This window comes from Lytechinus pictus, chromosome 9 (assembly GCF_037042905.1).
Source record: "Lytechinus pictus isolate F3 Inbred chromosome 9, Lp3.0, whole genome shotgun sequence".
Lineage (NCBI taxonomy): Eukaryota > Metazoa > Echinodermata > Echinoidea > Temnopleuroida > Toxopneustidae > Lytechinus > Lytechinus pictus.
The window spans coordinates 19282910-19336285 of NC_087253.1; the positions used below are offsets into that span (position 1 = coordinate 19282910).

The 53376-nt window shown below is 36.3% G+C and overlaps 4 protein-coding genes across 4 annotated transcripts; 3 read left to right on the forward strand and 1 right to left on the reverse strand.

The window, feature by feature from the left end:
- The first annotated feature begins 4031 nt into the window (after nucleotides 1-4031).
- Nucleotides 4032-4622, forward strand: LOC129267598 (uncharacterized). The gene has a single exon (XM_054905244.2). The coding sequence runs from the start codon at nucleotides 4032-4034 to the stop codon at nucleotides 4620-4622; it is 591 nt and encodes a 196-aa protein (XP_054761219.2).
- Nucleotides 4623-32848: 28226 nt separating this feature from the next.
- Nucleotides 32849-33343, forward strand: LOC135155431 (uncharacterized). Its single transcript, XM_064104383.1, has one exon. It carries the CDS (start codon nucleotides 32849-32851, stop codon nucleotides 33341-33343), a length of 495 nt encoding a protein of 164 aa, XP_063960453.1.
- A 1148-nt stretch (nucleotides 33344-34491) lies between these two features.
- LOC135155432 (uncharacterized) lies at nucleotides 34492-42607 on the reverse strand. Its single transcript, XM_064104384.1, has 3 exons — nucleotides 42311-42607; nucleotides 35244-35355; nucleotides 34492-35126 (listed from the first exon to the last, which is right to left on the reverse strand). The coding sequence occupies exons 1-3, from the start codon at nucleotides 42605-42607 to the stop codon at nucleotides 34492-34494; spliced, it is 1044 nt and encodes a 347-aa protein (XP_063960454.1).
- Nucleotides 42608-48490: 5883 nt separating this feature from the next.
- Nucleotides 48491-51290, forward strand: LOC129267595 (uncharacterized). The gene is made up of 2 exons (XM_064104385.1): nucleotides 48491-48815; nucleotides 50134-51290. The coding sequence occupies exons 1-2, from the start codon at nucleotides 48491-48493 to the stop codon at nucleotides 50982-50984; spliced, it is 1176 nt and encodes a 391-aa protein (XP_063960455.1). The 3' UTR covers nucleotides 50985-51290.
- The last annotated feature ends 2086 nt before the right edge of the window (nucleotides 51291-53376 follow it).

Below are 53376 nucleotides of genomic sequence, written 5' to 3' on the forward strand. Positions count from 1 at the left end.
GACCATCATCTACTCTTCACCCCCACACATATATGCACCATCCCTGAAGACCTACCACTTACCGAAGGCGAAAGAACACTTCTATCCAGGGGCTTAACGTTCATTCCTAGACAGAGGTCTGTCGATGATTTCCAAGTTCGACGAGACTTCGAGTGCTTTGCTCGTCGTCTACGATTGAAAGCTAATTTTGCCGAAGCAGACCAACAATTGAAACAAGACAGCAACACATCTCAGGACCATACAGGATCAACCCAACGTTTGAATCACGTCCTGGACTCCTTCAGACGGTGTGAATCCTAACCTTGACCACTTTATTTTAAAGTGTAGGTCGGATATAGAAGTCCTCCAGAATGCTTCTGCGCCTTCCCGACCTAACATCACTCATGAAGAACAAGATGCACTCAAATCATTGCGAAACAATCATGACTACGTCATCAAGCCAGTAGACAAAGGAGGGCAGTGGTTGTATGGCGACGTGATTTGTACATTGCCGAGGCAGAACGTCAACTAAACAACGAGATGTTCTATGAGAAATTGGACATGGATCCAACGGATGAACATCAGAAGTGTGTGAAGTCCACGGTCACTGAGTTGATCAAGAACGGAGCCCTTCCTCCATCTGCCTCCAGTGTCTGCCAGAATAATCCACGTGGTTCATCTTTCTATCTTCTCCCCAAAATACACAAGGAGGGTAACCCTGGTAGACCCATTGTTTCGAACATCGGATGCCCAACTGAAATGATCAGCATATACTTGGCCGGGATTTTCTCTCCCCTTGTGGCTTAATTGGACACCTTGTACCTTGTAGTTTCAATCCCTGAAGTCCTCCACCAGGAAGGGTAACTCAGGGCTGACGAGAGTGGGAGTATTATTACTCTGTTTTGTTTTGTTGCAGGTTTTGCATGTTTAGTTTTGCTTTAAGTATGTCAGTGCTTTTGGAGGATACCATATCAGCTGTGAGGTTATTCCAGTGGGAGATTGCTTCAGGGAAGAAGGAATTAGCCAGTTGAGTAGTTGTGATGAACTTTGAAGTGACGTCATACAGTTCATCATGGGATCTTCTTAGTCTTGTTATTTTTCTTGTGGCATATTTATTTAAGTCAAGTTGAGTTTCTCCATGGATGATCTTATATAAGTTGATGATTCGGTGATTTCGCCTCCTTTCTTCGAGAGACATCCAGCCAAGTGTTGTCATTATGTTAGTAACACTGGATCCCCGTGTGTAGTTTCCTGTGACGAACCGGGCGGCTCGTCTCTGAACCATTTCCAGCAATTTGGTGTTCTTGACTGTGCCTGGGTGCCATGCTATCGAAGCGTATTCTAGGTGGGGTCTAACAAGTGAATGGTATAAACGTTCCTTCACTGTTTTAGAGCAGTGATAGAAGTTCCTTCTGATGAAGTTTAACGCCCTCGTACCTTTGGCGGTTGCCTGTTGTGACTGCTTATCCCATTTTAGGCTGTTTTCTATATGTATTCCTAGGTATTGATGGCTATTTACTTCCTGAAGTTGTTGACCAAGGAGTAAGTAATTGGTATGTCCTGGTACTCGCTTTCTGGTATGTGAAGGATTCGTCGGATGCCCTCAAGATCTTTGTTAAACTCAATTAATAAGAAAAATAAGATGTATTACCAATATAAAAAACAAAGTCAGCATTTTTGTATAGGAAATATTCAGCATTTAGAAATACTTTAACTGCTACATTGCGTAATGCAAAAAAGCAATATTACTGTGCTCAATTCCAAGCGACTTTTAATAATATTAAGGATACCTGGAAAGTGATCAGAAATGTTTTTAAAGCGCCACTTAAGGTTTCAAAGAGAAAACAGGTAATCATAAATGATCAAGTTGTGGATGATAACAGTGTTATTGTAGAAGAGTTCAACAATTATTTTTGTAATATTGGTCCAAATTTGCAGGCGACTATTCCACCCTGTCAAAAAACCTGTGCTGACTTCTTGTCTGAGCCTACTTTGGAAAGTCTATTTTTTTTGCCTACAAATGAGGAAGAGTTGATTGATGTGGTTAGATCTCTCAAAAGTAAAAAGAACCCAGGCTGTGATAATATTAAAAATGAACTTATTAAACATGTCATTGTAGGAATCTTGACACCTCTTACTCACATCTTTAATCTTTCAATGTCAAATGGCATTGTGCCTAGAAGCATGAAAATTGCAAAAGTTGTGCCAATTTTTTAAGAAAGGCAATCCTGAATTGTTGACCAATTATCGTCCAATTTCTTTGTTGACATCTTTTTCAAAAATCCTTGAAAAACTCATGTATGCAAGGGTCATACAATTCTTTAAAAAGTCAAATATCTTTTCGAATTTTCAATTTGGGTTTCGCGAGAAGCATACAACTACACATGCCATTTTGCACTTTGTTGATAAGGTTGCCACTGCCATGGATAATTACTTGAGCACAATTGGTATATTATTCGATTTTTCCAAGGCTTTTGATACAGTTGATCATAAAATTTTGCTACATGAGTAATCCCATTATGGAGTGAGAGGTGTTACCCTTGAGTGGTTTAGGAGTTATCTCACTGACAGGAGACAATTTGTATCATTGAATATAATTAATTCCAGCTTGCAAACTGTTACATGTGGTGTACCTCAGGGGTCTATTCTAGGACCTCTCTTATTCATACTGTATATAAATGATTTTCAAAATTCATCAAATAAATTATCCTTTATTTTCTTTGCTGATGATTCTAGTGTATTTTTTCACATAGGAATCCTCTAACCCTGATAGAAACAGTGAATTGTGAATTGAAGAATGTTATCTTGAGGGTTCAAGCCAATGAATTATCACTTAATTTTCAAAAGACAAATTATATGCTTTTTAGCAAATCCTTAAAAATGCTGCCTGGCAATGTAATGTTTAATAATGTCTGTCTTGAAAGAGTAACCTCAACTAAATTTCTTGGGTTATTCATTGATGAGAAATTGAACTGGAAACCTCAGGTAAATCATCTCTGCAAACTGTTGTAAAAAAATACCGGTGTTATATACAAGTTGAGATCAGTTTTCCCTAAAGAAATTTTATTTATATTATCTTCCTCATTAATTGTTCCTTACTTAAACTACGGTGTGCTTGCCTGGGGCAACTCACTTAAAACGCAATTGCAAAAATTATTCATTGTTCAGAAGAGAGCTATTAGAAGTAAATGTAATGTCAGTTATCGTGCCCATACAAATGTTTTATTTCATGACAATCACTTATTGAAAGTGGAAGATATTTACTTTATGCAGCTAGGATCTCTTATGTATGATTTTGATTCAGGAAGTCTCCCTTCAGCCCTGGCACTGATATTTAAGAAAAATAGTCAAGTACACAATTACAATATTAGACGATCTTCCACTCTCCATATATCTCGTGCAAGAACAAAGTTCACTTTGGGCACTCTAGTTTGCACTGGACCCAGGTTTTGGAATGCACTTGACCCTGACATTATACATGCTGTCAGTTCTACAGTGTTTAAACGAAAATTGAAATCTTATTTACTGAGTAACTATGGAAGAGATTCGTAAAACCAATTTTTCGTGTGTTATTTATCAGTTAATGCTAAATTATCAATACTTAACATCCCCCCCTTTCCCGGGCCTGGCTGGTCTCTGTCCTCATGTCCCCTTTTTTGTCCCTTTTGTACATAAATGTGTCCCTCTCCTCTCCCCGCCTCTCTCTTTAGTTATCATATTATATTATATTGCCATTTCTTTGTTGTTTATCCAATGTTCTTTGAATTCGTAAAGAGGAACCTTAATTTACAAGCATTGCTTCACTTAGGTCTCCTCGTCTTCCTTTAAAATTATTTCTTTTCTGTCTTAAGCTGTATAATGTATTTAAAAACAATGTTTTTCTGCATACTCTGTTTTATATATACCTGTATATTATGTACTCTGCTCATTGTTTCATACACACTTATATGTTTGTCATGTATTCAAACTCAAAGTTGGAAGACAAATAAAATTAACTTATGAACTTTCAGGCTACGCAACTTCCCTCGCAGGGGCCACGATTTATCTTCACGATGGATGTCTCATCTCTCTACATTAATATTCCCATGAATGAAGGTCATCGAGCTATCAGGTACTTTCTACACAAGTTTCCATCACCGGACCGTCCAGACGATACTACTGTTCTTCGACTCACTGAGTTGGTACTTAGACTTGCTGCTTTTCAGTACAATGGAGAATTCTATCTGCAGAAGAAAGGAGTTGCCATGGGAATTAAAATTGGACCTTCCTACGCATGCCTCTTTGTCGGTTGTATCGAACAGGAGATCTTGAGGAGCTTCCGAGGCCCACAGCCTCTTCTTTTGAAGAGGTACATCGACGACTATGTAGGAGTCGCATTTTCCCCCTTGGAGTACCTGAATGAGCTGATTGCTCATTTCAACGATTTCCATCCGTGTCTCAAGTTCACTCACAAGATCTCTGAGGATTCACTCCCATTTCTAAACATTCAACTTTGGATAAATGGCCAGCAGATTAAAACTAGTGTACACTACGAGTCTACAGATACTCACTGCTACCTAAATTATTTGTCTTCTCATCCACCCAGCTACAAGCAATCAATTTCCTTTCTCACAACTCACCCGGCTCCGGCGTCTTTGCAGTGATGACCAGGACTTCAGACAACGATCCGAAGAAATGACAGGGTTCTTCCGACAAAGGGGTTATCCTGAGCAAGTCATCCAAAAAGCTTCTTGGAAAGCTTCCAGCCTAAGTCGCACGGCCACTTTGCAACCACGTCAGCAAGAGAACATGGACCGGGTACCATTGGTCCTAACGTACCATCCGTCTACCGAGAGAATCGTCTCAACCATCATGAATAATACGGGCATTCTCAAGGAGGATGAGAATAACCGGGAGATATTCAAGAATCCTCCAGTGGTCGCGCATAAGAAAGGCAAGAGCCTTATGAGGCGCCGAATGTACCAATATTATTTAGAACAATTATTTGTTATATAATCATTATTTATTAAATAATAACTATTATTTATATATAATTTACATTTTATTTGTAAATAACTACAATTATATAAAATATCATTTCTAATTATTTATATATAATTCCAAGTAATACTTCATTATTTGTAAATAATAATAGTTCGACATTCCATTATTTATAAATAATGATTATTTGTTTTTCATTATTTATAAATAATGATTATTTATTTTTCATTATTTATAAATAATGATTATTTGTTTTTCATTATTTACAAATAATGATTATTTGTTTTTCATTATTTATAAATAATGATTATTTGTTTTTCATTATTTACAAATAATGATTATTTGTTTTTCATTATTTATAAATAGTGATTATTTGTTTTTCATTATTTATAAATAATTTGTTGAGTTTTCCATTATTTATGAATAATGATTATTTGTTAAATAATGAAAACGTCTACTTCATTATTTATAAATAATTTTTTCGAGTACACCATTATTCTCATTATTTATAAATAATCATTATTTAATGTTCGAGTTTTCCATTATTTATAAATAAAAATTATTTGTTAAATAATTTTTACAGTTTGCCATTATATACAAATAATCATTATTTATATACAAATAACCATTATTTATTAAATAATGCCATTATTTATTAAATAATGCCATTATTTATTAAATAATGCCATTATTTATTAAATAATGCCATTATTTATTAAATAATGGAAAACTCGCTATAACATGCAAATGTGGGACCGCCCATGATATGAATATTCATGATGCGATTTCCTTTTTCGTGATTTTTCTTCACAAATTTGTGTCCATTTCCTCTTCATAATGACATTTCTTGAAGCAATTTTCTAGGGATATGGTCTGATTGTAATATTCTTCATTTTCTATATAACTTCGTCTTCGTAGAAATATCAAAAAGTGTAATTTAATACGATTTTTCCTACAGTTCACAATCCCCATAGGCGCGCGTGTATCGTAGGGACAACCGTATTGTCGTTGCGAGCATTTTGGGGCCAGGGTGAAATCGCCCCAAACGCCTCAAACAGACACTCCAAAATGTATTTGAAGTGCATTATTAGAACTGAAACTTATCTCTACACCAGGAAAAATTAACTTAACAAAAAAAGCAACAAGAAATATTTATAAAAAGTAGAAGGGCCTGTACAAGTACACTGATATTTCACTCTCTCAGTCTCAGCTCATATGCACTTGATCGACTTCCATCGAGGATTCGGGCTAAATTCCGCCCGCCACTTCCGGGGACCAACCAATGTAGTATTTCGATGAAGAGCACTCCGTCGATTCACCGGTTGTCCCTACGATACACGCGCGCCTATGGGGATTGTGAACTGTAGGAAAAATCGTATTAAATTACACTTTTTGATATTTCTACGAAGACGAAGTTATATAGAAAATGAAGAATATTACAATCAGACCATATCCCTAGAAAATTGCTTCAAGAAATGTCATTATGAAGAGGAAATGGACACAAATTTGTGAAGAAAAATCACGAAAAAGGAAATCGCATCATGAATATTCATATCATGGGCGGTCCCACATTTGCATGTTATAGCGAGTTTTCCATTATTTAATAAATAATGGCATTATTTAATAAATAATGGCATTATTTAATAAATAATGGCATTATTTAATAAATAATGGTTATTTGTATATAAATAATGATTATTTGTATATAATGGCAAACTGTAAAAATTATTTAACAAATAATTTTTATTTATAAATAATGGAAAACTCGAACATTAAATAATGATTATTTATAAATAATGAGAATAATGGTGTACTCGAAAAAATTATTTATAAATAATGAAGTAGACGTTTTCATTATTTAACAAATAATCATTATTTATAAATAATGAAAAACAAATAATCATTATTTGTAAATAATGAAAAACAAATAATCATATGATTATTTGTTTTTCATTATTTACAAATAATGATTATTTGTTTTTCATTATTTATTATTTATAAATAATGAAAAACAAATAATCATTATTTGTAAATAATGAAAAACAAATAATCATTATTTATAAATAATGAAAAATAAATAATCATTATTTATAAATAATGAAAAACAAATAATCATTATTTATAAATAATGAAAAACAAATAATCATTATTTATAAATAATGGAATGTCGAACTATTATTATTTACAAATAATGAAGTATTACTTGGAATTATATATAAATAATTAGAAATGATATTTTATATAATAGTAGTTATTTACAAATAAAATGTAAATTATATATAAATAATAGTTATTATTTAATAAATAATGATTATATAACAAATAATTGTTCTAAATAATATTGGTACATTCGGCGCCTCATAGAGCCTCCGCAATCTGCTGGTACATTCCAAATTAACATCTACAACTCCTGAGGAGAATCACGGGACCGTGAGATGCGGAAGGAGCAGATGTAATACATGCAACTTCATACTGCAAGATACCACTATCAAGGGACCTAAGTCTACCTGGATTGTTCGGGATCATTTTACATGCACTACCACCAACTTGATCTTTGTTACATAGTGTGCACCGCATGTGAAATGCTATATGTCGGTGAGACTAAACGGAGGATGGCCGATCGCACCAATGAACATCTACGATCAATCCGACTTCACACCACAGGACTTCCAGTTGCTCATCAATCTTCCAGGACAGGACACTCAATCAGCAACTTCAAAATATGTGGCATCGTGAGATGTTCTGGTGCTACAGATGAGGAGAGGAAAATCCGGGAAGAACGTATGATCCACCGCCTGAGATGTCTCCAACCAAACGGAGTCAACGCAGCCTTTCGCTCCTCCCTTATGAACTCTTAGTTTCTTGTCAATTTTCTTTGCTTCTTTGTTTTCTGGTGTGTTGTTGTCATCTTTTCTTTCTAAATATCTTTCTCTCGCTCTCTCCCCTCCTCTTTTTCTCATTCGTTCTCTCTCCCTCTTTTCTCCCTCTTTCTCTTCCTTAGCTGGTATATTCTTACCTTTTCTTCTATTTTCTTTCTCCCACTCCGCCCCTATATTTGTCTCTCTTTTCTTGTATTCTTTTTTTTTCTTTCTATTTCTCACCCCCTTCTCTGTGTCTCCCACCTCTCTCTCTTCTATCTCTCTCCTTCTCTTCTCTATCTCCCTCTCCCCCTTCTCTCTCTATTTTATAAATTTCTGTTCTTTCTACTCTCTGTTCCTCTTATGTTTGCCTTTTCCCCAATGCTTCTCTTTCTCACTTGTTTCTGCTTTCCCGTTTTTCTTTTTTTTCTTTTTCTTTTCATTTCTTTCGTTTATTCTCTGATCCCTTCTTTATTTCCTCGCCTCCTTCCCTCCTCTCTTTCCTTGTTACGTAAGAGCGCCTCTCTGTCGGGTGCGCCTACATCAAGGGCGCTCCTTGAGAGAGTGCACGCTTTACTGTTGTTGATCTTGACGCATTTTCAAAGTTGATCTTAATCAATAAATCTCTTGACAAACCCTATGGGCGAAAATTCGTGAAATACTTTTCATTACGGAATTTTTATTTCTTTTTTAATTATATATATATATATATATATATATATATATATATATATATATATATATGTATATATATATATATGTACGTATATATGTATGTATATATATATATATATATATATATATATATATATATATATATACATATATACGTGTATGTATGTACATACTTCAATATTTTTAATTGTATACAGGGTCCTATGGAAAAAACAGTACTACTAATGGAGCCAGAATACAAAATAAATGAATAGATAATTGAATAAATAGATAATTTATATTAGTATGCATGTATTTAAAATCGTTATTCTATTTTCATCTTGTTCATTCTTATTCGTTTCAGCTGGTAACATGGTTTACGCTTCTGCGTCATGTCAGATGTGGATTCCGATTACTGGAATTTTAATGGTCCTCCAAGTCATCGCTGTTTGATCTAGACCTCTAAGAAATGGAGCTAATGAAATCGGTTAACGTTGACATGATTATATATTCACATTTCAGATTAAGAAAGAAAAGTACAGTTTTCATTCAACCGAAAAAGGGATGCGGAACTTTAGTTGGGAAAATTGCCCTAATAAAGTTTTGATTAGAAATGAAAAGAAAGGAGAAAGAGAAAGAAAATGAATTGGGGTGAAAGGTTGAATTATGATACCATTTTGATTTGATTTAATATATTGTTTCACATTCCATAACAAATACATACACCTTGAGCAAATAATGATAGAAAATTACATTACAACTGTTTTGCAAAGTAATATAATAACGTGAAATATGAGGAACGTGTTAAAATTATAGCTTGAAAAAAATAAGTTGACACAATTTCTCGATATATTATAATCTGTGGCGCTATATATACAAATAAGAACGATATTAAGTCATAAACCAATTCTTTCACTAAATTGATACATTTTATTTGATATCAAAAGTCTATACCATTACTGTAGTTGGGTACAATTAAAGCTTCTTCTGTGATTCGATTTCATTATCCTACTGAGTGCAAATGTTTCTTTAAACTGTAATTTTTTTTTTTATTACAAGTCGAAGTAAAATTCGTGCTGTATGATATCTTATATATTCGTGCTTTATATACATCTGCAATATTCAATTGCTATTAAAAATACATATATCGTTATGATTTTATATTTAAGTACCGTTAAAACATATTCACTCTATTTAATTTAGGAGTAATGATTTTTTTCTTTTTGAAACTAATATTTTTATATTTGCAATTTCTTGATTCTTTTGTAATGTTGCTTATTTGTTGATCTTATGAATATGTTTTATTCTCTTTTGCCATTTGCCAATTCAGGTTGTTACAAGCTGCCATCAAATGTTTCAATAAATCTTGAATCTCATGATTCCAATAATTGTTTTGTCATTCAGGTAATTACCAACTCGTACCATGGCAACCAGAGTGCGTGAGTCTTTGAAGAGAGGTTAAGGGCTCGGCTAATGATACTAAATTTGTTGTTTTGTACATTAGTTCACATTTCAAGAGGTTTAAATAATCATGTTTCCTGTTGGCAGGATAAAAGGATCGAATAGTTTCGGCATTGAGGTGTGTTCTGAGTCTCGTCTATATATTTATTTCATAGGAACTTTTTGAAGGACTATCCATCGGAGAAAAAAACAATATGTCAGGGCTTACTCTCATAGTTAAAACATATTCAAAGAGTAAAGTGAAAATTGCACAACAGACCCACTCCCTCCACCTAGAGAGAGATGCGATGCGACATTCGCAACTGTCTATTGTATTTAATTTTTCCCGATATACCACTGGTGTATATAAATATGTATATATATATATGCATGTATATATATATATATATATATATATATATATATATTGTCAACAACCATGGCAACATTATGGACTGCTGGATATAATAAAAGAAGCAGCATTTGATAGTGTTGCCTGTTGCCATGGTTTTAGGTTTCTGGCGGATTTGAAAAAAACATTATGAATACCTCATACTGTCATAGCCTTAATGATGATAACTAGGGCAGGTCTTCAGCATATCAACTGGGGGTATGAATGGAGCAGTTGCCACCATAATCATGATAATGCGTCTGTTTATATATTGGAGAGGGATGATCATTCCGCAATGTTAATTGAATTGGCATCCAGGTAGTATTAAACTTTTCAAATGTGGGGGTATTTCCATAGCTGCGCACAGCGTTGGTATGGGATTGATAACCATCTTCCTCCCAAAGGGACTTTCACAATTGCTTCTGCCATCGTTTGCGATCATTTGGTCACTATATATAATGCACACAATCGCAACGGTTGGAAGTAGTCGCAACAGCAATTGTGAAAGGGGTTTAAATAAAGCAACAACAAAGTGTGTGGGTACTTATACATTTCTTGCCAAAAATATAACCGAAATTTTTAAATCTGTGCACCAAATCTCCCCTTTCATTGCTTACAATAATAATAATAATAATAGCTGTATTTATAAAGCGCTTTTTGCCTGAGGATACAAAGCGCTGCTACTATTACCCCGGCTTTAGCTCGAGCTACCATCACTGACGCTCAGTGCATGCAAGGAATTAATCATGCGGGGTACCCATTCACCTCACCTGGGTCGAGTGCAGCACAGTGCGGATAAATTTTTTGCTGAAGGAAAACACGCCATGGTTAGGATTCGAACCCGCGATACGACCCTCTGTTTTATAGGCGAGAGTCAGAATCACTAGACCACGACGCGAAATGCGAAAGCATGAAGTAGGATTCGAACCCGCGATACGACCCTCTGTTTTATAGGCGAGAGTCAGAATCACTAGACCACGACGCGAAATGCGAAAGCATGAAGTAACTGCCATCGTAATAAACACAGTCGCTTAATTTGCTCGGTTGTAAACATACATTGCTTTTGAGTATGTTCCGAAAATCTAAAGAATCTCTGACCCCCTAGAAAATTATGGGACCGGTCATCGGCGCCGTTGACAGTTTGTTACATTCCCCCCAAAAAAAGCGAAAGAAAGAAAGAATAAAAGAAAGAAAGAAAGAAAGAAAGAAAAAAGAAAGAAAGAAAGGAAGAAAGAAAAAAAGAAAAAAAGAAAGAAAGAAAGGAAGAAAAAAGAAAGAAAGAAAAAAGAAAGAAAGAAAAAAAAGAAAGAAAGAAAGATAGAAAGAAAGAAAGATAGAAAGAAAGAAAGAAAAAAAGAAAGAAAGAAAGATAGAAAGAAAGAAAGAAAGAAAGATAGAAAAAAAGAAAGAAAGAAAGAAAGAAAAAAGAAAAAAAAGAAAGAAAGATAGAAAGAAAGAAAGAAAAAAAGAAAGGAAGATAGATAGAAAGAAAGAAAGAAAGTAAGAAAGAAAAAAAGAAAGAAAGAAAAAAAGCAAGAAAAAAAAAAGAAAGAAAGAAAGAAAAAAAAAAACCCTCTCTTATGATTGCTTCCGGCATACTTGTGTTGTAAAATTAGGATTTTTTTTTTGCAATCACTATGCAGACGCTTTCTATAATTCAGAAAAACTTTTGTCAAAAGCTCTTCAATGACAAAACAATCAGTGAATCAAAACAGCGGTGTCGTCCTCCGTCCCGTTTCATTAAACTAATCACGAATGCACTGTCCATTTCTGTGTAACAAATTTACTTTCAGTCAATCAGATTGAAGGATTTCAGTAGCTTTTAACTGTTATTGTAAATTTGTTATCGTAACAAGTTTTATGAAACAGACTCTTGGGCTCTGGACAAACGACATATATGCAGTTTTCAGACGATCTGCTGTGCCAATTAACCACATTTTGACAAAAACCTCTCGGCTGTCCATTGTAATTTGACTTGCATTTTCAATAGTGATTGCAAAAATAGGTTGATATGATATTAGCGAGTCTTCGCTCAGTGACGCGGAATTAATAAAACACAGCAAATGCACTGAAAATGCAAGTCAACTCATAATGAGTCTTTGCCGAGGGTCAGCAGGTCAGTGTATTGGAACAGCCGTTTCGTCCGACGTTTTAGAGAAGACGAAATATCGCAAATATGTCGTTTGTTAATTCAGAGTCGAGTCACCGACAAATCGTTGATCCGATTCAGCGACCCTCGACAAAGATTTCATTGTCATGAAGGCCAATTTGACAATAGATTATCTGCTTTCCAGAAAGCGTCTGCATAGCTGGTGCGAAAACTTTCTATATGACAACGAGAGTGAACGGGATAAACAGTACTCAGTAGTGTGAACGTGATTTATAAAGTGTTAAAAAGGGGGATTGGTAGTAAACAAAATAAATAAAAAGCATTAATCTGAACGTGAAATTAGCACAGTAATGAATTGATGAAATAACACAAAAATAAACATGACGTAACTTTGAGGTAAAACAAAATTAGATCAGCAAAATATTTGTAAGAGATATATTGTTTCGGGATCCATTTTAGGTTCAAATTTCGTGTATTCATTAATGAATTTATCAATTTATTTATTTATCATTATTATTTTATCATCATCAGTATTGTTATAATTATTTTAATCATTTTCATCATCATCATCATCAATATTAATGTACTGCAAGTAGTTAAGCAGCAAGGGGGGGGGGGGGGGTTCGTTAATTCAATTTACCTAAAACACGGTAGATTCTTTAAATAATCCGCACCCCCTCCCCCTCCAACAAATTCCTGGAAAAATAATCGGCACACATAAAATTATGAGCGCTGTCTTGGTTTGCAGATAATCCTTCTTTGTTGAATTGTTCTATTACTGTCCCGGTCTTACAAAGCGTTTCGATTGATCCGATCAACCACAACTATGGAAAGCCAGCAATGTCTACATCTAAAATGCATGCCTTTTTCAAAACATTTTCTAGATGTGATGTATATTCATTAATAGATTTCTTTAAAAAATCAGTGTGCTTCTTTTTGTTCACGAAGTACATTTGGCAAATTTCCTGTAGAAAATCTATGACATTGGTGGATTTCCAGGCCCTGATCTAGGTAAATCCATGCGGCAACGCAAAACCGCATCTCTTAACTCTTCCGGATTATCATTTGTATAAGAAAAATGAATAATGCACAATGCTGTAAACATTTCATTTCATTTATTGGTTTCTGCAACACTTTTTCATAAACACATGAACAAAGAAAATACAATAATAATATCAGGGACCTGGGAAGCGGGGGTGCTGCATGTATTATTTATTATTTTCCATAGGCAGCACCCCCACGAAATCAGGTTCCCTTTGTATTTTTTTTTTATATATGTTATAATGTACATAACTATCACATCCGACAATCACAAATCATTTACATAGTCTTTCACATATTCCAATAACATCCCTCCTATAACGCGACTCAATCAAGCTCCGGCACTCCGATACAGACGTGGTCGCGCGCGAAACGTGATAACCATAGTTTACACACTACTCGATAGCAGGGAGGGACATGGGTGTGGTTGGACTTGAAACTTCCAGGTTTTATGTCGAATCAAGTGTGCGCGCGCCAGACCGCCCGTGCTTTGTATTAACAATTACAAGTCAGACAATAGAAATCAAATTTCACAGTCTTTTTCGCCCTGCCCCATGGCCCTGGGAAGCGGGGGTGCTGGGGGTGAAGCACCACAAAAATTTGGGGGTGCTGCATGTGTTATTTTCCATTGGCGGCACCTCCTGGAAATCTAGTGGTAAGTTGATAAATGACAGAAATGTAATGAAAATGAACGACGTTTTGTAGACCCTCCCCCCTTCAGAATTTTCCGACACAGTACTTAAAATAGTGTTTAAATTCACCCTTTTTCAGATCGGAATATTTTCAGATCAAATATTTTCTGCTCGCGCTTCGCGCTCGCATTATTGATTTTTATAATAATTTTTTTTATTAACAATGCCCAGATACTAGGTCTAACTCTAAACATGCGCTCGCATGTTTATTCAGATACGCAGCTTGTTTTGGGGCGACTCCGGGCTGCAAATATTTATATCAAATACAATTTTATGAAAATCTTATAACAAATAGTTAAGTTATTTAAGTCTAAAGTTTAGCAATATTTTATGAAAATGGTGATATGCATGTCGTCATGAATATTTGATAGGTGGGTTGACTTGTGTGGAAATCTGTCCCCAAAGGTAGGGGAACCAGGGCCTGGAAAATTTGACAAGCAAAAAAAAAAGAAGAAAAAAAGTTTTTCACCCAAAATGTAAGGTCATTTAGTCCAAAAGGTATTATTTCGATTGTGAAGTGATGTATTTTTCTCCATGAAAGACCCAAAACAGTAGGGGGACATTTTATATTGTGTCCCCCTGTCCCCTATGGGATTTCCGCCCATGTGGGTTGAAGATGTCACATCCCCACTATCCTGTTTCTTGTGTTATTACATGGAATCAAAATTGTTTCATTTTTTCATACCAGTGTGAATGGTATGTCTCCCTTATAATGAAAGACTAAATCAGTTGTCAATTCAACTGTTTTTGGTTCTTGAAGGGAAAATATTAAATAAACCTAATTTTATATAATAAAATACAAAAGAACAAGTGGGGATATGACATCATCAGTTTGCTCATTGAATATTAATGAAGACATGCTTAAAACTGTTTCACCGGAATAATGCTAATCTTTAAAATGCAATAACTTTGATATTCCTTGTCGGATTTTGATCAAATCTTTATTCTCATGTTCGTCTGATTTCTCTTTATCTGTTCAAACCATATTACATTCAGTGTGGAGTTTCAGATCAGAATATCAAAAATTAATTCTCGCGCTTCGCGCTCACATTATTAATGTAAGAATAAATATCAAATTTCCCATCATTTTCTTGATTTACAAAACATGAATAGAATGTCCCAATTATAGGTCTGAAATCTCGATTTCGTTTCCGCTCGCGCTTTGCGCTCGCATCAATTGTACAGTATAGTTATATACCTATCCTGTTCATGATTAGAAAAATGCTTAAGATGTCCTGTTTTTAGTTCTGAAAACTCATTTTTTATTTCTGCTCGCGCTTCGCGCTCGCATCGATTGTATAGTTATATACCTATCCTGTTCATGATTAGAAAAGTGCTTAAGATGTCCCGTTTTTTGGTCTGAAATCTCAATTTTGTTTCCGCTCGCGCTTCGCGCTCGCATCAATTGTATAGTTATATACCTATCCTGTTCATGATTGCGAAAAGTGCTTAGAATGTCCAGTATTTAGGTCGGAATGTCAAATTTTTCAGCTCGCGCTTCGCGATCGCATTATTTGATTGTTGATGTATGTATCGTCTTAATGGGTAACTGCAAACAGTCCTTATAACACTTCCCTTTCGATCAGACCAGAGCGTATATAAAAAATATCTGCTCGCACTGATCACATTCGCAGTTATTATTTGTTACATATGCATCTTGTTCAGGACCACAAACATTGCTCAAATGTTCAATTTTTCAGGACAAAATACATGAAATTCCCCCCCCAAAAAAAAAAAAAAATAGCTCGCGCTTCGCGCTCGAGTTATCTAATTATATATCTATGTTCTTTGATAAGAAGAAAGAATTGACTGTCGTATATATGTATATTGTGATGAGCAAGGACCTAAACATTGCGTGGGTGCTTCAGTGAGTAATATATTGGCGAAGAAGCTCAAAAAGTATTGAAGCTAGAGACGTAGCCTGGATTTCTTCAACTGTTATTAGTACAAGCTTTCGGCCATTTAGTTGGGCCTTCTTCAGGTATCTGAAGATGTAAAAGACATAATGGCTTATGTCTTTTCATTATAAATCAGATATTTATAATGTATTTTTATTGTATACATCACTTATTTATCGCAGAACCACATTTATTATTGTTACCTCTACCTTATATAATACTTTGTGTAATTACTAGCACTACCAAGGATATATAGGAGTAGGATTTGTTTGGGTGTCTGCGCGTATGTGTGAGTGTATGTGACTGCGAGTGTGATTACTTACATACATAAGTTCACGTGCTTAGACGCGAATGTATATGAATCAATACCTTTCCTTAATATGTACTCAATATATATTATACAGTATACACACACCACAATATGTCTATATACTTTCATAAAATATTTGTAATAAAAATCTGTGCAAACTTAATCTATTTTAATAGCTTTTGGATAATCTTAATTAAGCATTACCAATGCAATACAACTTCTTTTGAGATATATACTATTTTGAGATATACGTATTTATATACAGCACACATAACCTTCAAAAAAATGTTTGTAATAAAAATCTGCGTAAACTTAATTGATTTTAATAGCTATTGGATAATCCTAATTAAACATTACCGATGTAAAACATTTTCTTTTAAGATATACCTATATTTAGTAAATTAATCCAAATATATGCATGGTAATTGTTAAAGGTCAAGTCCACCTCAGAAAAATGTTGATTTGAATCAATAGAGAAAAATCAGACAAGCACAATGCTGAAAATTTCATCAAAATCGGATGTAAAATAAGAAAGTTATGACATTTCAAAGTTTCGCTTATTTTTAACAAAATAGGTATATGAACGAGCCAGTTACATCCAAATGAGAGAGTCGATGATGTCACTCACTCACTATTTCTTTTGTTTTTTATTATTTGAATTATACAATATTTCAATTTTTACGAATTTGACGATTAGGACCTCCTTGCCTGAAGCACAAAATGTTAAAATAATGGAATTCCACGTGTTCATGGAGGAATGAAATTTCATTTCACATGACAATGACGAGAAAATCAAAATATTTCATATTTCATATAATAAAATACAAAAGAAATAGTGAGTGAGTGATGTCATCAGTTCCCTCATTTGCATACCGACCGATAACTGTTTTGTGAAATGAAGCGAAACTTTAAAATGTCATAACTTTCTTATTTTACATCCGATTTTGATGAAATTTTCAGTGTTATGCTTGTTGAATTTCTCTCTTTTTATTCAAATCAAGTTTTTGTTGGGGTGGACTTGTCCTTTAAGCCATTATGTCTTTTACATCTTCAGATACCTGAAGAAAGCCCAACTAAATGGCCGAAAGCTTGTACTAATAAAAGTTGAAGAAATCCAGGCTACGTCTCCAGCTTCAATGCTTTTTGAGCCTCTTCGCCAATATATATATATATATATATATTGGCGAAGAAGCTCAAAAAGCATTGAAGCTGGAGACGTAGCCTGGATTTCTTCAACTTTTATTAGTACAAGCTTTCGGCCATATATATATATATAAATGTGTGAAGTTATACATGTACAACAGCTTTGGCAACTCTTTTAATTTTAAATATTGTAATATGTATATATATATATATATATATATATATATATATATATATATCTATGTGTGTGTGTGTGTGTGGTGCCCTTAGAGGTGTGTGTGTGTGTAATTATGGAATATTCAATTGTGTCCCCTCCTCCCCCCCCCCACCTTTGAGGAGAGATTTCAGCACCCCCACTTAAAAAATCGTTCCCAGGTCCCTGAATAATATACGTATAACTGACAAGCAAAACATTGAACATAATTGCATTTTCTATTAATATATATCGATTGTTAGAAGGTTGCAGGGGTTGCCACTATAAGCTAAGCTTGACTGCGTGGCAACCCCAACATGGCAACATGGCTTCTGGATGAACAGTAGTAATCCATCACTTTATTAACATTCAAATCGTTCAAACAAAGGAATGAAATATATACAAACATAAAAGAAAGGAACGCCAAGGACATATCTGAGTAACAGAACAAGCAGGGCATACATAAATAACATAGATTATATTAACATAATAGCATATACAATACATTTCTATAATTACCCCGAATCAAAATATTAAAACAAGCATGAAGTACAGTATGTAGAAGAAAAACGAGAACTAAAGCAGTTGAGAGAAGAGAGGTGGAAATAAAAGAAGGGAGAGATGGTACATACAAAGGTGAAATAAAAATAGAAGGATTTAGGTGTATGAAAAGAGAAACCATTATGTCGATATTCGGATACATTAGCCATGTACCAGGATAAGCAATGCGGATTGAAGATTCGTCATTATACCGACTCAGGATTTATTGGTTTGCATAATATGAATATATACAGGAATAACCATCTATTATTGGAATTTATTAAAAGACAAGTCGACCCCAACAAAAAGTTGATTTGTATAAACAGCGAAAACTCCAACAAGCATAACGATGAAAATTTCATCAGATTGCACGAAAAATAGAAGTTATGACATTTTAAAGTTTCCTGTATGCAAATGAGGGGACTGATAACATCACTACTCACTTTTTCTTTTGTACATCATTATATGAAATGTGAAATATTTGTATTTTCTCCTTATTGTCCTGTGAAATAAAAATTTTCTTCCTCCCTGACCGTGTGGAGTTGTGCATTAATTAATAACTGCTTTGTGAAAAGTAATGGAAACCTTAAAATATTATAACTTTCTTATTTTACATCCGATTTTGATGAAATTTTCAGCGTTATTTTATATTTCATATTTGGCAGTTCTTGGCAGTTTTGCTTAGAAGAAGAACACAGGTTCTACAGCTTTAAATACATGTTAACGAATAAAATGTTAAACTATGGGATAAAACCAGGGACAATGCAGATTTTGTGTATTATTGCACTCAGTTCAACACATTCAATGAGAAATTTACATAAATAAAAATAAATGCTCATTTTTGGCAATGGGCACTATATGTATGGTTGTTGCCATGATTTAGTAAAGTTTGGCAGGATCATTTTCTGTGCATTATTGAACCTTTCTCAGTGTACCCGCTGAATGAGGCACAATTGTACAGAAAGTCTGAACAGGCCTTGGTTTAAACCCCTCTTGGCTAGATTCACTGTTGGAATTCAGGCCTATAATAGTATAATTCCCGGGTTCATTCTACGAATTCCCTTTTTTACATAACTTTTTTTTTGTTCTCGAGTACTTTTGCTATAGGTGTACACTTATACTTTTCTTTCAATTTAACAATAGTTTATTTCCAAAAAGTATGTGTGATACGTAATGAGTTTGATTACTTTTCAACCAAAGAATAAAAACCACAGCAAAGCTTAATTTTTGTTTCAATCTGACATAGCTTACAATACTGATTGCTACTTCTTGTAGTCTTAAAGGTCAAGTCCACCCCAGAAAATTGTTGATTAGAATCGATAGAGAAAAATCAAACAAACATAACGCTGCAAATTTCATCGAAATCGGATGTAAAATAAGAAAGTTATGACATTTTCAAGTTTCGCTTATTTTTCACATAACAGTTAAATGCACAACTCAGCGATATGCAAATGAGAGAGTCGATGATGTCCATCACTCACAATTTTTTTTTTTTTATTGTTTGAATAATACAATATTTCAATTTTTACAGATTTGACAATAAGGACCAACTTAACTTAACCACATACTGTTAAAATAATGGTAATTCCACATGTTCAGGGAGAAATAAAACTTTGTTTCACTTGACAAGGAGGAGAAAATTAGAATATTTCATATTTCATATAATAAAATACAAAAGAAATAGTGAGTGTGTGACGTCATCAGTCTGCCAATTTGCATACCGACCAGGATGTGCATATAACTGTTTTGTGAAATTAAGCAAAACTTTAAAATGTCATAACTTTCTTATTTTACATCCGATTTTGATGAAATTTTTCAGTGTTTTGCTTGTTGGATTTTTCTCTATTTATTCAAATCAATTTTTTGTTGGGGTGGACTTGTCCTTTAAAAGTTTCTTTTTATCAGTTTGCAAATTGAAAACATTCATCTTTCATTTGACATGGCAAAAGTAGTTCAAGTAAATGATCAAAATAGAAGAACTGCCAACGACGATTTATTTACTCTCATATCTTTTTTAACTGCTCTAAAAAGCACTGTGACATAAAGAAATGACAAATTCATTTTCCTATCAACAAAGAAGAATTTCACAGAGAAAATTTTGTAAGTCCACAGATAAAGTAAAATGGAGTAGGGGGCTAAGTGTTGACCGCTTACATGTACATGCTACATTGTGTGTATTTGAGTTTTGTCAGACGTGTATCAACCAGATATGTTTATTTACGTCTGGGACCGACCTTTAACGTCACCATCCGAAAGACGTGAACCTCTTCATCAATTTGTAACTTCCCCACATAGCTTGGATTACAGGCGCGCGCCACAACGCCCAGTTGCAAGATCAACATTGCAAGACCACTGATTTTATCGACATGATTTCAATTGTTTGGAGTAGATATGAATGATTTATTCATATTTTGATGATATAAAGTTGATAAAATCTGTCTGTTTTGAGTCAAGAAAAATAAAACTGCCACAACTAAAAAAAATACGTCAATCATTTGTACATGTTTCAATGGAAGTGATTTAAATCAATGATTAAAAAAAATCATGGTGAAAGTGGAGTAGGGGGTGAAGTGTTAACCGCTCATATGCTACATTGCAAGATCAACCTGATATTATTGACATGATTTCAATTCTTTTAAATAGATATCAAGGATTTATTCATGTTTTGGTGATTATTAAGTTGATAAAATCTATCTATTTTTAGTAAAAAAAAACACTGCCACACAAAAAAAAAAATCGCCATTTATTTGTACATGTTTCAATGGAAGAGATTTAAATCAATGATTTTTTTAAAATCATAGTTATTTAAATCGCGATTTAAATCATGATTTAAATCAACGTGATTTAAATCAGCCAACCCTGCACATTCAGTTCCTTAACTTGAGTGAAGGGTCTGCACGGTAGACCAGACGCTTTTGGTCTACTTTTTTCGTGTTTCACCTGACTGGATTTTAAAGGGACGGCTGGCTTTGGCAATCCATATTCTTAATCCCTTTTCTAGATCTCTATATATCTTTATATTAATCAGAAACGGAATTTGAATTCATGAAATACTGTGTTGCTAGGAAAATGCAGTTCTTGAAAGCAAGAAACTATATACCAAAAAAAAATCGTCACATTTACACTGACGAAAGCAGGGCCGGAGGTAGATTTTTTTCGGGGGGGGGGGGGGGCGGGCATGCAGGACGCGTATATATATACAAAATTTGAGGAAACTCGTTTTTGAGTTTCCACCCAAAAAAATAACGCGTCCTGCCGCCCCCCACCCCGAAAAAAATCTGCGTACGGCCCTGCTTTCGTCAGTGTAAATATTACAATTTTGTTGTAGTTTCTTGCTGTGACATAGCGTTCGTTCCTTGATCTAGTTTGGCGTGAGTACATAGAAAAGAAATTTGATACAATTTACCTTTGTCTCTAAAATATGTAGCTACATCTAAAAGGCGTGGGATGTCTCTACCTCGGAGAGAAAGTAAATTGATATCTGTGAAACATAGCGTGACTATAGGGCCTACCTCTAAAATATCATTATGACTAATATCAAATCACACTGATGATGGATATCCGTAATCTATTGATGAATTGGGAACGGAACTCTTAATGGTGACGCCTTTAAATAATTTAATATTGTTTTCGAATGCCGTTCTTTTTGCTGCGCTGTTGACAAGCAAGGACATTGTTAGAGAAACAAAGAAAATACTATTTGAGAGAGAGAGAGAGAGAGGGGGAGATAGAGAGATGGAGAGGGATATGAGGGAGGGAGATGGGGACGTAACTGACGCAAGCCCGTTATCTCTCTATAATAATTTCCTTTCACATAATACAAAGAAAGTAACATAACATTGAAATGTCAGAATATATCACAAAGCATGACAATCATAACAATTCATAACAAAATTAATATAATATTTAACAATTCAGACGTTAGCGACCACCTTCAGGGGCAACCTGAAAACATGCCTGTATAAGAGTGTGTTTTTGGACAGACACCGACTTGTTTTCATTGTTAAAGTTTGAATACGTATTTATTTAAAGGGATCGTTTAACTTTGTGAGCAGCTGATTTAAAAGATTCTCACACTGAGACGAAACATGTGTATGAGTGCCTGTATTTGTCCTCAAAAACCGTGAAACAGACCACAATATAGGAGGAAAAACTCTAATTTAGATACAAGTAGCAATTTATTAGCTAGATTTTGAGAACCGTCTAGTAGATGGGTTCCAGCTTATGAATAGTTTTCTCCAATTCAAAAAGTCCGTTAGCTTTGTTGACTGCCTTCTGCTCTGTGTATCTCCTATACACATGCTATTATTAGCTGCACTGTACATTCAGTGTATACCTTATACACACTGTATGTAGGTCATGCTGGTTTCATCTAGAGTTGATGTGTTGTGTTGCACAGATTCGCTCTATACACATAGTCATTGAAACCAACTCCCAATTATTTTCAAACTTTGGTTTACATCTCCAAGGTTTTAAAATTGATCCTGTAGATAAAATACTTTGAAACTTTTGGGATGGTATTTGTACACTATTAGCCTAATGTTTAGCCCATTTTCAAGAACCAAAATGAGAATTTTTTGATTGATTGATTGATTGCATTTATTCTTTTTCATTCCAAAATTTAACAAAAGTTACAATGTATAGCAAAACACAAAAGTATGATATACAGAAATGAAAAAAGGGAACCCACTGGAAAGCAAAGCTTGTTAGTATGGGTTCCCTGCAATAAATAGTTAATCAAAGTATATCTTTGATCAATGAAATTCAAATCGTAAATTAAAAAGGTTTGTACAATGAAAAAGAATACTAGTGGGGTCAAGCTTGTTAAGCCTACTATGTTACAATTAACAAAAAATATTATATCATATATACCCCTGCTGTATAAAAAAAAATACATGAGTTCAGGAGTGTGTGAACAGACAATCACTTGGACAAGACAGGACAGATACTAAAAGCAAAACAAAGACAAAAACAAAAAACGCACACAAACAAAAACAAAACAGGACAAGACAGAAAAAAAAGGAAAAGAAACAAAACAAAACAAACTACAAAACATAGACAAACAGGAAAATAAGAAAAGCAATAGAACTAGACATTAAGGTGATAGGAAGAGAGAGAGAAAAAAAAAAGAAATGTGAGAGGGAGGGGGAAAGAGAAGAAGGAAGAAAATAAGAAGGGAAGAAGAACAAGAGGTGGTAGCTGCTTATACAGAAATGTTTAAGTTCTGGGGTTTATACCCAAGGATAAGAATTTTCTTTAACCCTCGACTGAAACTTAAATGTGTTGGCTTGTTACGTAATGATTCTATAAGGGAGTTCCAAAGTTTGATACCTGTAAAAATAAATGTTTTATTTAAAAGGATGGTTCTAGCTCTTGGTGGATGAAAGAGCCCGGCGGACCTAGTAGGATAATGATGAATATCGACATTTTTTGTAAACATGGAATAAAAAATATTTGGAAGTTCATTTTTATCTAAACTATACATAAGTTTTCCGAGATTGTATCAATACAAGTCACCAATCTTCAAAATATTATATTTATAGAAAAGTTCGTAAGTGTGTGAACGAAAATCTGCATGACAAATAATACGAATAGCCTTTTTCTGTAAAAGTAAAATTCTGTTCAGGAGGCAGTCAGCACAATTCCCGCATGCTGTTATACCGTAGTTTAAATGAGGCAGGATCAAAGTTGAATACAAATTAAATAGTATATGAGTGGGAAAGAAACATTTTACTTTGTTTATGATACCAATATTTCTCGAAATAATTTTACAAATGTGATCAACGTGCTCTTTCCAGGAAAGATTATTATCAATGGTTACCCCAAGAAATTTAGTACTGCCAACTCTTTGTAAATTAGTATTTTCGAAAATTATATTACCTGGAAGTTCATCTATGATATTACTAAAGAGCATATAATTTGTTTTTTGGAGATTAAGGGATAGTTTATTAGCTTTGATCCATTCAGATACATGTACTAGTTCGTGATTAATGGTGGCAAGCAAATGGCGTGGATCCTTATGGGAGAAAAAAATATTAGAATCGTCAGCAAACAGAATAAATGATAAATTATTGGAGGACTTACAAAAATCATTTATGTATATAAGAAAAAGTAGGGGACCCAAAATAGAGCCTTGCGGAACCCCACAAGTAACAAGTTTTGTTTCGGAGTTAAAGTTTTCGAAAGAGACAAATTGTTTTCTATTGTCTAGGTAGTTCCTGAACCACTCCAAGGCTATTCCCTTGACTCCATAGTAATTAAGTTTGTGTAATAAAATGTCATGATTAATGGTATCAAAAGCCTTGGAGAAGTCCAGAACAAATCAGAACAAAGTGAAATGATCACTTTAAGTCTGATTTTGTTTTCTTCTCTTTCTCTAATGCTCTGTTCAAAGCGCCTTGAGCATCTAATTAAGATGGGAAGTGCGTTATACAAGTCTTATTATTGTCATCATTTGCTTAGTGACCTTTTCCGTTCACGTAATAACATACGTTACATATTCACTCAATAAAATATACGCTTTATACCTTGGTCACATTTGTTCCACAGCGGCCGTACGGCGAGTCGAAAACAGCCGTTTTAAAGGAGAATGAAACTCTTGGAGCAAGTTAGCTTTTGTGAAAGCAGAAAAATCAAAGAATAAGATCAACAAAACTTTGAGTAAAATAGGACTAGCAATAAAAGAGTTATGAGCATTTGAATGTCGAGATCACTAATGCTATGGAGATCCTCCCATTGGCAATGCGACCAAGATCTATGATGTCACAGATGAACAACTCTCCCCTTTTGGACACTGAAAATATACCCCAAAACATCTCTTTTTGCTCATTCTAATCATATGACAAACGATTCATCAATGATATAATGTTGTGAAACCTCTGTACTTGTCCTCTCATAAAGAGAACACCTCACCTTGTGATAGACTCTATAAAAGGGAGAATATAAGTGAAATAAGTACTAAAGTAATGAGGGAGTTGTACGTGTGTGATATCACAGATCTTGGTCGCATTGCCGATGGGAGGATCTACATGGCACTAGTGATCTCAATATTCAAATGCTAATAACTTTCTTATTATTCATTCAATCTTCCTCAAACTTTCAACAATATGTTTCTTTGATTTTTCTCTTTGATATGGATTCAGCTAGTTTCAAGGGTGTCATTCTCCTTTAAGTTGAAGGCATATGTGTACATTGCACTTTTCACGCTTCACAATCCCCATCAACTCAAAACCACATAGTTTGCACTTTGCTCTGCATTCAGTTGCAGATTTTGATGGCAGTTTCTCAAAAAAGTACCAAATGGGGTCTGATTTTCTTCCAGACATGATGCGATGTATTTAGTTATAAATCGTGTTTAAGACAATATTTTACTTATACATCACAGTTATAAGCATTTTATGGTTCCGCTCACTCTTAAAATTAGTTTCCCTACAACATGTTACATAATTAAGTTAGGGTTTGTAGCGGCCATTTTGAATATCAAGAAAATAAAATTTTCGTCAAAAATCACTTTTCAATAAGTACTTTACTCATGCAACACAATTGCATTTATTTTATAGCCAATGTGCTGGCAATTTTATGATTTTCATGGGTAATTTGCATATTTTGGTGGCCATAGGCCTATGTGCGGAAAATGATAAAGGTTACACGAGTGGTATCATTCAGATTCGTAATCAGCACCCTCGAATTGACAAGAAACCATCATAAAATATTGTATAAAAAAAAAACAACAACAGGTTTAGTCCATTTGCTCTGGGGCCTATCCTGGACTAATGAGCAAGATTTATCCAAATACTCTCGTAGCTGAATTCATCTCCCTGCAGAATCTGGTGAATTGTGAGACTTTCTTTCTCAAAGACTTTTTAAAACCATTTTATCCTCAAGTAAAATTGATTATTTTTGTATCATAGAAAAAAGAGTAAATGTTACTCTTTTATATTGGTCAATTCTTTTGAATAAAAACGTGTGCATTTATATTTTAAAGCTTGATAAGTCTGTGCCTAAGTTTGCAGCAATTAATAATTGAAACCAATTATTGAAGTAAATAATTGCATCCAGAATTCTATAAAGAACAATACAATCAAAGGTAACATAAAAATATGAACTGCCGTTTGCTATAATTATTAATGATGTACCTGAAATTAAAACTAATGTCATGATATTCAACATAGTTAAGTTGTTATGTACACTTTTTTTATACCTGAAGATCTCGAGTTGAAACCCTCACATGGAAATTCCTTCTCGACGAATATATGGATTGCAAGATTTCCTTTCAAATAATTTGCATAAATGAATAATTTTCCTTTCACTTTTTTTATTGTTGTAAAGCACTATGGGAAAGATTTTGATAAGTGCAATATTCAAACAATAAAACAAATATGAGGAAGTAAAGCCATTTGAATAAGGTTGGAAATAATTTCAATTTCAAACTTTCTTTAGCTAAAAAAAAAAAACCATGTACGCCTCTGGCAATCTTGCCTGCATTACGCGATTCGATTCGTCAGCCTTGGATAACTAAATCTCTATTACGCTGTATTAACAGGAAAAACAGACTATTTTATAAATATAAAGCAAATCCATCTATACACAATGAACATAAATTCAAAGGGTATAAAAACAGTCTTACTTGTACTTTACGACATGCTAAGGAAACGTATTTCTCCAACCAATTTGAAAAAAATAAATTTGATATCAAAAGTACATGGAAAACAATCAATCGTGTGCTCAATAAAAACACTGATAAATCACACATTCATAAAATCAATACACATGACACTATTATAACAGACGTAAATGAGATTGCTCATAGCTTAAATGATTACTTTGTAAATATTGGTCCCAGTCTTGCCAAAGATATCGAACCCTCAGAAAAGTATTTTCCAGTTTTCTGGAAGATCCCAACCCCAAAACAATATTTTTTGCCCCAATACTAGAATTCGAGATCATAGACATTGTAAATAACTTAAACTCTCAAAAAAGCCCAGGTTTTGATGGAATCACGAATAAAATTCTAAAACACGTCATCTCAGAAATTGTGACACCAATAACACACATATTCAATCTATCAATAACATGTGGCATCGTCCCCTCCCAAATGAAAAAATCCAAGGTCATACCTATATTAAAAAAAGGAGACACCCTAGAAATGGGCAACTATAGACCCATATCATTATTGACTTCATTTTCAAAAGTTTTAGAAAGAACTGTATATACTCAAACGATTCAATTCATTCATGAATGTAATATTCTCAACGAATTCCAATATGGCTTTCGTGAAAAACACGCAACAACTCACGCTATCATTACACTCGTCGATAAAGTCATTAAAGCTATTGATAAATCTCTTCACACTGTTGGAATATTCCTGAACTTCTCCAAGGCCTTTGACACTATAGATCATGATATTCTTTTATATAAACTTGCTTATTATGGTATTAGAGGAAAGGCCTTGGAGTGGTACAGGAATTACTTAACTAACATAACTCAATACGTTTTTGTTAATGGGTGCGAATCACACCTGGAAAACATAAATTGTGGTGTACCACAAGGATCACTCCTCGGTCCCCTATTATTTATATTGTTTATAAACGACTCTCACAAATCTTCTAAAATATTATCTTTCATTCTGTTCGCTGACGACTCCAACATATTTTTCTCCCGTCGTGACCCAACAACTTTGATTAATGTTATGAATACTGAATTGAAATCGGTCCATACTTGGATACGGGCGAACAAACTATCATTAAACATAAAAAAGACAAATTACATGTTATTTAGTAACTCAATACAAACGATCCATGGTAACATTAACATTAATGGCATAAATATTGACTCTTCCCAATCAACAAAATTTCTCGGCATATTCATCGACCATAAATTATTATGGAAAACACACATTGATATTCTTTGTAGAGAAACATTGGTGTCATCAACAAACTCAAAACATTTTTACCTCACAAAATACTTTTGACCCTCTATTCAACCCTCATCCTCCCTGATCTAAACTACGGAATTTTATCCTGGGGTAATTAACTCACAAATAACACAAACTAATAGAATATTTTTGCTCCAAAAACGAATTGTCAGAATAATTGAAAATGCCCATTACCGTTCTCATACAAGCCCGTTATAAAAAAAAATAGAATACTAAAAATCCACGATCTCTATCTCCTGAACCTTGGAACGTTTATGTTCCAGCTATCAAAAAACGAATTACCCCCCGCAATTACTTCACTCTTTACCAAAAACACTCACATCCATACATTCCCTACAAGATAAGCTATTCAAAATCAATATCACCCCCTCTGACTAGAACCACACTCGCACAAAAAACCATCATTTACACAGGTCCCAAATACTGGAATGGTATTCACCAAAGCCTTAAACAAAATAGAAATATAAACACCTTCAAAAAACACCTAAAACTCTCATTCCTTAATGAGTACAACGTATAACACATATGAACTGCTTTCTCTTTTCCACGATACTTGACTCTCGACCCTATTTCTCTTTCCCCTCCCCTTTTCCTTTTCTCTGCTGGACACATAACCGTTTTTTGTTTTATTCCCCCCAGTTTTTAATATTCCTTTCTCCCCCCTAATTTATGTAGTCACTGCCCCCCCCTTTTTCCTTGTTATTCAAACCTATTTTGCCGTTCTTCATATATGGTCAAGATTGACCTTCTTTACTTTTAATTACATACGATTAAGATTACTTTAAATTTATCCCAAGGGACTTACCATTACAAGCTTTGCTTTTCAATAAGTCCCTCATTTTCATTTTCACATGCTAACTGTAATCTATAATTTGTCTAATTATCAAAATGTGTTTGGAACAAAAAGAATTAAACATACTTCGACTATTTCCTACGAATTTTTTAATTAATTATTGAAGTATTCTTATGACACTTATTCTGGTATGTACATTCATACATATGTATATATGTTTGTTATGTTTATTATCAGAAAATGGAAGTGAAATAAACTAAGCTGAAACTGAAAATGATATAGCAGCAGTGTTGACTTTGAAAGCACTTTAATTATTGAATGAATATACACAAAAAACAACATAATAAAATATTATATTCATTGACCCAAAATTACCATGATCATGTGACCTAAGACGTGTGCAAAACATATCATTCACATTTGAATACCCTTATGTCTAGATGTTTCATGAACTAGATCCATAAACCTTTAAAGTTATGATAAAAATTCTGCAAATACACCAAACATTATCAAAGTTCGTTGACCCTAAATGACCTTTGACCTCACACAGGATGTTCAGGGACCACTTGATAGAAACCAAAATTATCCACACTCTTCATAACTCGCTATACTCTTGTAAACCTCGTGGTTAGCTCCCAAGTGACTCGGCAAGCTCGTGCAGAACTCGCAGCTGGTCGTATTAGAATCGGGGGAACTCGTGTATGGAAATATATGGTAATTTATGCAAATTTCCCCGATTTTTCACGAGTTGCAAGAAGTTTATGACGAGTTTCTCACTAGTTTAGCGAGTCTACTTCGAGTTGTTCCGAGTTTGATCGAGTCTTTCAAGAGTTCTCGAGAGCTAGAATTTTTTTTTTTAATTCTAAAAATTGCACGAGCTTACTGCGACATCACTCGAGTTGTGTCGAGCTGCCAAGAGTTGTTAAGAGCTGTCCCGAGTTGCTGCGAGTAACGGAGAGTTATCAAGAGTTGAATGAAGACCGCGAGTAGCCCCAAAAATCAACTCGCACAAACTCTTACACACAACTCGGCTCTGTGTGAACAATGCATTATTGTTCACACAGAGCTGAGTTGGGTGTACGTGAGTCCCTGCGAGCTTCCGCGAGTTCCAACTCGCGGAAACTCGGGGGGGGGGGGGGGGGGAATGGTACATTTTCAGGAATGTTTTAAAGTACGAGTCACGAAGAGTTATCAACGAGTAGTACTGAGTACTGTTCGAGTGATTGCGATCTTTTCTCGAGTTTGGCAGAGTTTACTGAGAGTGTTTCAAGATCTTCATACGAGTAATTCAGCCTTTGATAGGTCGGAATTTTCGTGCATCCTGCTTTTTTCAAGATGGATGACCAGATGGACCTTCTAGTCCAGGCTAGAAGAGGCATAACCTTTTTTTCATATATACAATATTTTTTTATTGTTTCTTATCAATTTGAGGGTGCTTATTAGGAATCTGAATAATGCCACTCGTGCAACCTTGAGTATTTTCCGCAAATTGGCAAAATCCATTGTCCGCCAAAATATGCAAATTACCCATGAAAATCACAAGATTGCCCTCACATTGGCTAGAAAATCCATGTAATTGTTTGGCAGGAGTGAAATACTCTCTAAAGAAATTATTTATTACCAAAAAAAATATTGATATTCAAAATGGCTGCCATAGACCCCTGTATACTCTATTATGTACAATATGAATGGCGAAAACTAATTTTTACAAGAATGAGCACTATTACTGCAAGTAATTATGATCTATGAACGAGGCCCGGGGAACGAGGTTATGTATGAAAATCATTATTACTAACGAGATATACCATTTATTATGTCATGTATGGGATAATTGTTGTATTTTGATATTCAAAATAGCCGCCATTGGCCCTAACAGTATTATGTACAATGGAAATGGGGACCCCCAAAAATGACAAGAGAGGGGGCGGGTCCCAGGTGGGTGCTTCATAAAGCTGTTCGTAGGTTAAGAGCGACTTTAAGAACGACTGGTGAACCTTTCTTACGTGCTAAATAATAACCAATGAACATTGAATATCATTTACCACAAGAAACGATCACCAGTCGTTCTTTGAGTCACTCGACTTGATTCTATTACGTAACATTTGTACAAGTCTTTAGAGGGTTAGCATATTTCCAGGTGCTATGCAGTGAGACCACACAAAGAAATTCGAAGTAATTTAACATTCAAATGAGGTAAGAGACCCTATAAATAGGAGTCGATGTCGCATGTAATCATCTTTTCCTTTGTGTTGCAATGGTGTAAATAAATCCTCTAATTGGAGGCAAAAAAAAAAATATATATATTTTCCTTTGTGCATGCAGTGGCAGTGAAGACACGTTATTTTCTATCATCATGCAGTCGGAAGAGTCCGGATCCGGTGATATCATCGCCGATGACGAGTGCGGACAGAGGGGAAGCTCTGGAGAATAAGCTGGCCGCACAGTCGGCAGATCTTAAAAAATCATCATCCCAAATGTCTCGGTTCATGGACGTTGTGTGTCCATGAACAATAATATTGAGACAATCCCACGTGCGAAGCATGGGGATAACCTCCCAGTATGTAATACTGCTGATGAGGAAGCAAGATCTTTTGAGTATCTTTGCTGACAACAGCGCATCAATCTGTACATCGCCCAGCAGGGCTGAAAGTTACGACCCAGACATTGGATAGGTCTAATGAAGACGCTGTCTTCTTTCCGGCCGATTGTGACCTTTTCAAAGGCACAAGGGAATTCGCTTCACCGCTCTCAGATACATTAGCAAGTAGAATGACAAAAGCAGTAACGCTACCACCAAAAAAGGAACGCATTGATAAAATTGCTATTAAGCCCCTTTCACAATTGTTGCCAAACAGACTACAACGGCTTGCGACTCGAAATTTTTCCCGTTGTACGACTCGTTGTAGCCGTTGTACCACTTATTGTACGATCCAGATGCGACAAAATGGTCGCATCTCGGTCGGGAAAAAAAACCGTGCTGCTCCGATATTTTGAGCGACTGACGCGATGAAAAATAATTGCACGACAGGCAGTACGAGTGTTGTGCGACTTTGCACGCACTCGTAAGACCCCGAACGAGTGTTGCACGAGTATTTTCATGTCGTACGATGATGCATCCTGTCGTACGAGTCCGTTGTACCACCCTAAGACTATTGGAAGACCTGTCTTGCCCCCTTTGCAACGTTGTACGATTTTTTTTCACCCCCAATATAAGCTCGAGAACTCCTGAGCTTTCATCCCAAATGTCTGGACCATCCATACTGTAAACATGGCTGCTGCTCGACCAATAGCTCCTGGGAGGCTCTTGCATTTGCTAAGTCTGAGAAGGCAAATCCAAAACGTTCAAGACAGACATGTCATATTGATGGCCTTACTCATCCGTAGACGTCAAAGACATGCAAGGCAAAGAAGAAGGTGGTGGGTCAAACCCTGGATTGAGAGACGTGTGCTGTTTGGACAGTATGATAATCTGATGACGGAGTTGCAGAGAGAATGTCAGGGTGACTTCCTGAACTACATGAGGATGCCACCAGAAACGTTCCTTGAACTGTTGCAGCGCATCACTCCGAGGATAGAGAAGTCCTATCGCTACCGGCAGCCACTGGATCCTGGGCTCAAACTGGCCATCACCTTGAGATATCTTGCGACCGGCAACAGCTACAAAACCCTGCAGTATGCCTTCCGTGTTGCCCATAATACCATCTCTCTGTTTATACCAGAGGTGTGCCAGGCCATCATCAGTGAATACCAAGATGAAGTATTTTCCTGTCCAACTACCCCAGATGAATAGAGAGAAGTGGCACGGACTTACGCTGACAGATGGAACTTTCATCATGTCTGCGGAGCCTTGGACGGAAAACACGTGGCCATCAGAAATCCACCAGGCTCTGGTATGATCTACTACAACTACAAGGGTTTCCTCTTGGCCCTAGTTGATGGCAATTACAAGTTCCTCTGGGCTGACGTTGGTAATCCCGGTTCATCATGGGATGCCCAGGTATTCAACCACAGCCAGCTGAGACGTGGACTAGAGAATGGTACTCTTGGCCTGCCAGATCCAGAGCCCCTGCCAGATGATGACCGAGGCACCCCTTACTTCTTAATTGGGGACGACGCCTTCCCTCTCAGGACATGGATGCAGAAGCCGTACTCCAACCGTGAGCAGACCGACGAGGAGAGAATCTTCAACTACCGTCTCTCGAGGGCTCGCCGTGTGGTGGAGAACAGCTTTGGCATCCTTGCCCATCGCTGGAGATGCTTGTTGAGTACCCTACAGCTTGATCCAGAAAAAGCCAGGACAGTCATTATGGCCTGCATGTGCCTCCACAACCTAATGAGAGATCGTTTTCCTGGGCTTCAGAACATTGACGTTGACCATGAAGATTAGTTGGGCAACCACATCCCTGGGGCATGGAGAAACGCAGCAGTTCTGCAGGATGTTGAACGAGTTGGCGGAGGCTACCAGGCAAACAAAGAGGGCAAGAAGCTGAGAACTTACCTGAAGCACTACTACAACAGTCCAGTTGGAAGCCTGCCCTGGCAACAACACATGATATAGACTGCCACTTGGCGCACTACTTGGGATACAGCACAGACTCTGCCATAAAAATGGCATGTAAACTTCGATCATGATTTTGTGGAATGAATCATTTCAAAGTAGAAATGAATGATCATGTCAACAGTTATTTTAAACATACATTACTTTTACATCGAAAGGTAGTTTGAAATTTAAAAAGTTAGCTCTCCTTAATAACATGTGTTTGAAATAAAATAATGAAGGAGAACATGTTTTGAAAAAATGTGATTTATGAGAATAAAAAAGATGTACAGATATAACATATTTTCTTTTGTCATTAATCATGTTGTTTTAAACATGATATATATTTTTCAAAGACATTTTATTAACGATAATTAATTTTATTGACCATGTTAATGTTTAAAATAAAGTTTGAAATAAATGTTCCAAAATGGGTCAGTTGTAAATTAAATTGAGAGAGTTCATCAAGTAACAATAACAATCCAAACAAAAGTTCACTGTTCATTTTCTTTATTTGACAAGTCTGACAAGTTCAAATGGATGATGATTGATGTGACGGCGCTGTTGCTGCCTCCTTGATTTAGTGGAATGAATCATTTCAAAGAAGAAATGAATGATCATGTCAACATTTATTTTAAACAAAAATTTCTTTGACAATGAAATGTTTGAAATAATAAACGTTGATTCTCCTTTAATAGCATGTATTAAAAAAAAAAAAAAAGAACATTTTTGAAAAAACGTGATTTATGAGAATAAAAAAGATGTACAGATATAACAAATTTTATATTGTCATTAATCATGTTGTTTTAAAAATTACATATTTTTCCAAGACATTTTGTTAACGAAAATGAATTCTATTCACCGAGTAAATGTTTAAAAAAGTTTGAAATAAATTTTCCAAAATAGTCAAATTATAATTTGAGTTGAGAGAGTTCGTCAAGTAACAATAAAAACAATCCTAACAAAAGTTCACTGTTCACCTTCTTCATCTGACAAGTTCAACTGGGTGATGATTGATGTGTTGGCGCTGTTGCTGCCTCCTTGCTGCTGCTGCTGAAAGGGGGCCTGCTGTTTTTGCTGGAAAGGTGGTCCGCCCGATCCTGGTAGCGGCTCACCAAGTTGAAAGTGTCCCTGGTGAACTCTCGCCAGAGGGGTCTTGGGAGTGGGCGGACGGCCTGCAGCATCCATTCTAGCCAGGCCTGCCTCTCGTCAGCGCCTTGGGTGAGTGCCGCATCCACCTGGCTCCGGATGGCCGTCTGCTCGGTGGATGTTCTGATGAATTCCAGGAGGGCCTTGTCCACATCGGTGGGCGACCCCCTCTTCTGCCTCTTCTTAGGAGGTGCAGCCCCCTGGCTGGAGACTTGGTTGGAGCTGGGTGCTTGGCTGGCATCTGTATCCTCCTCATCTAAACCCTCTTCGTCGGAGGCGGCTTCAGTAATTCGGCCACTGAGGTGGCTCAGTTGGCAGCCCTGTGACCGATGGACTATGTGCTTCGTCAGAAAACCAAGGTTGTTATTGACCCATCTCTGCCTGGGGGTAAGGACGATGGCCTTCTGACCACTCTTCTTTCCAGCGGTCTTCATCTTCCCCAGGATGGTCCTCTGGCTTTTATACCATAGTCTGATGTCGGCCACTGAAAATATACAAAATGTAGAAGCAATAAATTAGTCAACATCCAAAAAATTGGCATGTTTAACTAATAAACATCATCAATAAATCGGAATGTGCATATTTTCCAGCTACTACTTACCGGTGACTCCCAGCTTTTCCGCCATCTCCATGTACTTGCGCTCCTTCTTCTTAGAGTTTTTGAAGTCCACCTTGCTCTTGTCGTAGATGCAGGGACCTGAGAAGCGGGGGTGCTGGGGGTGCTGAAGCACCCCCAGAAATTATCCTGGGGGTGCTGCGTGTATTATTTTCCATAGGCAGCACCCCCACGAAATTAGGTTCCCCCTGTATTTTTTTAATATGTTATAATGTACATAATTATCACATCAGACAATCGCAAATCATTTATATAGTCTTTCACATAATATTCAAATCTTTCAATGACTGCTTAGATTCTTGTGTTCCTTTAAAGAAATATCGAAATTACGATTATAAACGTGTTCCAAAGCTCCCATGGGTTTCAAAATTGATATTAAGGTCTATAAATCGGAAAAATAATCTGTATGTTTCTTATATATCAAATCCAAATGATATTTCAAGGAATAGATACACGTCTTATAAAAATACCTTAACAACTACTCTCCGAATAGCAAAAAAGAGGTTTTATTCAGAAAAATTAAATTCATATAAAAACGACCTTAAAAATACATGGAAAACAATAAATGGGGCCCTAAACAAAATTAACAAATCTAGTGCTGTTCATAAATTATGTGTAGATGGAAATATGGTTGAAAATACTCAAACTATAGCAAATGAATTTAATACATATTTCTCTCAAATTGGACCAAAGTTAGCTGGAAATATTATGCCTGTAAAAAATTCGTTTAAGGACTTTTTGGATAAACAAAATGAAAGTTCAATATTTCTTACTCCAGTTCATAGAGAAGAATTACTTGAGATTGTATTTAATTTGAAAGCAGAAAAGACTCCCGGTTATGATGGCATTACAAATAGAGTTGTGAAAAACATTATACATTCTCTTGCTGATCCTCTGCTTCATATATTTAATTTATCGTTGCAGCTTGGCCAGGTCCCAAAGAAGATGAAAATAGCTAAAGTTATACCCATTTTCAAGAAGGGAGACCAATTAATAACTAGTAATTACCGCCCAATATCTTTGTTAACTTCGTTCTCAAAAATTCTTGAAAGGAAAATTTATAAAAGGACAGTTGCTTTCCTTAAGAAATATAGTATTATATGTGATAATCAATTCGGTTTTAGAGAAAAACATAATACAACTCATGCTATATTGACATTAATAAATAAAATATCTACTTCTTTTGACGATTCTGATCACACCGTAGGGTTATTCCTTGACTTCTCAAAAGCGTTTGATACAATAGATCATGAAATACTATTATGTAAGCTATCAAATTACGGTATCAGAGGGACAGCTTTACAATGGTTTAGGAGTTATCTTACTGATAGAATTCAGTTTGTTACAGTAAATGAATCAGAATCTCCAACAAGGCCTGTTTCCTGTGGAATTCCACAAGGTAGTATTCTTGGCCCTTTGCTATTTGTACTTTATGTTAATGATATGAAAAATTCATCTCATGTTCTCTCATTTATTCTCTTTGCTGATGATTCCAATATTTTCTTTACACATCATGATCCACATGTACTTGTGAGCACTATGAATGCAGAATTTAAAAAAGTAACAAACTGGATTAAAGCCAACAAACTGTCATTGAATCTGCAAAAAACTAATTATATGCTTTTTAGTCATTCATTGAAACATCTACCGCATCAAATACTTTTAGATAATACTGAAATCAAAGAAGTGCAAACAACAAAATTCTTAGGTCTTACTATTGATCACAAGCTTACGTGGAATGCTCATATCAACAATATTTGCAAAACTGTGGCAAGAAATATTGGAGTCATCAATAAGCTTAAAAACGCTCTTCCAGCACAGGCGCTATCCATGTTGTATTGTGCATTAATTCTACCATATCTTAATTATGGAATTCTGGCATGGGGTAATGCCTCTCAAACGAGACTCAATAAAGTCTTGCTACTTCAGAAAAAAGTACTGAGAATAATATGCAATATGTCCTTTAGAGCTCATACAGATGAATTGTTTCGTCATAAACGTATCCTTAAAGTCAATGACCTGTACTGCTTGCAACTATTCCAATTCATGTATAAGCTAGATAGAAATAGTGTACCTAATGTCCTACAAAAGAAATTTATGAGAAACAATACTTTACATTCATATAATACGAGACATTCAAATGACTATCACTTACCCAAAAGTAGAACAGTATTTTCTAGCAAAACTGTATTTTTCACAGGACCAAAACTCTGGAATTCTCTGGACAGAGTAATAAAAGATGCAGCTAATCTAAACCGATTTAAATTACTCATCAAAAAATTTATTCTGAATTCTTATTGATTCAATCAAATATTTTGTGAACCTCATACTTACCCACGGTAGTATTGATTATTTTAAAGTCAATATTTAATTTTGTATATAGTGTAAATACATTTGTGTTACAGTGTTTATATATAATTTTATAGAATTTTGCTGATTATTTTACTCTACTTATATCATATTACCCTTGTATAAAATTTTGATAGGGGGTCTACATTTTACAAGCTTTGCTTTTTAGTAGGCCCCTCCACTTTTTTCATTTCATTGCTACGTTTCAATCCTGTGTGTTATGCATTTTTTCAGTGTTAAAATGATTTATTATAAATGTACTTTGATGATTGTGGAATATGAATATATCAATAAATAAAAAAAATAAATAAATAAATAACATCCCTCCTATATAACGCGACTCAATCAAGCTCCAGCGGGGCAGCCACTCCGATACAGACGTAGTCGCGCGCAATACGTGATACACACTGGGGTGGTTGAAACTTCCAGGTTTTATGTCGAATCAAGTGAGCGCGCGCCCGACCGCCCGTGTATTGTATACAAAAATTACAAGTAATATAAATCAAATTTCACAGTCTTTTTCGCCCTGCCCCATGGCCCTACGGGCTGGAAAGCGGGGGTGTTCGGGGTGAAGCAACCCCAAAATTTGGGGGTGCTGCGTGTGTTATTTTCCATATATATAGGCAGCGCACCTCCTGGAAATCTAGTGGTAGGTATGATAAATGACAGAAATGCAATGAAAATGAACGACGTTTTGTAGAACCCCCCCCCCACTTCAGAATTTTCTGACACATTACTTGAAATAGTGTTTTAATTCACCCTCTTTCAGATCGGAATATCAAATGTTTTCTGCTCGCGCTTCGCGCTCGCATTATTGATTTTTATCATAAAAAATGTATTTAGAATGCCCAGATACTATATAGGTCTAACTCTAAACACGCGCACGCATGTTTTATTCAGATACGCAGCTTCACTAGCTTGATTGGGGGGGGGGGGGTACTCCGGGCTTAAAATATTTATATCAAATACATTTTATCAAAATAAATAAATTTTATCAAAATTTGATAACGATTAGTTAAGTTATTTAATTCTAAAGTTTAGCAATATTTTATGAAAATGGTGATATGCATGTCGTCATGAATATTTAATAGGTGGGCTGATGCTGTCACATCCCCACTATCCTAGCTGTTCCTTGTGGAATCAAAATTGTTTCATTTTTTTCATACCAGAATGAATGATATGTCTCCCTTATAATGAAATAAGTTGCAGCAAAGAATATCTAATGGACTAAATCAGTTGTCAATTCAACTGTTTTGGTTCTTGACAGGAAAATATTGAATAAACCTAATTTTATATAATAAAATACAAAAGAACAAGTGGGGAATAATGCTAATCTTTAAAATGCAATAACTGTGATTCCTTGTCTGATTTTGATCATTTATGTTCGTCTGAGTTTTCTTTATCTGTTCAAACCATTTTACATTCAGTGTGGAGTTTCAGATCAGAATTTCAAAAATTTTCTGCTCGCGCTTCGCGCTCACATTATTAATTTAAGAATATATCCAATTACCCATCATTTTCTTGATTTACAAAACATGAATGGAATGTCCCGTTTTCAGGTCTGAAATCTCAATTTTGTTTCCGCTCGCGCTTTGCGCTCGCATCAATTGTATAGTTAGATACCTATCCTGTTCATGATTAGAAAAGTGCATAAGATGTCTCGTTTTTAGGTTTGAAATGTCATTTATATTTCCGCTCGCGCTTCGCGCTTGCATCAATTGTATAGTTTTATACCTTTACTCATCATGATTAGAAAAGTACTTAGAATCTCTCGTTTTTTTGGTCTGAAATCTCAATTTTGTTTCCGCTCGCGCTTCGCGCTCGCATCAATTGTAAATATACCTATCCTGCTCATAATTAAAAAACGTGCTTAGAATGTCCAGTATTTAGGTCGGAATGTCAAATTTTTCAGCTCGCACTTCCCGCTCGCATTATTTGATTGTTGATATATGTATCGTCTTCATGGGTAACTGCAAAACAGTCCTTATAACACGTCCCTTTCGATCAGGCCATAGCGTATATAAAAAAATATCTGCTCGCGCTCACAATTATTATTTGTTACATACGCATCTTGGACCACAAACATTGCTCAAAATGTTCAATTTTCAGGACAAAATACATGAAATTTCCACAAAAAATAGCTCGCGCTTCGCGCTCGAATTATCTAATTATATATTTATGTTCTTTTATAAGAAGAAAGCCAAGAAGTGACTGTCATATATATGTATATTATATATATATATATATATATATATATATATATATATATATATATATATATATATATATATATTGTAAAGAAATGGATGAAGAGAACAATGGTAGGCGTAGCTAAAATCAAGGTTCCCCAGAGCTATCTACCCTTTGGAAAAATTGGTGATGCCGAAAAAATGTCTCTGCCGGGAGACCTTGATTTTAGCTACGCCTACCATTGTTCTCTTCATCCATTTCTTTACAATATTTAAATAAAAGAGTTGCCAAAGCTGTTGTACATGTATAACTTTACACATTTGTATATGTTCTCCCTTACGTGTACTGTATCAAAGCAATAGCTTTGATCCAGCTGAAGCATGGCGGCTTGTCATTGTTCGAAACCCACCTTCACCCGACAAAGGAAATTATAATTGGTATAGTGTCGAAAATCTGTCTATCTGACGGTCAATCGGATCGGGGTCGCCCTAGCCACTAACCCGTCTCTGTGGTCTAGTGGTTAAGGCACCAGCGTTCAAAGCTGGGGGCCCGGGTTCGATTCCCGGCAGAGACATTTTTTCGGCATCACCAATTTTTCCAAAGGGTAGATAGCTCTGGGGAACCTTGATTTTAGCTACGCCTACCATTGTTCTCTTCATCCATTTCTTTACAATATTTAAATAAAAGAGTTGCCAAAGCTGTTGTACATGTATAACTTTACACATTTGTATATGTTCTCCCTTACGTGTACTGTATCAAAGCAATAGCTTTGATCCAGCTGAAGCATGGCGGCTTGTCATTGTTCGAAACCCACCTTCACCCGACAAAGGAAATTATAATTGGTATAGTGTCGAAAATCTGTCTATCTGACGGTCAATCGGATCGGGGTCGCCCTAGCCACTAACCCGTCTCTGTGGTCTAGTGGTTAAGGCACCAGCGTTCAAAGCTGGGGGCCCGGGTTCGATTCCCGGCAGAGACATTTTTTCGGCATCACCAATTTTTCCAAAGGGTAGATAGCTCTGGGGAACCTTGATTTTAGCTACGCCTACCATTGTTCTCTTCATCCATTTCTTTACAATATTTAAATAAAAGAGTTGCCAAAGCTGTTGTACATGTATAACTTTACACATTTGTATATGTTCTCCCTTACGTGTACTGTATCAAAGCAATAGCTTTGATCCAGCTGAAGCATGGCGGCTTGTGATTGTTCGAAACCCACCTTCACCCGACAAAGGAAATTATAATTGGTATAGTGTCGAAAATCTGTCTATCTGACGGTCAATCGGATCGGGGTCGCCCTAGCCACTAACCCGTCTCTGTGGTCTAGTGGTTAAGGCACCAGCGTTCAAAGCTGGGGGCCCGGGTTCGATTCCCGGCAGAGACATTTTTTCGGCATCACCAATTTTTCCAAAGGGTAGATAGCTCTGGGGAACCTTGATTTTAGCTACGCCTACCATTGTTCTCTTCATCCATTTCTTTACAATATTTAAATAAAAGAGTTGCCAAAGCTGTTGTACATGTATAACTTTACACATTTGTATATGTTCTCCCTTACGTGTACTGTATCAAAGCAATAGCTTTGATCCAGCTGAAGCATGGCGGCTTGTCATTGTTCGAAACCCACCTTCACCCGACAAAGGAAATTATAATTGGTATAGTGTCGAAAATCTGTCTATCTGACGGTCAATCGGATCGGGGTCGCCCTAGCCACTAACCCGTCTCTGTGGTCTAGTGGTTAAGGCACCAGCGTTCAAAGCTGGGGGCCCGGGTTCGATTCCCGGCAGAGACATTTTTTCGGCATCACCAATTTTTCCAAAGGGTAGATAGCTCTGGGGAACCTTGATTTTAGCTACGCCTACCATTGTTCTCTTCATCCATTTCTTTACAATATTTAAATAAAAGAGTTGCCAAAGCTGTTGTACATGTATAACTTTACACATTTGTATATGTTCTCCCTTACGTGTACTGTATCAAAGCAATAGCTTTGATCCAGCTGAAGCATGGCGGCTTGTCATTGTTCGAAACCCACCTTCACCCGACAAAGGAAATTATAATTGGTATAGTGTCGAAAATCTGTCTATCTGACGGTCAATCGGATCGGGGTCGCCCTAGCCACTAACCCGTCTCTGTGGTCTAGTGGTTAAGGCACCAGCGTTCAAAGCTGGGGGCCCGGGTTCGATTCCCGGCAGAGACATTTTTTCGGCATCACCAATTTTTCCAAAGGGTAGATAGCTCTGGGGAACCTTGATTTTAGCTACGCCTACCATTGTTCTCTTCATCCATTTCTTTACAATATTTAAATAAAAGAGTTGCCAAAGCTGTTGTACATGTATAACTTTACACATTTATATATATATATATATATATATATATATATATATATATGTGTGTGTGTGTGTGTGTGGTATGTGTGTGTGTGTAATTATGTTAAACTCAATTGTGTCTGCCCCCCCCCCCACCTCTGAGGAGAGATTTCAGCACCCCCACTGAAAAAATCGTTCCCAGGTCCCTGCGTAGATGAACTCATTGTCAGCGAAAAACTCGGCCAGCTCCTGCTCCATGGCTTTGGTGATACCGCAGGTAGCATGGCCATCTGTCACGTTGTTCTCATCACTGGCGGCGGCTGGTGGATCTTGGCCCCCTTCCTGCAGCATTTCATCATCCTCGGTCTGGGCTTCACCAAATTCATCACCCTCATCACCAGCTATGACAGAAGCAGTAGCTTTCTCCTCGGCCACGGGTATAGGCTGAGGCCCTTCCTCCTCATCAGGCTGATTTTTCCTCTTTTTCCTTGACTTCTTTGGGGCCATGCCGATGCTTGTATTTTGGTTGTGTCTTGTTCACTGTAGCAGCGTCTCGTCAGGCATCAGCGGTTGTAATGAAGAAAGTCGCATCGCGTGTCGTATTTATAGGCCAACACCTCGCGCGACAGGTGGTGCGGTGTGTCGCACAATGGGTCGTAGCCTTGTACGATCGGTTGTAGTAGTCGTACAACGGGTCGCTAGGTCGCGCGACATATGGCGCTACAAAACGCATATGTCGTGCGACTTGGTCGCATCATCGTTCAACCGTTGCAGCCGTTGTACGACTGTTGCACCCGGAAACATGAAAATAATCGGACGATTACGTCTCACGACTGTTGTATCCTGGTGCAGTGGTCGTTCACCTCTCGTACGATTTTATATATTGCTTGCGACTCAAAGACAACACTTCTACAACAGGACGGAAAAAAATATTTTCGAAAAAAAAAATTATCGCACGAGTGAGGCGCCAATTGTGAAAGGGGCTTAATATCTCACTCCTGAAAATGCTCCTGTTGGAAACCTAGTGAAGGGACATCGCAAATATAGACTAAATCGCGAATATTCATGACAAAATTGGCGACGAAATTCACGACATCGTGAATTTCGTCGCCAATTTCGTCGTGAATTTGTTTTGCTTGCCTGGGCGGTATGAGGGTTGAAACCAATTCGTCTGCTGCTAATTCCTCCACTGCAGGGTCGATCTACATTCATTTAGTCTAGTAATGCAATTCTGTCCATTAACTTTTCGCCTAAAAACCATTAGGTCCAATAAACATTTGGTCCAGTCATCACTTCGTCTAATCACCAGTTCGTCTATGACCATTTTGTCTCATAACTAGTTGGTCTAATATCAATTTTATTTTCCTTAATTTCGCCCAATTTTTAACAAAAAAGGAGGGAAAAGAGGAAAAAAAAAAAGAAAAGGAGGAAGACGAGTTAAAAAAATAAGATGAGGGGAAGACATGGAAATAAAAAGAATCTTTCATGTCACTATATAAATTTTCGCTCAACATAAATATATGATATCATAATCCTTATTTATATAATGTGAGCGCGAAGCGCGAGCTAAATTTTTTTGAAAATCTTATGTATTTTTTCCTTTAATTTGAACATTCTGGGCAATGTTTGTTTTCCTAAAAAAGATGTGTATGCAAATAAATAATTACTACGAACGCGAAGCGCGAGCAGAAAGGAACTGGTGGAATAGGTACCTGTTAAAGACTGCATGCAGTTAGTCATGAAGACGTTATATATTTTAAACATCAAATAATGCGAGCGCGATGCGCGAGCTTTTTTGAAATTTTTACTTAAAAATTGAAATTCTAACGACTTTATGTAACTTAAACAGAATAGGTATATAATAAACAATTGATGCGAGCGCGAAGTGCGAGCTGAACATTTTTGACATTTCTACATAAAGAATGGAAAATTTTTGTAATCGTGAACAGGATAGCTATAAAACTAAACAATTGATGCGAGTGCGAAGCGCGAGCGGAAAAAAAATCAAGATTTAGACCTAAATACGGGACACTCTATTCATGTTTTGTAAATTTTGAAAAGAATGAGTAATTCCTACATTAATGATGCGAGCACAAAGTGTGAGCAGAAAATTGTTTATATTGTGATCTGAAACTGGATAATGATTCAAATAGAGAACAAGTTGAATATCTGAATAAACATGCGCGCGCGTGTTTCATATTTAGACCTAGAATCTAGGCATTCTAAATACATCTTTTATCATGAAAATCAAAGCGAGCGCGAAGCTTAAACTATTTGATATTCCGATCTGCAAAAAAGAGTCAATTTCAGCTTTATATTTCAAGCACTTTGTAAGTAAAGCCCCTTTCACAATTGACGTACGACCTGTTTACGACCACCTGCAACAGTTTTTTCTTGTTGTTGCACGATCGATCCCTTGGTGTCTTGCGAGCACTCGCAGTCGTTGTAGACGATCGCACAAACTCGAGGTGGTCGGAGGTGATCGTGACTGGTCGCATCTGAACTTTGAACATGTTCAAAATCCAAACGCGATCAAATACGATTGATTCACTCGCAACAGGTCGTACCATCGGTCGGGCGATCATCGTGTGAGTGTTGTTCGACGTTGTACGACTTGGTGCGAGAGGTGGCACAACTAAGTATAGTCGCATTTAGTCGACTGGAGGTCGTACAACACTCGCACATGTGCTGGAGACCTACAGAGACCAGTCTTGCGACTGGGTGCGATAATATGAGACTGTTGCAAGACCGATCGAAATTACGGCTTACTACATTCCACTACCGTTGCATTCGCATGTATGCGACCGTTCAGCCCCTTTCACAATTGACGTCCGACCAGTTTACGACCGCCTGCAACAGTTTTTTCTTGTTGTTGCACGATCGATCTCTTGGTGTCTTGCGAGCACTTGCAGTCGTTGTAGACGGTCGCACGAACTCGAGGTGGTCGTGGCTGGTCACATCTGAACTTTGAACATGTTCAAAATCCGAACGCGATCAAATACGATCGATTCACTCGCATCAGGCCGTACCCGGGGTCGTACCATCGGTCGGGCGATCATCGTGCGAGTGTTGTTCAACGTTGTACGACTTGGTGCGAGAGATGGCACAACTAAGTAGTCGCATTTACTTGACTGGAGGTCGTGCAACACTTGCACATGTGCAAGCGACCTACATGTACAGAGACCTGTCTTGCGACTGGTTGCGATAATAATATGGGCCATAAGACTGTTGCAAGACCGATCGCAACGGCTTACAACATTGCACTACCATTTCATTCGCATGTATGCGACCGTTCCACTCGCAATCCCTCGTGCAACACTCGCATGTGATCGCACGAGCACAATAAGAGCATATGCGACTTACTCGTGCAACGGGGTTTACTGGTTGTTTTTGTTGTACGACAGCTGTTGCAACTGTGAAAGCCTCTGTGCGATCTTATGAGATGACTAGCGATTGATGCCTGTTGCAGCCTGTCGCACGACCAAAAGGTCGCAAATGGTCGTACGTCAATTGTGAAAGGGGCTTTAATTGTAAGGTGGATATGGATCGCACAGAGCTGATTTTTTTCATTATAATTACTTTGAGTTTTGACATAGGACCGGTACATCCTTAGGACATGTAGGACATGTCATCATATGAAAATGATGAATGTTTTCCTATTCCTCTTGCTAAGCGCGAGATGAAACAAAAGGGACAATTCAGTTATGAAATTAATATCTTATTCATTAATGCCTAATGAGGGCGTGAAGTCTGATGATATTATGGCCTGAAAACTGGACATTTCAAGCACTTTTGTAATTATAAATAGGATGCATCAGTTATTATATTTTAACAATTAATGCGAGCGCAAATTGCGAGCCTAAATCTTTGCATTGTCATGAAAAGGGGATTGTATAATCAATATTGAGACATACGATCAAAATGCGAGCCTGCAGCGCTAGCTGATACGTTTTGACAATCAGACCTGAAAAGCGATATTTTGAAAACTTTATGGAATACACGAAAATAATAGGTACCTGATAAATCGAAATTTGCGAGCGCGCAGCGCAAGCGGAAAATGTTAATATTCAGACCATAAAACTGTCATATTTACAGAGCACTTTTTAAAAATCAATTTGTGAATCACGCAAAATAATGAAAGTTTGATTTTCGAGATGAAACATGTTTTGTATATTGACTTCCAAACTTGATATTTAAACTCCATATTGAACAAGATATGAAAATCACCCAACAGGCAATGTGAGCGCGAAGCGCGAGCGAAAATTTTATATAGTGACATTATATATTCTTTTTATTTCCATGTCTTCCCCTCATCTTACTTTATTAACTCGTCTCCTCCTCTTCTTTTTTCTACTCTCTTTTCCCTCCTTTTTTTTTCCTTTTTTTCCTTTTTTTGCTCCGCCAATAGGGGGGGGGGGGGGGGGCGGGCCCCTCGGCCCCCCCCTCCCCCCTGGATCCGCCTATGCATATGGATAGCAGTGGACATCGTTCTGTCGTTTCAATGTTTTTTTTCAATTGGTCTAATGCCAACTCGTCTGCTATCATTTGGTCTACCATCAGTTCGTCCACAATCCACATGGTCTAACTGCCATTTTGTCTAATAACCAAGTTGGTCCAATTGCCATTTATTCCATATGCCATTTGGTCTAATTGAACTAAGTATTAATTGGGCGAAATTAAGGAAAATAAAATTGATATTAGACCCAGGGGCGGATCCAGCTTTCGCCAATAGGGGGGGGGGCCGAAAAATATTTTCATCAACATTTTTCTCGATTGGCCGCTATATAATCAGATTTTTTGTTGGTTTTTCAGGGGGTAGTCCTAACTAAAGACTGAAGTTTTAAGTATATGTTAGTTTTTATTGTTATAAACAAGTTAAGGTATCTCATGTGGTCTTAATATATAATGCGAGCGCGAAGCGCGAGCTCAAATTCTTTGATATTTTATGTCCTTAGACCTGAAGATTCTGAGGTGATTTTATAATCATGAAAAAATATAAATATCCAACTAAATACAATCCGAACGCGAAGCGCGAGTCGAAATTTTATTATAGTAACGTGAAAAGAGGATTCAATTAGGACTGTTTTTTAGTGATAAATGAAGAGGATTACAAATATCACCAATTAAATAATGAGAGTGCGAAGCGCGAGCTCAAAATTTCTGATATTCCGACCTGTAAACTGGACAGTCTAAGCGCGTTTTTATTTTAATAAAGAACAAAGCTGTGTGTCTCAAACAATTAAATGCGAGCGCGAAGCACGAGCTAAATTGTTTGATATACTGACATGATAAAGGAGCATTTTGACAAATTTTGGTAAGAATTTCCAAAGAGGATAGGTAACTCACAAATCAAACAATGCGAGCGCGCAGCGCGAGCTGAAAATTGTGATATATACTAACAATTTGTGTAAATAAAACAAAATAATGAAAGCTTGATGTGCGAGCTAAAATATTGTGTGCAAATTGATTTCAGAACTGGATATATAAGTGCCATTTAATCCTTAAGCGAAAATTTTTATATAAAGTCTATTTTCAAATTCTTCCCTCACCTTTTTCTTGTTTCCTTTCGGGGTCGGGCTGGCCGTTACGAGGCTGTAAATTACACATCATGGGTATGCTACCTCTTTCTTACTTTTCTTTCTGTTTTTCATAATTTCTATCAAGTTAAAGAGTACACTTTTTTTCTGCAGGTTGTCAAAAAATAGGGGGGGCCGAGCCGGCCCCGGCCCCCTCCTGGATCCGCGCCTGGAAATACACCTCCAATGTGTATGATACGGAAGACTTTGTGGTCATTCTAATAGATTACAACATGATTACATATGAAATGATTAAATTATTCCTATATTGATTTTCAATATTAGTATACGTATTCCACAGGTCGAACGATTCATAAGTATTTTAGGTCAGACTTATTTCTGGATTAAAATGCCAACATTAAATATGCAATAATTCAAGTAATCTAATCATAATAATTTACATATTGAAAAAAAAAAATCACGAGCCAATATGGACCATTTTCTTGGTATTTGGTATCAATCCAATAGAATAGGCCTACCAACATTAAATATGAAATGATTCACCTATCGAGCCACAATAATTTCCAATATTCGCTGGAATGTTACCACAAGTCAGTATGACCGAAGTGTTTGAGGTCCTTCTTGCTTAGGTAGAGAATGGCAGCCTTAAAAATGAACAGATTTGAGAACTCCAATCAATGACATAGTACTCTAAATCAGTAGATGAGAGGTTCGAATCCTGCTGGTTCTTAGATTCTTTCTGGCTTATCAGATAGTTCGATTAATGCGATCTTATTTACTGCGTTGAAAGCCATAAATTGTATTTAAAATAATGAAACTTCCCGAGCAAGCATTTAACACTCGTCTCTAAAGAATGATTTTCAATGTTTGTTCATTTTATCCCGTAAGCTCTCAAGACCCAAATGACGATGATCTCAGGGACCATGAGTTGGTGGAACTAGCGTCTAAGCTGTACCCTGAGGATTATTATAAGCTGGGACTGAGACTAGGTTTCCAAGACTCCAAACTCAGCCACTTTAAACATGACCATCCGAACAACATTGAGGGTGCACTATCAACGATGCTGATACGATGGCGAAAAAATCAGAGCGGGAAACCGGCCGCGATCAGAAAACGATTAGCAGACGCTTTCAAACACGTACAACGCCTGGATCTGTCCCAGGAAGTTTATATACAAGGTATAAGGACCTCAATCAGTATGTGCTCTCTTTCCTTGATAAAATTACAATTAAAAAGGATATTCCATTTTATCCAAGACGAGTGCATGGATATGATGGCGTCCACCAAGGCTATGCAATCGTCCCTGCTTAACAAAGGTTTGTAGAAAACCTGCCCCAGCTGCCTGTTGCAGTTAGCGTTGCGTTAGAACGAAACTTAAAAGAATAAATAAATAAATAAAAAGCAAATCCTAAACGCGCTGTTTTATTTAGTTGAAAACCAAGTGTGTTTGATTTTTTAGTTGCGTTTGATTGTAACTATTTCTGTAACAAAGCCATGTACCACTAACATAATGTACATCTCATTACTCCAAGCAGGCGCGTATCAGATCCTACAAAGCATTTCATGGGCCCAATTGTCTGGGGACAATAGTGACTCTATCATGCCTGCTTGTGCATGGGCCCATACATTTCTTTATCATAGTTGATGCTGGATACGCTAGTGACTCCAAGTGAAAAAACTCGCTTCTATTCTGTATCCGATATCTCGAGTGGGTCGAGATTCACCAATAGTAGATGTAGACGTAGGCCTTATCAACCACTATATAGACATCCCTTTCAACACTGCATAGAATACAACCCCACTTTTAATTATTTTTTTCCGATAAATGCATTTCTTTATTTAACTGTCAAATTATATTTGAATATGTTAATGCACAAGACAGCTATTAGAATTAGTTAGGGACATTATCGATTGTCTTATTTGCATGTCACTGACTGGTTCATATAACTAGCGAAATTTTAAAATGTCATAACTTTCTTATTTTACATCCGATTTTCATTGAATTTTCAGCGTTATACTATTTCTCTATTGGGCGATTCCATGCTAGAAAAATCAGCCATTTTGGCAACATTTTTCAACCTGCTGTCCAAATGAACGAAGAACTTCAATTAGCTTTGTGGTAATATTAAAGTACTACTGGGTAGACATGCAAAAAACTGACATCCAACAAAAATATGTTGTCCATAGGTGAATTAGAGCTTAAAATGTTGCGTGTCGTACGGGTCATCTCTGCGTCCCGTACGACACACAACATTTTCACCTATAATTTACCCATAATCAATTTTTTTGTGTTGGTTATTAGTTTTTTACATGACTACCCACTATAGCTTTATCATTGACAAAAAAAGAATATTTTATTGCTCAAGTATTCGGCTAGGAAACTAAAAATTGTTGTCAAAATGTCCCATACGACACGTATGGAATCGCCCTATTGATTAAATCAATATTTTTCTAGGGTGGACTTGACTTAAAATAATCCTTTTATTCCTTTTACAGGGGATGTTCTCGAGGACTTCAAAGATATCGATTTGAAAGACAGTACCGATGGTGGCAACGCCGAATGGCACTTGGTTAAAACAATTGGTCTTCCAACCGACAAAGCAGAGTGGTTCAAAGCATGTTTGGCATTACCCGGGAACTGCGTGGCTGTTGGATACAGATCCGGCGGTATCGATATCATCAACACCAACACTGAAAAGCGGGAAAGGATTCTAGACCACCTGAAAATCAGAAGTCTCACGCGGTTAAGAGATGGAACCTTGGTGATCTGCAACGACGACGTGAAGTCGGTCAAGATATATACATGCAAATACCGCGGAAGGCAGTCGGTGGCCAGGCCTTTGTACGCACTGCGGATATCTGGTACGCACCGGTCTCTGAGCATCGACCCACAGGATAACATATACATCGGACTACGTGGATTTAAAGAAATCGAGGTGGTGGACCCTGTTAGTGGGGCACGAACCAGGACCATTAAAACGGACGTGGATCCGTGGAGCATCGCCTTGATGCGGACAGGCAACATTGCTGTCACCAACTCGTGGAGAGGAAACGAAGACGCAGTCAGTGTTCTTGATCCTGGCGGGGACATCGTGAGTAGGATGCCAGGGGTGAAAGACGCCAGACAGTTCATCACAGTCGATTCGCGGGATAGCATATACGTGGCGATCAAGACAAAGAACGGGCAGGTGAAGATTAGAAAGTATACTGGCCATGTAGTTGAGGTCGTCACCGAAGGCGTGGACTCGGTTACTGAGCCACGTGAATGGATTCAGCTGACATGTCTTTCCCCAACTCAACTTGTGATGTGTGACGCTAAATCAATGTTTGTATTTCAGAAGTACTGATAGCGACTAATACAGTGAGTTTAACAAAAAGAAAACAAAACTTTACGTAATTTGTCACAAGTGCATTTAATGACTTTCGTGGTTAACATTATAGCACACAGCAAATGCATTGAAAATGCAAGTCAAATCACAACGAAAAGCTAGGAGGGCTATGTCAAAAATTGATGAATTGGGGCAGCTGATCGTCGCTAAGATTCGGAGCTGCCGAGAAAAATGTAAATATGTCATTTGTCTAGAGTCACAGACGACAGTACTGTATTGATAAAACTTCATTTTCATGAATTTTTTTTCCAATAGATTTTCTACGTTCCAACTAAAAACAAAATATCATACCAACAATCTTTATAATACAACCCCTGGTGGATTAGGACCACAGATATTACGGATTTTTCGTTCAGCTATGTACGGATGATTCAAGAACTTGGTAGGCCTAAATGTATTGTCAAATGCCCATCATGACAAAGAACAACGAGAAAGTCTTTGTCGAGAATTAATTAACAGCACTTTCCTCAAGGAGTAAACTGCTGGTTTGATTCAACAGTTTTCGACAAAGACTGCTTTGTTGTTCCTTGTCATGAAGAGCATTTGACACGCTGTTCAAGTCTATTTCATTTCTCAACCCAATGATACAACATAGGAAAATAATTACACAGATATAAAATGATAACCATACAAATCAATACAAATGAATATACATTGCAAGCAATATGACTATACAAGAAGAGTAAATAAATGTTTATGGTAAATACTAAATAACGTGATAATCATATTAACCAATAACAGTATATGCAATGGAAATAGAACAAAATGTATATCATTCTCGACAAAAAGCAAGGCTACCTTTATAACTCATTTTTTCAATAAAATAAAGTTGAGTAAATGGAGGGATCCACTGAAAAGCAGGGCTTGTTGAGTGTGGATCCCTGAAAGGATTGATCAAAGATTTGTAGGTACAGGTATAAAAACGAACATGAGAATGAGAGAGAGAAAAAAAAGAATAAGGTTGATGTGATGGTCTTGAATCCTCCATTCGTTGCTGAGCGAAAAATCATCGGCAGAGAAAAATCTAAATAACAGTTGAAAAACAAAATTTATCGTATGGTATATCGTTCGTAATATTTTGAAATAGCCCAGATTTTTACCATTCAGAGGCTTTCTATGAAAAAAAAATCAATGCCAGACGTCTAGATTGTTATTTTGTCAACTCCATCTGACGTATGATTTTTTTTTTTCAAACGTAGCTCAGAATTGAAACGATCGTTAAGAAGAGCCAGAAGTTTACTCAAAATGGCATCGTTATATCGCCTCAAATTCTCCCATTCTTCCAAATTGCATTCTATGGTGATTGTAACTGTTAGGTATGTAAGTATATAAGTACGATTAAACTATGATGTGCTTTACACCATTTCATGGTACCGTGTCATAAAGACCTGTCAAAATAACAAAAGAACAATTTATATAACAAATTAACTACCGGTCAATTAGAATTAAGGGATTTCAGAACATTTAGCTGTTTAAGGAACGGGTCCCAGAGATTAGAAGGGGAGAATTTTATGTAATAAAATTAAAAAAACGGTGGGTGTCGTCATAGTTTTCTTCATTTACATACGGACCCGTATTGTGCTGATCACTGATTTGAGAACTTAAACTTATAATTTCTTATTTGACATCCCATTCCTTTAAAAATCATTTTATCTCGGTTTGTTTTGAATTCAAATCAACTTTTTGTTGTTGATGATGGACCAGGCCACTAACTTCATTTTTTTTTCTTTACCGAATGCAAGTTTCCATTTTTAATATAATCTTTAAAAATACCATGTTGCAATTCATACAAACACTAAAATACAACAACGAATTATTTACAAATATTTATATGACTAAAAATTGTGCAATTAAATATTACACATATTTTGATATTTACACAAATGGGATTTGTTAAATATGCCTGTAAGAATATATATATAATGTACGTATTACATTGAGCCACTAATATTTGTCTTAGGTTACTTCTAAAATTAAGTAATTTGAGAGCATTATACGTGTACTATAATCGGGGAAAACTTATGATGATCACATGAGACTAATTTGCCCAATCTTGATAATGCAGAAAAATGTGATTTCTTACATGAATTTGAATTGTGAATATAAAACCTTTACACAAAACGAATAAGCATACCATTTACAATAATATTGTAAAAATGATTTGCAGAGCACATAAGTCAATCTTGAATTACTTAATGAAACGCTGTAAACGCGGTAAACGAGAAATCTTCATATCAACAATAATAATAATAACAGAACGTTGCTTGTATAGCGCATATCAGTACCCATAGTTGTGGTTAATTTACTAAAAAAAATTATAGAAATATATCAATGACATAATGTTGCATAT

Excerpts from the sequence above, each read along its gene's own strand:
- LOC129267598 (XM_054905244.2), top strand. The coding sequence starts at position 4,032 with ATGGATGTCTCATCTCTCTACATTAATATTCCCATGAATGAAGGTCAT.
- LOC135155431 (XM_064104383.1), top strand. The coding sequence starts at position 32,849 with ATGATCTACTACAACTACAAGGGTTTCCTCTTGGCCCTAGTTGATGGC.
- LOC135155432 (XM_064104384.1), bottom strand. The coding sequence starts at position 42,607 with ATGGCCCCAAAGAAGTCAAGGAAAAAGAGGAAAAATCAGCCTGATGAG. Across the intron at positions 35,356-42,310 it reads CTGACAATGAGTTCATCTAC|CACCCCCGCTTCTCAGGTCC; the intron begins GCAGGGACCTGG and ends CAGCACCCCCAG. Across the intron at positions 35,127-35,243 it reads GGAAAAGCTGGGAGTCACCG|TGGCCGACATCAGACTATGG; the intron begins GTAAGTAGTAGC and ends GTATATTTTCAG.
- LOC129267595 (XM_064104385.1), top strand. The coding sequence starts at position 48,491 with ATGATTTTCAATGTTTGTTCATTTTATCCCGTAAGCTCTCAAGACCCA. Across the intron at positions 48,816-50,133 it reads CCAGGAAGTTTATATACAAG|GGGATGTTCTCGAGGACTTC; the intron begins GTATAAGGACCT and ends TTCCTTTTACAG.